The sequence below is a fragment of the Bidens hawaiensis genome, unplaced genomic scaffold (genome assembly GCF_021521415.1).
Source record: "Bidens hawaiensis isolate Kalapana, Puna unplaced genomic scaffold, B.hawaiensis_p1.1 tig00025785_1, whole genome shotgun sequence".
Classification (NCBI taxonomy): Eukaryota; Viridiplantae; Streptophyta; class Magnoliopsida; order Asterales; family Asteraceae; genus Bidens; species Bidens hawaiensis.
Genome location: NW_027494130.1, coordinates 1 through 66,497, shown reverse-complemented (window position 1 = coordinate 66,497; position 66,497 = coordinate 1). Strand labels below are relative to the sequence as shown.

General features: G+C 40.3%; 3 protein-coding genes across 3 annotated transcripts; 2 read left to right on the top strand and 1 right to left on the bottom strand.

The window, feature by feature from the left end:
* Nucleotides 1-1,444: 1,444 nt before the first annotated feature.
* On the top strand, nucleotides 1,445-5,788 carry LOC143572248 (uncharacterized). Its single transcript, XM_077057461.1, has 4 exons — nucleotides 1,445-1,545; nucleotides 3,301-3,724; nucleotides 3,825-3,954; nucleotides 5,260-5,788. Exons 2-4 carry the CDS (start codon nucleotides 3,308-3,310, stop codon nucleotides 5,478-5,480), a joined length of 768 nt encoding a protein of 255 aa, XP_076913576.1. The 5' UTR covers nucleotides 1,445-1,545; nucleotides 3,301-3,307; the 3' UTR covers nucleotides 5,481-5,788.
* A 31,469-nt stretch (nucleotides 5,789-37,257) lies between these two features.
* Nucleotides 37,258-41,506, top strand: LOC143572257 (pescadillo homolog). Its single transcript, XM_077057466.1, has 13 exons — nucleotides 37,258-37,328; nucleotides 37,417-37,502; nucleotides 38,808-39,056; nucleotides 39,147-39,272; nucleotides 39,351-39,435; nucleotides 39,526-39,636; nucleotides 39,717-39,810; nucleotides 39,889-40,115; nucleotides 40,181-40,288; nucleotides 40,368-40,489; nucleotides 40,571-40,790; nucleotides 40,856-41,062; nucleotides 41,228-41,506. The coding sequence occupies exons 1-13, from the start codon at nucleotides 37,305-37,307 to the stop codon at nucleotides 41,315-41,317; spliced, it is 1,749 nt and encodes a 582-aa protein (XP_076913581.1). The 5' UTR covers nucleotides 37,258-37,304; the 3' UTR covers nucleotides 41,318-41,506.
* An 877-nt stretch (nucleotides 41,507-42,383) lies between these two features.
* On the bottom strand, nucleotides 42,384-45,811 carry LOC143572247 (uncharacterized). Its single transcript, XM_077057460.1, has 4 exons — nucleotides 45,428-45,811; nucleotides 44,365-44,496; nucleotides 44,227-44,292; nucleotides 42,384-43,146 (listed from the first exon to the last, which is right to left on the bottom strand). The coding sequence occupies exons 1-4, from the start codon at nucleotides 45,626-45,628 to the stop codon at nucleotides 42,478-42,480; spliced, it is 1,068 nt and encodes a 355-aa protein (XP_076913575.1). The 5' UTR covers nucleotides 45,629-45,811; the 3' UTR covers nucleotides 42,384-42,477.
* Between the last annotated feature and the right edge of the window lie 20,686 nt (nucleotides 45,812-66,497).

The following is a 66,497-nucleotide window of genomic DNA, read 5'->3' as shown; positions in this document are numbered from 1 at the left end:
AAGATGTTACTAGTTTGAGTCTCTCGTGTTACGGGTTTATTTAGGCTTTTGTTCTTAATCGGTTTGCTATTTTATACACGTATTAAATTATAACATAGTTTTGTTATGATTTAATACGTGTATATTAGTATGTTACGTTCATTACGTTTTTTAACGTTTTGACTTTTTTTGACTGAGATGTGTAGGTTTTATTTTTTAACGAACGAACATAAACTAACACGAACATGTTGATTTTTAAACGAACAAATATGAACACAAATATTTGTCTTATGAGAAAGGGACGAATCATGATACAGTAGAAGACTTCATTATCTATTTGTTTTGTTTTAGGTGGATGGCCACATTTTAAAGGGTTTAAGTAGGAGGGTACATTTGAAGAAACAGTTATTAAAACTAGACTGTATATTTTAACGGGCTTAAAAATTTGTAAATGCTTATATTAACGAACGTAGCCATACAAACGAAAAGTAACCAGCATAAGTGAACGTAAACGAATTTAAACAAACAAATGTTCACAAACATAACTTAACAACGAGATATGTATTTGTTCATGTTCGTTTGCTTAACTAAATGAACAAAAACTCGTGTTCATGTCCGTTCGTTTGCAAAACAAATGAACTTCCCAGCGGGCTTTTCATGAACGTAAGGTTCGCTTAGAGTCCTACTTGTGCTTTAAATCCTTATTATAAAAATGTGTACAAGTGAAGTGGTAGTGTGGTACAACCTAGAAGTGCCAAAAAAAACATAACTTGGAACCGGACCCGAAATAAAAGCCCGGAACCGGTTTTTTTAATACCCGGGTTTTTAATACCCGAACACGTACCCGACCATACCCGTACGGTATGGATAGGTTATGCATTTCAGTACTAAAACCCAAACCCGAACCGGACCCGATTTGTACCCGGTAATACCCGAAAACCCGAACTGATTCCATACCCAGAACCGGATTTATCCAATTCCCGAAACCGGGTATTTCAAATACCCGATGTATACCCGAAAAATATCTTAAAAATATCCGAAAGATACCCCTAAAAAGTGCAACCTTTTAAAAAAATCCAATCTATACCCGAAAAAATCACAAAAAAAATCCAAAAATAAGGTTTTTTGTAATACCCGAAAATAGGGTATTCAAATATCTGGTTCTATACATGACCCAAACCCGATGCATAGGGTATGGTTTTTAGAGACAATATCAGGCCTCGAACCCAACCCGGACATTACAAATACCTGATTTTCTAATACCTGATCATACCCGAACCCGGTTTCATACCGGAACCCAGGTATTTGAAAAACCCGATTTGTGCACCTCTAGTACAAGTGTACAACCTTCTAAATCATTAAATTCAAAGGCCTTTTGACCAGCAGCCCAGTAGTATATTGGGCCTTACTTCGGGGCCCATAAACCATATTATGATCTCATATTCAGATTCTCCAGTCGCGCACTCACAATAAAAACATCTCCGCCTCTTTAACAACTACCGGCGAATCGCCGACCACCGGAGCTCCAAGTCCGACCACCGCCACGTGTCACCTTCCGACAATCTGGTAACCCTAACTTCGCTTATAAATTAAGTTTGTAAACAATAATAAATCATTTTCAAACTAATTTGTTAGGTTTCTGATTCTCAAATTTAATTAAGCTGAAATACTGTATTAGACCAGTGTAGTACATTAAAACCCTTGTTCAAAAGATTGAAATAAGTAGTTATTGTATTGATATTCATTTCTAATTAAATTTTTACATAAACCCTAACCCCTATTCTATTCTGCCACTACATGTATGTATCAATGTTCATTTCTAGGGCTGGCTGGCAATTCTTGTCTTAACAAATTAGAAACTACGCGCTTAGACTATCCTCTATGGTGAGGGGCCATCGATGTCCCTCCACATTGCCACGTTAGCGCCATGTAAGCAACCGGGGGGGGGGGGCATCGAAGCCCCAACCTATAATGCCCCGCTGTGGTTTAATACCCCTTGGGCGCCCCATTATATATATAGGATCAGGATCATGTGAGAAATATTTTGAAATTGAGAACTTTGAGATTCATTTTAGACCACAAAAAACCCAAAAATTAAAAAAAATCATAAAACATAAAAAAACGCAAAAATGAAAAAAGTAAAAGAAGTAAAAAAATCAAAATTCTTATTTATTATCCCGGTTTCATAATATACAAAACAAAACCCTCTCGGCTTAGCTAAATTATACACATATGTATAATACGTACATATATGTACATACATGTTTTTTTTATACACATATTTACAATTTAAGGTAAATGATAATGTACATATGTTTACATTACGTAACTAGAGATTAAATGAAATTATACACATGTGTATAATACGAAGTTTTTTTTATGAAATCGGAATGAAATATAAGGATTTTGGTTTTTTTACCTTTTTAAAATTTTTGTTTTATTTTTGTTTTATAATTTTTTTAAATTTTTTTAGAGGTTTTTTTTGTGGCTCAAAATGGTTCTCAAAGTTCTCAATTTCACCCTATATATATATGCATAAGTATGTATCTGTGTGTGAGAGATGGAGAGGAGAAGGGCCCACAAAAATCACCAAAGGAGCCCATCGTTCTGAAGCCCCCACCCTCCATGCTCCCTCCCGGCGGTGTTTCGCGCCCTCGGCACCCCAAGGCAGCCCCCAAGGGCGCCCATTAAGGATGGTCTTAGCACAAGTATCAAACATGATAGCTTTTAAGTTTCATGTACCAATAAAGGAAAATGATGGAGGCTAGTCTAGTAATTTCAATTATTAAGAAAGTTAAAAAAAAGTTCACAAGACGTACTTTTTATATTAAAAGGTTTTATCGTGTCTACACAATTGTCAGCCCTATTCATTTCTGATTTTCGTATGCAGGGCCGGCCTCTAGGATTTAAATACCTTGGTTTTTCTGAAATAAAAAGGCCCGTAGGCTGTAACGAGTTATTTGATTTTTTAGTTTTTTTAGTTTCTAAGTTTAGTTTGGCCCAATAGTTTAAATGGATTATGGATAAAAAAATTTTTGGGTATAATAAAAAAATTTGGCCCCTGAAAATTACGGGTATTGGTCAGTTGTCCGGATTTCACTTCCCTAGGGTTGGCCCTGTTCGTATGATCATTTGGATATGTTTATAGTTTGATTTCCCAGGTTAAATTGGCTGCTTTGCAACTGATAATTGATATTGAATATTGATTTAGTTACAATTTCAGTGCCAAATATTGTGATTCATGTTAGATCAGGATGAATCTGGTTGCTCGGTTGAAGTGATGATGTGGCAGTAATCTTGACTATTTGACTTTTTTCTTAGAAACCAAATGTTGGCTCCACGCCAAGTGCTCACCAGAGCTTTACTCCGCCACACCAGACAATCGTCCACCACTGCAGCTTTAGTTCAAGAAAACAAAGAAATTCCACTCACTTACCTTGATGGTTTTCCAAAGCCTGATGTGAAGCACGCAGAGACGATTGTTGCATTGCCACGCGCGCACTCTGGGAAAAACATATCTGCCAAAGAGCGCAAGGCGGGACGGGTCCCGAGCATTGTGTTTGAGCAAGAGGATGGCCAGCATGGCGGTAATAAGCGCCTCGTATCCGTTCAGAATAATCAGATCAAGAAGCTTGTAAATCACCTTGGTCGGTCTTATTTCCTGTCACGCCTTTTTGATCTCGAGGTTCGGCCCGATGTTGAAAGTGAGGATATTATTGAAAAAGTTCGCGTCTTGCCTCGATTGGTATGTAAAATTTTACTAAGAAATATAATTTTTAAACGGTGTTAATAATTTGGATTCTTGGAAATGACACTCAAGTTATTATTTTGTTTTTCGGTTTTAGCTTCATCTTCATGCTAGTACCGATGCTGTGCTTAATGTTACATTTATGAGAGCACCGTCTAATGCTTTATTGAAAGTTGATGTTCCCCTCGTGTTTATTGGAGATGATGTGTCACCTGGATTGAAGAAAGGTAAAATACTATTTTTTGATGCATTATCTTCATGTTATTGAAGCTTTTGCTTCTCTTATTTTGTGTATAGTTTTTTTATGTTGAATTCCGGTTCTTTTAATGTTAAATGTTGTGTGAATTATATGTTAACAGTTCAATAATAGTGTTCCTGCAACCTTAAAAAAAACTTTTTATCACGTATAGTTAACATATTTGTCAAAATGCTTTTGGGTCAAAAAGTTGTTTTTAGTACTTGTTGGTTTAGGTGGACCAAAAACACTTTTATGTACATTCTTAAATGCTTAATGGATAGTAAGTACATTATATATGACAACAAAAAAAAATTTATTACACTTATAATCCAAGACTTTGATTAGAGTTGTTTGCCCAATTGACTTGTGTTCTCTTTAGGTGTTATTTTTATTTAACCTCTGTGTGATTTAGACTTTTCCAAACCTGACTTGTTAATTTGTAAATGACACATCTAGTGATTATAATAATATAACTGAATGTCTTATGTGAATTAGCTTTTTAAAACCCATTTCTTAGGATGGTATTATATCTATGTTTAGTGCTGCTACAAATCTTACTGTTGTATACTTCAGATTTTTTAAGCCTTCAAAGCATTCAACGTGCTACAATTAGAGCCCCAAAAAAAGCCATCACGAACATAAGTCAAATTGATTGCGGTTTTTTTGATGTTCATCTCGATTAACAAAGCTATTATTTGTAATCTTGTATGTTCTTATATTTTAAACAATAAATGAACTTTCATAGACACACTCACACACATCTAAATTATCTGACTATGCAGTCGATATCGCCGATATATCACCGATATATCAGTTATCAGTCCTTTGGTAAAATATCGGTTAAAATATCGATCAGAATATCAGTATCGATAATATCAGCGATATTGACCGATATTTCACTGATATTGGACCGATATTTGTTTGATATATCACCGATATTCCCGATATCAGTGTTTTAAGTCTTAATTATCAAATTAGTGTTCAATTTTAGTGTCTTAAGTCTTAATCGATTCCTACTTATTGTGATTGTTATTGTTTTGCAAGTTGTAAAAGGTTAATTCGTTAATGGTAGAAAAGTGTACTGAATTATTAGTGTTAAATTGTTATATATATGAACTTTACATGATAGTAAAATTACAGATACCCCACCGATATATCACCGCGACTACCAGTATCTCAGATATCGGTCATTGACCGATATCCGATATTTTTCCGCATTAACTGCTTAGATATCTGATTATCTGATTCTGATTATTCAACAGTAAAATAACAGATGGATTTTGAAAAATGGCAGGGTCTTATTTAAACATCATCAAGAGAACGGTGAAGTTCATATGCCCTGCAGATATTATCCCGCCCTTTATTGAGGTAGATCTGAGTGAGTTAGATGTGGGCCAGAAGCTAGTAATGGGGGATCTCAAAGTTCATCCGGCTTTGAAACTTGTTCGGCCTGAAAGCGAACCAATTTGCAAGATTGCAGGGGCAAGGGTTTCCGAAACCAAAAAGTCTAAATGAAAAAAGTTGCAGCCTTTATCTATAAAGATTTTGAAAGCTCAGATTGTTAGTTAACCTAGCACAAGTGGTGCTTCTAGTTTCATTTATCTATGGAGCTTTATAAAAACTAGCGAACATGGTTTTTTTTTTGTTATATCATAGATCTGTTTATTTATTTTGTTTTGAAGAAGATGACTTGTTGAGGTTGTTAGAAAACCGCATTGAGCCGAAATAAAAGAAAAGTCGGTGTGCGTCGTAAAATGACTTTTGTATTATTGTTTTCACTTTTGAGTTAATGTGGTTTAAGCATGAAGGTTCGGTTGAGGTATCGAATTGAGTTTGAGCTTCTGATGGTCGATTAGAGCTTAAATTATTCTGTATGATCAACTTTTAACAAATATGATTGACTATCTTGACCATGTATAACTGTCATAACTGATTTGGCTATTATATTTAACTATTGGCTAAATGATCATGTATGTTTGGCTATGAGTGGTTGATTTTAGTCATGATTGAGCAAATTTTACTGTAAATGTTCATGCCTGGCCAATTTTAATTTCAAATGACCATGATTTAACAATGTTGATTGTAATATGCCATTAATTGCCAAATTTGAGGCTACTTTATCTTTTTTGAAGTTTGTACATGTGTTATGTGTAATGACTCAATAAACTCAGTACATAAATCATTTTCAATTCAGATAGGATGTAAAAGTAGGATTAAATCCTTCATGGTAAAAACTATGGATGTGAAAATGGTACAGGGTATCGGTACCGAATTCGATAATGTTAGTACCAACATTTTGAAGTTTCGTGATTGGTACGGTACTGGTATTTTATTGAATTTTTGTCTTTGGTACCGGTACCGAACTGGTACCAGCAACCATTTTTTGCGAATTTTGATACCGATACCAAGCTCATCCCTTGTAGAAACCAAATGGAAAAATAGAATTTATAGAAAACATTAGGAATGAACATGTTACATATAAAAATAAACGTGTTCTTTTTTTTTTTCTACCTCTTTTAGAGCATTCCAAGTAAGTCTTCTATATTTTTTCTACAATTACACCAAAAACCACTGTTTTTTCTCTCATTTTAATTAAATAATACATTTTTAACCTTTGTCATTAAATTTTTTTCTACTCACAACTACTTTCAAAAACTATTAAAAATTTATTGAGTGTGAAACATGATTCCCTAGATATGAACAATAACTTTTTTTCTCTACCCCGCTCAGAACTACTCCATAAAATATAAAGGGCATGCTCACATTGCTCTGTCGTCCAACTTTTTTTATCTCATACACTACTTGACTACTAGCACGGGCGAGGCCAAGAGCCAGGGTGGCCTTGGCCCCCTCCATTTATGAATTCTTTTTACACGTATTTTCATCCGGCACCTCGGCGTTTTCGTCCATCTCTGCCAGATAGTACTAGTATGCACTTTATGTTTTTATATTAAAAAAGGAAAAAAATGTTGAGTAGGGGGTGGGGTCTTTTTGGGTGTAGTTCTCGATCTCCTAAGATAGAGGTAAGGTATCCCCGTTTAACCTTCTCAAATCCTGCCATATACGGTGGGAAGTTCACTGCGCATGGTTGTTTGGATGCTTCTTGTTTGCTTAATAGTGTTTAACTTTACCTTCATATGACCCTAATTTAGTGCTCGTGTTATCATACATAAAAATCCGCATTTAAAAGACCAAATAATGGATATCTAGCTAGGTTAAGCATTAAAGATTCAAAATTTGCGCTTTTGAGTTTTATTCAATACGTATATAGGGATGAAGAACTAGTTCAACAACATTTCTACTTTTTTCTGTTATAAACTTAATATCAAATTATATGTGCACCTACAATGGTTCACATTTAAACTAGATATACCAACATTACCGTTGCCGAGCTTCTTGCCCAAAACAACTATGTCTTCGTTGCTACAAGTAGCAAAGGAGATTTTTGTGAAAGAGGAATTCTAGTGACTATAGGGGTCGTCGGCAAGGGTTACCAGCTTTATGATAAAGTAGAGTTTGGCTCGACTAAACACGAATTCTTTTTGCAAGTTTGAGTAAATATATAGTTTTTATTCTGTGAGATTTTCCTTCAACTAAAGTGAAACTTACATGTCTTATTGATCAAATTATTATAATGCATAATTATCGACAGTCTGTAGTATGTACTATCAAAATCCAATTTTGTTTCTCAATGTTAGTTAAACTATTTCAATCTGGGATTTAATATAATTTTTATTTATAATAACAATGTACGTATTTTACTTGAAGAAGTCATAAAGATGACAAATCATTTCATCCAATGTTTTATGAAAGGCAAAGGTTGAAAAATTATGCAAATTATAAAACGATTAAACAAGAACCAAGCAACCCTAAACTAAACAACTAAACATGGCATTATTTTTTGCAAAGTTTTATAAAGTTACAAAAACCCAAGACCGAACCTGAAGAGGTAGGTCCCAGCAGAGCCCAGTTGGACCCGCAAGACTCACCTTGAACAGGGACGTCTGCGCAACGACCAACTGCTCCCGCAGGACCCACCATGCTCAGAGAAAACCTTACGCGCAGTACGCCAGCTGTACCCGCAGGGAAAGCCTCCCAATGGTGAAGTACCCCGCTTGTTCCCGCAGTTGCGGATACAAGCCATCAGGGAAGGCTACCCGCACTGACAGCAAGGCTACACGCACAAGGCACTAGCTACTTCAGTAGTCACATGAAGGAATGAGCAAGGCGGGAATAATCCCGCCTAAATGAGCCAGTCCATATGCTTCTGGAAGATCTTTTGTACTATACCTACTAAGGTATGGGCAGAACAGACGATCTGACCAGAACAGCCCATGAACCAATCACAGGGTGACAGCTCACCGACAACAGTACGAGGAGGAGCACCCTCTAGTACTGTTTGTCACTATTAGCCGCTGCCTACTCACCAACCCTTACTATGGGACGTGCGCAGCCTACAGTTGGTGGAACAGTGCATAGCCGACAGTAAAGGAACAGTATACAGCCGACCTTGTTACTGTCGGCCGTAGTCTATCCACCAACCAGCATGGCCTGTGCGTAGTCCACTGTTGGTAGAACAGGAATACTATTCAGCCGGCTGTACCTTCTAGGAAACCTACCTTCGGCTATAAATACTCCAACACCTTGGAATGGTAAGGACATCATCTGATATCTCGTTATCTTATCTTATCTAGCAATCTCTCAATATACACTTATATTCAAAGCAATCTAGTCTGATTCTCACGCCGGAGGGTGGTCACAAGGAGGAACCCCCCCCCCCCTTCTCAGTGACGAGCTTACGGTGTCTGTTTTGCAGGTCACCTGAAGAACAACCTTCTCTGCTGGACCTCATCCTCGTGGGAAACATTACTTAACCCCCAGATTATCCGTAATCTGCCCCGGGTCACTTAGTGTTTCTTCATTGGCGCCATCCGTGCATAAAAGCTAGAACTAATTCTTAGTTTTTTCAAAATTTCTGAAGAAATGGTTAACGTTACTCCGGTCCCAAGGCCAGTAAGCGACCAAGAAACCCCGGTAACCACAACCCCAGCAACTGGGGGGAACACCGGCGGTTATACAAATCTTACGAACACTACCCCGGTTACCCAAGCCGGGGCAAGTGCAGTAAATATTCCACTGGGGTTCACTGATGCCCAGTTGGAGAAACGAACGAGGGTCCCTCGCCAAACACTAGATCAAGTTAAGGCGTGGGCCGAAGCACGTCAGAAAGAGTTCCAAGCCGAGTTGGATGAACGCTTGCGTTCAGTTCAACAGGCTGACGAATTCGGCAGTACTCGCCAACATCTCAATATGAACAGTGAGTGCGAGTACTCAGACGATGAGCGGGAAGAATCCGATACCGACGCAAACCCTCGCCATAAGGCAAAAGGGAAGCGTAAGGAAACGGACTTCCAACCGACAAGGAATTTTGGGGAAGCCTTTAAACCAACAAATGCGGAGAGAAACCCGCGTGACTTCTCCAAAACCTTTAGACCAACTGCTGCAAATGCAGGAAAGTCTAAGTTCGCAAGGGACATTGCGGAAGCAATCGCAACGAGAAGTGCCAAACAAATGTCCAACATCGGCACTTATGATGGTCTATCCGACCCAGACGACCACTTGAACAGATTCATTGCGGGGGCAACCGTCAGTAACTGGACGGAACCCACGTGGTGTTATATGTTCCAGATGACTCTGGTTGGAGCGGCCAGGGCATGGTTCGATCGTTTACCGGTCCACCACATTTATGATTGGGCGGACTTTCAGAACAAGTTCAGCCAGCACTTCAGCCAGCAAAGGAAATATACTGAAGAACAGTGGACGATCCTCAACTGCGTTAGAGAGGAGGATGAATCTTTACTAGACTTCATCACTCGCTTCAACTCCAAAAAGCTAAGTCTCGGCAACATAAGTGAAGATCTTGTTCGCGCCGCTTTCATCCAGGGCGCCGAATACCCAGAGCTTATCCGCACATTGACGGGTAAGGACGGCATGCCATCCACATGGGATGCCATCATGACGGCGGCCAAGCGCTTTGCCGAGACAGAGAAGCAACTGGGAAGGGATCTTCCCCAGAGTACACACCTCTACACGCAGAGGACTAGAGAAAACAATGTTCGGATCGCCCGGCAGAACAAAAAGAGGAAGCTAGGTATTTGACAGTCAAGGGTAAACTTTGACACCTCATCCAGCTCTCACCCTCTTGTTGGCGGAAGAAATAACACACACCCTTCAAGCCAAAAACACCGGCGGACGCCACTCACCAAAAGCGTCACGGAGATATTTGCCACTGAAAAGCTACCATGGCCAAAAGCTCCAATGATCCGGCAGCGACCCAATGCGGATCAGAGCAAATCCTGTGACTTCCACGGGACAAAAGGTCATAGTACGGAAGAGTGTACATCCTTGAAGGATATTGTTAAAGCATTCGTCAAGGATGGAAGACTTGCACACCTGGTGGCATCAATCAAGAAGGGAGGAAGGAACGATAACCGGTACCGAGGCAACGGACGAAAGCCCGTTGACATCAGCATCAACATGGTTCAAGGTAAGATCAGAGGAAGAAAAAGGCGAACAATAGAACCATGCGCGTGGAAGGAAGCTGAGGTGCGCTTCCCGCGAGTGCCAGGAGGACCCAGCAAAGAGGGCCCTATCGTCATCAAAAGCCAGCTGGGGCACTACATCACTTCTCGCACTCTTGCTGACAACGGCGCCTCGTCAACGGTGATGTACAGGCAGTTCTTCGACAAGCTAGATGACGAAGACAAGGAGCGCCTGGAAACGGTCTGCGCCTCGATGGAAGGGTTCGATGGCAGCACAAACACCCCCCTGGGTATCCTATCTTTCCCCGTCACTCTAACGGACGGGAATCACTCACACACAGAAGACGTGGATTTTGTCGTAATGAGGAAGCCACACCACACATACGACATTCTCTTCGGAAGAGACGGGATGGCAAGATTCAACGCCGTGGTATCCTCAGTCCACGGCATAATGGGATGGCCAACAGCTGAGGGTGTAGCGATGATCACCGGCATTCACCAGGTATGCATCGCATCTGTCTCATCTAAACCCAAACCAAAGATGGGTAAACCAACCATCACCGAACCAGAAAGATGGGCCTTCAACGGCAAATACCCTGACCAGGCCGTTTCCATTGGCCCAACAGTTGTTGATCCCACACGCACCTTACTCAAGCGCTTATTACAGAAAAACGCTAACATCTTCGCGTGGACACCAGCTGACATGACTGTTGTACCCCGAAGTAAGGCAGAGCATAAGCTCAAATGCGATCCGGCTGTTACGCCAATCGTACAAAAGCGCAGAGTAATGGGGCCAGAACAAACTAACGCGTGTAGAACCCAAGTCAAGGAACTCCTTGACGCAGGCATCGTACGCGTTAGTAGATATCAAGCATGGGTTGCAAATCCCGTTATGGTACCGAAGAATAACAAACAATGGCGCATGTGCATAGATTTCAATGACTTGAACAAAGCATGCCCCAAAGATTGTTATCCGTTACCCGAAATTGATCTTAAGGTGGATTCGTTAGCACCGTTTCGCCTTAAATGCTTCCTGGACGCGTATAAGGGGTACCATCAAATCCACATGGCCGTTGATGATCAGGACAAAACCGCTTTTCGAACGCCCGATGGCACATTTTGTTACCAAATGATGCCATTCGGACTTAAGAATGCCGGGTCCACATACCAACGCCTGATGGACAACCAGTTTCATGCCCATATTGGGAGGAACTTGGAAGTCTACATGGATGACTTGGTCATCAAAAGCCCTGACGCAGAAGCGATGTTGAAAGACATCGAAGAAACTTTCAACACGCTCAGGAAGATAAACATGAAGCTCAACCCGAGCAAGTGTGCCTTTGGAATGGAAGAAGGGAAGTTCTTAGGGGTCATCGTCACTAAAGATGGCTTCAGAGCGAACCCTGAAAAGGTCGAAGCCATTATCAAAATGGAATCACCTACTACCATCAAACAGGCTCAGACACTGAATGGACGACTAGTCGCACTCAATCGCTTTTTGGCAAACCACGCGGATAAGTCGTTTCCTTTCGTGTCAACGTTGAGAAACTGTTTAAAGAAAACGCACTGCCGCTGGACAGCAGAAGCGGAAGCGGCTTTTCAGGAGATTCGGTCACGCTTGATCGAACTCCCAACGCTCACGGCACCAGAAGCGGGGGAGGGGTTAATCCTATACCTTTCCGCAACAGATAGAGCAACCTGGGCAGTCCTGCTAGTAGAGCGAAAAGGCATCCAGATGCCAATCTATTATGTCAGCCGTATCCTAACAGACGTAGAAACCCGGTACTCTACCCTCGAAAAATTAGTCTTAGCACTTATACACGCTTCACGCAGGTTAAGACGATATTTCCAGGGTCACCCAATCACCGTCCTCTCCAACTTCAAACTTGCAAACGTTCTAGGCAAACCCGAGTTATCGGGACGCCTAGCCAAATGGGCAATTGAGTTGGGGGAGTACGCGATAAAGTATAAGCCAATACCAGCCATAAAAGGCCAGGTTTTGGCCGACTTTATTGCGGAAGTGCCTGCATCACGGGAAAAAGAGTGCCAGGAAGAGGCTCAACCCTCTCCAGCACAAGACATCAATGATGTCTGGTGACTCTACACTGATGGAGCAGCCAGTAACGAGGGTTCAGGCGCAGGGCTGAAACTAACCAACCCAGCAGGCCAAGAATACACTTACGCTATTCGACTGGATTTTCCAAGTACGAATAACGAAGCCGAGTATGAAGCATTCTTGGCTGGGCTGAGAATTGCGCGTAAGATGGGAGTGAAATACTTGGAAGCCCACGTGGATTCCATGTTAGTAGCCAATCAAATCAACGGGACGTACACGGCCGTGAACGACACAATGGCCCTGTACCTCGCACAAGCGAAAACCCTTATGCGCGATTTCAACGACTGCAAAGTCATACACGTCAAGCGTAGTGAAAACAAATCTGCGGATGCGTTAAGCAAGCTTGCATCATTAGCCTTCACCCACTTGGGAAAGGACATCCGCATTGAACTCCTTGAGGCACCTTCGGTCCCTCACAAGGAAGTTTGTGTCATCCAAACCGGCACAGAAACGTGGATGACACCAATAATAAAATACCTTGCGGCAGGTACACTACCAGAGTCAAAAACACAGGCAAGAAAACTACGCTGTAAAGCACTGAATTATCAACTTATCGATGACATCCTTTACAGACGTAACTTTCTTGGCCCACTCTTAAGATGCGTGGACAACCAAGATGCTGACTACCTCCTAAGGGAAGTACACGAAGGCATCTGTGGAGTACACGCAGGTCCACGCGCTGTTGTAGCTAAACTAAACAACGCGGGATACTTTTGGCCGGGGATGCATACGGATGCGCTGGCATACATCAGAAAATGCAGGTCTTGCCAGCTCTACGCACCCAACACGCACCGCCCGAAGAATGAACTTGTCCCAGTCACCTCTTCATGGCCATTTCAGAAGTGGGCCATCGATGTGACAGGCCCATTTCCTACAGCAGCAGGAAATGTTCAGTTCCTAGTGGTAGCCATCGACTACTTCACCAAGTGGATAGAAGCAAAACCCTTAGCCCAAACAACCGCGAAACATATCAAAAAATTTATTTGGGAATTTATTATTTGTCGTTTTGGACTTCCACAGAATTTGGTGAGCGATAACGGCACCAACTTTGCTGACAAAAAGCTACAACAGTGGCTGAAAGAACTTCAAATCACCCACACCTTTACCTCAGTGGCACACCCGCAAGGTAATGGTGAGGTGGAAAGAGCAAATAAAAGCATCGTCGAAGGCATAAAGAAAAGACTCTTGGAACACAGATCCGGCTGGGTGGACGAGCTTCCGCACGTCCTTTGGGCAAACAGAACGCTGAAGAAGGCCAGTACGGGAGAAACCCCGTTCAGTCTCACTTATGGCACTGAAGCCATGGTCCCGGTCGAAATTGGTTTACCCTCACCAAGGGTCTTGATTCAGCCAGAAGACAATGATGCGGAAAGACGGTTAGACCTTATGCTAACCGAGGAACGCAGAGACTTAGCCGCAGTGCGTGAAGAGAACTACAAGCGACAAATACAAAAGTACTACAACACGCGGGTAAAACTCTGCAACTTCAATGTAGGAGACTACATACTGCGTAACAACGAGGCTTCGAACCAAGAACGCCCAGGAAATCTGGCCCCGGTCTGGGAAGGGCCATACATTATCAAAGAAGTTCTGGGAAAGGGCGCATACCGGCTCGAAAGGCTCGATGGCACTCCCATCCCAAGAACATGGAATGGAGCTCAATTACGCAAATGTTATATGTAGATCAATTCCAAACTTGTAAAGAAAAGGCCTAGAGCCACTTCTAATGAAAATGATTCTCCTTTCACAATGTGTTGATAGCCTTACCTTTATACTTATGAACTTCCCACACTGATGTGCCGGTATTCACCGCATAAATAGGGGAAGAAGTAAGTCGTTACGTGTGGAAGGCGGCAAAACCCGCATAAACACAACGGTAAAAATTTCAAGTTTTAAGGAAAACCTCCACGCAGGTCAGATGTAAGTAAAGTTTAGCTATCCTTGTAAGTGCAAGTGACGGTCTTACCCGCACAATCACGAACAAGGAGGCAAAACTTCAACCTATTATCTACCACGTCCAAAGGTTAACTTATTCTGAACACTTAGAAAATTTCAAAGGAAAAGATGAGGAAAACTTCCACGCAGGACAGATATAAGTAAAGTTAAGCCATCCTACTAAGTGTAAGTGACTGTCATACCCGCACAATCATGAAAGAGGAAGCGAAACAAACTTATAATTGGCCACGTTAAAAAGTTAACTTATCTAACTACTAAAGAAATTGCTAAGTTAAATCAAAACATGCGTAAAATAAACAAGGCAAGGGATTAACACAATCTTTATTCCATCAAATTCAAATATTACAAAGATTGCTGGGTACATACCCGCATACAAAAGAAGCTATACAAAAACAAAAATCTACGCTAATGGTGGAGAAGGAAAGCTTTAAGAATAGCTAGCCCATCATCAGCAGCAGCGACTTCGTTTACCTTCTCCACCACCGGATGCGGGAAGGCGGCATACTGATTCACTGCTTGGTCATAAACAGCTTCAGTATCCACATTATACAAAGGGAAGTTGGAAGGCGGGATGCCTTTCTCAACAAACCCTAGACCAAGCAGGAAGCCGACCTTTTCCCCATCCTCGTGAGAAGCGTTGAGGGCTGTGCTCATAGCATCGTCATAAGACGTCTCCGTGAAGACCCGATACACAACCTACAAAAAGAAAAATACAAGTATCAAAACCTTTTCTATTTACAAAGAAAAGCGTAAAGACATGAAAAGCTTACCTGAGACAACGCTTCTCGAAGAAGCCATTCCTTGGCAACCAGAGCTTCTTGGAGGGCGGCTTGAGCTTGATTACAGGCGCGTTCGGCTTCACTTTTATTGAGGTTGGCAAGCAACACTTCCTTTGCAGCAGCCTCTTCGACGCCCTTTAGCTTCCGCTCAGTGTGGTCAAGCACGCCCCTCTGGTCCAGGATCTCTTGGAGCTTCTTCGCGTCCTCCATCGCCAAGGCATCATGAGCCTGTTGGAGCGCCTCTAATTTAGCTTTAAGTTCCTCATTCTCGAGGCGTAGAGGCTCAGCAACAGCTTCAGCCTTGGTGGCCCTTTCAGTCGCGTTCCTAGCAGTTTCCTTAGCCAGCCGAAGCTGTTCGTTAACAGCTTGGGCAGCCTTGGAACGGGCCTCGAGACGGGCCTGAACCTCAACTTCAAGGGCCTTGAACGCCTTCTCCTTCTCCGCAGCCGCGGCGGAGAGCCTCCTATTCTCCTCCCGGACAGCCCGCGCCTGAGCTACTTCTTGTATGCGAGCTGCTTTTAACTTGTCGTTTTCACGACAAAGCAGCTCGACGCGCGGCTGCATCCGGGCCAGGAGAACCCGAAGCTCATTGGTTAGCCTACCCTCCTGGTAGCTAGCCATGGCTTCCCCCAACGCACCACTGGGAGCTGCGTGACGAGCCCACTCCACGCACTCCACAGGTGTGCGAAGGGTTGTTCCTCGGCGGATGTTCCATCGTGGAACATACACTTCATTGGAATCCGACACTAGAAAAAACAAAAAGCAGTTAGGAAAAGATGATAAAAAAAAAAAAAAAAAAACAAATAGGCCAAAAGAACCCTACGCACCTGTAGGGTCAATAACAGGCCGATAGCCACCAAACCCATCACCTGAACCCAAGGGAAATCCGTCCAAGAGGTCAGGTAGATGGGAAGGAGGCAGAGGTTGGCAAGAAGCCCCATGCATACCTGAAGGATCGGCCGTCGTTGCCGATGACGGAGGAGGCATGGTGAAGGCCGCCGCGGCCGCCGCGGTCGCCGCTGCGGAATCCGCAGCAAAAGTAACCGCCGGCTCAGTGAAAGATGTGGTAAAAATGGCACTGACAGCCGGCGGTGATGTCATCACAGCTGGAACATTTGGCTCAATGGATTGAGCAACTGAACCAGCGGAAGCAGGCGCAGCCGCCTGGGTCGTCGCCTCAGGAAGGCTGACCAAGCCTACCGTCATGGGCGGAGGGGTACTCTTCCCTGCTCCACCCTGGAATGCGTCAACATCCACGCCTGCACAAAGAAAAGTATTAAAGATGGAAAACTACGAAGTTAAAAATAAAGTTTGTACTTACGGGTTTTCTTGAGCCTGAAAGTGCGGACAGGCGTGGATGAACCCGATGGAGCCGGCCTCTTTGCGCCGCTCACCGTCGTCATCCGGAGGTGACAGTCGTCACAGCCTCCGGAGCAGTGGTCTTCTCACCACCGGGGTTCCCCGCCACCTCCTCGCTCTCGGCCTCTGAGTCAGACCGAGGTACCGGATCGGCAGTGGAGGCCCCCTTCTCCTTCCCCTTCCCGCCGGCGGCCTTCTTCTTCCGCACCAACGGAGGACCATCTGCGGATTCCTCATCAGAACATAAGATTAGAGGAATTCTAGCAGAGGTTTCAACATTGAGGGGTCGAGGGTTGAATAGCGTCTTACCTGGCCGCCTGGCGCTCAGGATCTCGTGGCCTAGCGGGTAGACCTCCACGAACCGATCCGCCGTTTGTTCTAGGATAGGCAACTCGTTCTCATCTAGAGCACGAGTACCCATCCGAGCGGGACCGTCAGCCTCCCGCGGATACAGGAGCGACTGCAAGTCGTTCCCCTCTGAAATAAACAGGAAAGAAGTTAGAAGAGATTCTAAATCAACAAAAAGAAACAGAGCATACCGTAAGGAACAGAATTCAAACCGTATTCGAGGACGATCGGGATCTTTCGCGCATCCGCATCCTTCCACACCCGGCTCATCCCGAGCATCACCATCCCGGACTCCGCAAACCGGTAAACCGGAGATTGGACCCGGGATATCTTCGAGAACCATTCCGCCTCCTGGTAGTTGGAGGCGTGAAGGCTTGGGAGAGCTTGCCCATTCTTAAATTTCATGGCAAGGGGGATGGCGCGAGCAGAGAGGTAGAAGAACTCCCTCTTCCACGAACGAAGACTGCGCTCGGTTGCGCAAATCTTCAAACCCTTGATTCGGGTTATCAGCGTATACCACCCCTGGATGCACCTCCAAGAGTAGAAGGTCATCAGGCGGTCGACAAATGGCTCAATGCCCAGAATCCGGCACACCCACTCGAAGTGGCGAATCTTCGCGATCGCCATCGGGTGCACCTCGGTCAGGTGCACACCGTGCCTCTCCAGGACACGGTACACAAACTTTGTCAATGGGAACCTAAGATTCCCATAAACAAAGAATGCAGCATATACCCCGATCTTGCCTCTGGGGGCATCATACACCGTCTGATGGGGTTCAGGAAACTCAGGCTCGAGAGACTCGAGCATGAACTTCCTGACGATGTACTGGTACAGATCGACAGGCAGAGCACACTGGCACTCGCCAGCAGTACTCTTGTCATCAGTGAACACCCCAGCCTCCTGGGCTGTAGCTTCGAGATCGTGAGAAGACATCTTGCAGATGAAAGAAGAAAACGATTTCGAGAGAATGCTCGACTGAAAAGTTGAGTATTCGCCGGAAATCGCTTTGAATATGAAGAGAAAAGTGAAAGTGTGGATTACAAAGAACTCTCTCCCCCTTTATATACTAATCGCAATTAATGCGATGAAATTAATGCGGAAGAGAGAGAAATCGAAGGTGCAATGAAACTATGACACGTGGCAAAAAGCAAGCTGGCAACAGCTGTTGAAAGGACGCGTACCATTAATTTCGCGGCCACGCGCCCGAAAAATCGCGCCCACGTGCCTGAAAAAGCGTATGGAATGACCATGTACTGTCACGTCACCATAACTTCCTGCACGTCCTGACACAGTCTGAAGAAACCGTCGCACGACGTTTCAGAGGTTTGGACTGTTCTTATCCTTTCACCAACTCTTCGAATTTCAAAAAATTCAAAAAAGATTCAAAAGTAGGCGGGAAAATACCCTTTACCTTGGCAACCAAGTAACTGTAAGACAGGTGCGGGTACAGTGTTAAGGCAAAACCCTTCACATACTTAGCACCTGCAGGGAATTGAAGCCATGCATACCTCGGAAACAAAGCAACTATAAGACGGGTGCGGGTACAGTGTGAAAGGCAAAACCCTTCACATACTTAGCACCCGCAGGGAATTGACGCCCGGAATACCTTGGAAGTAAAGTAACTGTAAGACGAGTGCGGGTACAGTGTCAAGGCAAAACCCTTCACATACTTAGCACTCTGCAGGGAATTCAAACCAAGAAGGATCTTCTGGGCCATGCTTGCGGAAACGGGAATAACATCCCCGCATGACGGGAACGTCGAGAACTATATTGTTTGAAACTCCAAGATGGAATTGGTGGTTTTAGCATAATTGATCACTATGTTGAAAACTACCAAAACCCCATGGAGAATCCACAAGTGGGACTCAACGCTCCTGACTTGCGAGGAGGTTACAAACCTACCCGCTTCATACCCAAAGATCAAGCAGAAAAGTCGGGAATTTCTGCGTGACATCATGAAAACCGCGGGAAGAATCCCCACGGAAAACCTTAAAACTAAAAACCCTTTTCAAAACCCCTTGCTAGTCCAAAAGTTCACCTCACTTATTATTAATTCATGAGAAGAACATTGGACTGGGGGGACTTGAAGAGGTAGGTCCCAGTAGAGCCCAGTTGGACCCGCAAGACTCACCTTGAACAGGGACGTCTGCGCAACGACCAACTGCTCCCGCAGGACCCACCATGCTCAGAGAAAACCTTACGCGCAGTACGCCAGCTGTACCCGCAGGGAAAGCCTCCCAATGGTGAAGTACCCCGCTTGTTCCCGCAGTTGCGGATACAAGCCATCAGAGAAGGCTACCCGCACTGACAGCAAGGCTACACGCACAAGGCACTAGCTACTTCAGTAGTCACATGAAGGAATGAGCAAGGCGAGAATAATCCCGCCTAAATGAGCCAGTCCATATGCTTCTGGAAGATTTTTTGTACTATACCTACTAAAGTATGGGCAGAACAGACGATCTGACCAGAACAGCCCATGAACCAATCACAGGGTGACAGCTCACCGACAACAGTACGAGGAGGAGCACCCTCTAGTACTGTTTGTCACTATTAGCCGCTGCCTACTCACCAACCCTTACTATGGGACGTGCGCAGCCTACAGTTGGTGGAACAGTGCATAGCCGACAGTAAAGGAACAGTATACAGCCGACCTTGTTACTGTCGGCCGTAGTCTATCCACCAACCAGCATGGCCTGTGCGTAGTCCACTGTTGGTAGAACAGGAATACTATTCAGCCGGCTGTACCTTCTAGGAAACCTACCTTCGACTATAAATACTCCAACACCTTGGAATGGTAATGACATCATCTGATATCTCGTTATCTTATCTTATCTAGCAATCTCTCAATATACACTTATATTCAGAGCAATCTAGTCTGATTCTCACGCCGGAGGGTGGTCACAAGGAGGAACCCCCCCCCCCTTCTCAGTGACGAGCTTACGGTGTCTGTTTTGCAGGTCACCTGAAGAACAACCTTTTCTGCTGGACCTCATCCTCGTGGGAAACATTACTTAACCCCCAGATTATCCGTAATCTGCCCCGGGTCACTTAGTGTTTCTTCAGAACCCCACATTTACAAAATACAAGAAAAACAAAAGTAAAATTGTAGATCAGTGAAACTATCATATCTGGTTGAATGGAATCAATAGTACGAACAGTTGATAGCTTCTGATTCTATGTCAAGTCACTTTGTCTTTATATTATTGTTATTTTTGTATTCATTATTTCTGGTAAAGCTTAACCTTCCTATACGTACTCCTGGATTTACCTCCTATTTTCTTTTTATTTTTTGGGTGTCAAAACCTTATAAACTATGTTATTAATATCATAGTTTACTTATTTATGTTCATGGCTAATGGTTGAAATTAATTTGCGTTTTGAACTCTAGCTCCTTGATTTTATCACCGATGCAATATAGCAAGATAATAAGATATGTTCCTTTGATTCCTTCTCACCTTCACATAAAAGACACCTTCTGATTCATCAATGGCATCGCTATAGAGTCCATCCGATGTAACTATTCTTCCCATTTCCACCCTCCAGCCAAAAGCATCCCCTTAATTTTAGAGTCTATCCGATGTAGCTACTCTTACCATTTCACTTGTAGACTCCATGTGAGTTATCACACACTATGTGTTGCACCCGTAACTTTGATATCATCCATAGTGGTTCATAAAAAAAGTGAAACGTCGTACAAAATAGATGCGTAATAGTTTCATTCGTCCAATATAATAAAAATAACATTCAAAAGTATATATTTAAATTAATTAAGAAAATTAGTGACGTGAGTGATAGTTATTGGTTGAAAATTACAACCCCTACATCTCACACCGTACTCCTTCAAACGTTGTTGGCCCAACACGTTTTAAAAACACGCTTTGGTTTGTAAATTACGTATAGTTGTAGAAAAGATGTATATCGATTAAATTGATTAATTAATATTTATATAAACAATACTTATTTAATAATGTATGTATAATACTTACTTAAAAAATATTTATATAAACAACATTTATTTATATAAACAAATATAACTTTTTTTTGGGATTGTCCGAACCATTTCTTTGAAAGAGAAGAGTTGGAAAAAAAAGTGTGTTACGAGTTTGGCTGGGAGGGTAGCTAATTAGCTATTTGGTGATTTTGTGTTTGAATACAGCTATCAAATCCCAAATATTTGTAAAGTGTTCACAAAACAAAATACAAGCAAAAGATATTGTGTATTATTTGAATCATTTCCCTGTCATTCATACTTCTGATGAAGCAATCATCACCTTTTACTTTACAAAAACCCTACTTGCCCCTCTCCAAGTACAAATCCATACTCATAGTCATAGGGTCATATATATCTTTCTAATATTTTATGATGATGTTACCAGTACCAAAGTACTTAATTAATACATTATGTTATATCTTCTGACCATTTCTTTCTTCATATGCTGCTTCTTTCTCTTCATCAACGGAGATCCGAGTCCCCTGAGTTGGAGCACTTCCGGATCTTGACAAAACATTAGACCCTGTAAAAAATACATATTTTTGAAATCAACTAAATGAAATTTATCAAACACTTAAAAAATAACGTGGCGGGTCAAGTCGCCATCGATTTAAAATAGCAAAACAGATTCTACTAAAAACAAATATTTAGGTCTACCCAAAAAATTACTATGCACAAAATCATTCAAAAACTCCAAAGCTTTCAAAGCTAGGAAACCAACTAGGAAACCAAATGTATAGAGAAACGCATTTTGATTCTCTAAACATAATTTAGCAATTTTGTTTGTTTCCACTTAAAGTACATTTTCTAACTACCGTTTAATTTAATCTGGTAATTTAAATACGAATATAATATACATTGATTTGAATCAAATACAAATTAAATAACATGCTAATTATTTGAATTATAATGTAGTGTAATTACAGCTTAATGTAATTACATAATCACGTTACTTATATATAATAACAATATTTGATTCGCACAGTCAGCACGTTTTTTAGTTTGTAAGTTAACTTTCTCCTTTAACATAATGAAGAGGTAGGTCCCAGCAGAGCCCAGTTGGACCCGCAAGACTCACCTTGAAAAGGGACGTCTGCGCAGTTGGACCCGCAAGACTCACCTTAAAACGGGACGTCTGCGCAAAGACCAACTGGATCCACAGGACCCACCACGCTCAGAGAGACGACGTCCTTACGCGCAGTACGCAAGCTGTTCCCGCAGGAAAAGCCTCCCAATGGTGACGTACTCCCTTGTTCCCGCAGCTGCGGATACTAGCCATCAGGGAAGGCTACCCGCACTAACAGCAAGGCTACACGCACAAGGCACTAACTCTCAAATAATTTAGTGTTGTCACCTGAAGAAGGAATGAGCAAGCCGGGAATACTCCCGCCCAAATGAGCCAGTCCGTACGCTACTGGAGGATCTTTTGTACTGTACCTGCCAAGGTATAGTACAAAAGATCTGACCAAAGCAGCGACAGCTCACTGACAACAGTACGACGAGCAGCACGCTCTAGTACTTAATGTCACTATCAGCCGCTGCCTACTCACCAACCCCTGTCGTAGCACGTACATAGCCTGCAGTTGGTGGAAAAGGAATAGTACACAGCCGGCCTGGTCACTATCAGCCGCTGCCTACCCACCAACCACCAGCATGGCATGTAACATCCCGAAATCTCTAAAGTAATATTTATTATATTATTTTGTCGGGTGAAATAAACGAGTTAGTGGAACGATAATAATAATAGCAAAATATGAAGACTTAGTAGGATAATTAGATGGGATTAGATATGGACCAAAAGGAAATATGGGCCTTCGGTCCATGGGCTTAAGGGAGTACAAATACCCCCTTAAACCTCAATCATTTCCATTCCATCCATTTATCCATCATAATCTTTACACACACCCCAAAACACACACGACCCGAACCAAGATCCAAAGGCAAGGACCCGAACTTGTTGGTGCTAGATCGTCGTGACGAACCAAAGCAACAAGACCAGCTCGTGTTCGTAGTTCGACTCATTTACGGTACGTTTATATCGAGAACATGTTCGTTTAGGTTTGGATTAGTATAGAAATGATAGATCGGTGTTTGTATGGTAAAAACGAATCCTACAAAGCTAAACTTACTGAAAATGGTTAAGATTTGATGGGTTAATCGATTGATAAAAGAACCCGTAACCTATATGCCTAAATCGCACCCCTTAAACATCGATGTTAGGCCGATTTGATGGTTGGGGTTTGTAGGCGCTGGTCAGACGATTCCGTGGATACCTAAATCGAGTTATTTGGTTAAGAAACAAAGATGATTAAGGACGAACAGTAGCTGCAGCCGACAACTTCGCCTGCAAGCTAAGTTCGCCTGATGAACTTCGCCTGCAAAGCTAAGTTCGCCTGATGACAACTTCGCCTAAAAGCTAAGTTCGCTTGATGATAACTTCGCCTAAAAGCTAAGTTCGCCTGATGACAACTTCGCCTAAAAGCTAAGTTCGCCTGATGACAACTTCGCCTAAAGCTAAGTTCGCCTAAGGTTTAACTTCGCCTAAAGCTAAGTTCGCCTAAGGTTTAACTTCGCCTAAATCTAAGTTCGCCTAAGGTTTAACTTCGCCTAGAGTCAAGTTCGATTAGAAAATAAATTAAAAACGATAAGTAAAAGTAAGCTAATACTAGGCCACCAGATTAAATCAGGCGAGTATTGATACGTGTAACTTATACAGTCAGCCGAGCTCAGTTAAAGAAGGGATTTACAACTATCGGAGGAAGAAGCAGAGTTCAGGTGAGTTTCTAGCCCCATTCCTTGTTATGTTTTCGGGGCTGTGTGCATACTCGATGTGTTGTTAATACATTTATCCTAAGTGATAAGTGTATGCCATATGTGATATATGTGATGGATATGAATGATTGCTTGTCGGTACGCGAACGATCTTCGGATATTGCGCGTACTGTCAGGTTAAAAATAAAGGTACGAATATTATATATCGAAGATGTATGAACATTACAAATGAATACTTGTCGGTGCGTGAACGATCTTCGGATATTGCACGTATCGACAAGGGGCATGGTTGTTAAATGAATGATGTAAAGAACGCCTAGAGTGTTCTTATGCTATAATGTAATTATTGATCTTAACTGATTAACTGTTTAAGAGTATAAACAAGCACAAGTGAAATCATGAAGGGAAGTATGTAGAACCTGAGGAGTAACGCAAATAGTTAATTACACTTGATCAACGTCATTAACTACTTACTTACAAATCATGTGCTAAATAATTCCTAGAGTGATGACGTTTGTGTTTTCCCTTTTAGAATACTAATGGCTGGAGCTGGAGAAATTGTTGGAACTGGAGGTCGCACTGGACGTCGTGGCAGGCCTCGTCTTGTCCGGCAACCCTCGGTAGAAGAAGCTTCCAACACCGGAGACGAAGGAGGCGCAGCTGGAGGAAACTCGAGCAACAACGAAGGACATCAACTTGACCCTGCTGTTCTAGCTGCCATTGCCCAAGCGGTGGCAACTGCCATGAAGACTGGGAATCCCGAAGAATCTGCTGGAAGAATTGCTGAAGGATCAGGAGAGAATGGTAGGAAGGATGGTGAGGGAGGGAAGGGTGACTCGAGTGAAGCTGGATCTGTCAAGGTTGGTGATGGAAAGAGAGGTCGAGGTGGGTATAACTACAAGTCCTTCAAAGGATGCGACCCGTCGAAGCTGACTGGTTTGGGAGACGCAATCGCTACTCTCCAATGGATAACCACTATGGACAAGATTATCCGCATTAGCGAATGCCGTCCCGACCAAACTGTGGGTTATGCTACTCAGTCATTTGAGGAAGAAGCTATGTATTGGTGGGAAAGTGTGGAGCAGAGAAAGACTAGGGATGAGATCAAGGCGTTGAGATGGGACGATCTGAAAGAGTTGGTGATGAAGAAGTTGTGTGCAGATGCCGAGGTTGAAAGGACGGAGATGAAGTTCCTGAATTTAAAGGCCGGTATGATGACGCATCGTGAGTATACTACTGAATTCAACCGACTAACTAGGTTGGTGCCTGATATGGTTGACACTGAGGTCAAGAGAATCAAATGTTATGTGAGGGGATTGCCACAAAAAGTCCGCATGTTAGTCAGGGCAAATAAACCTGCTACTTTTGACTCTGCTGTTGAACTTGCAGAAGTGGTTTATGCTGACCTGGCTGAGGACGATGTGGTGGTGGAGGAAAAGAAGGAGAAGAAATGGGCTACCTCTGCTAAGCGGTCTGGCGAGATGGTGACAACAACTGATGGGAGGAAGGCCAAGGTTGGGAACAAGGATGCATGTAAGACGTGTGGGCAAGTGCACCAGGGAGAATGCAGGACTGGGACAGACAGGTGCTATCGGTGTGGAAAGAGTGGGCATTACTCTCGAGAATGCCCTGATCGTCCAAAGTGCTTAAAATGCGGAAAAGCTGACCACATGGCTAGGGATTGCAAGGAATCAGGGGCGGGAGGTGCGAAAGGATAAAGACTTGGGGAAACTGGAGAGAGGAACACTTGATGAAGGAATAATTGCTCATGCAATGGTTTTATTAAATTACATTTGCTTAAGAACTTGTTTTGTGTTAAGGTTTAAAACTTATGTTTATCAGTGACGTGTAATATATTGAGTTTGGTTATGAATGATTATTATGTTATGATGAAATGTTGTTTTAGACAATAGTGTTAAAAGTACTAATCGAAGCCCTTGAAAGGATGAGATGAGTCTTGGTACATCGAGGGTCTCAAGGACAAGCTACCTTAAATAGCTAAAACACATGACCACCATTCGATGGCTGCAAAGTCGGAGTAAGAAGGATAAGTCAGAAAGCAAAGGTGATTCAATAAAGTGTGCGATTATAAAGAAAAAGGTATTCCTTTACAAAGGTATTCCTTTTAAAGAAATAAGCTAGGTTTCGGGGACGAAACCTCTTTAAGGAGGGAAGACTTGTAACATCCCGAAATTTCTAAAGTAATATTTATTATATTATTTTGTCGGGTGAAACAAACGAGTTAGTGGAACGATAATAATAATAGCAAAATATGAAGACTTAGTAGGATAATTAGATGGAATTAAATATGGACCAAAAGGAAATATGGGCCTTCGGTCCATGGGCTTAAGGGAGTATAAATACCCCCTTAAACCCCAATCCTTTCCATTCCATCCATTTATCCATCCTAATCTCTACACACTCCAAAACACACACAACCCGAACCAAGATCCAAAGGCGAGGACCCGAGCTCGTTGGTGCTAGATCGTCGTGACGAACCAAAGCAACAAGACCAGCTCGTGTTCGTAGTTCGACTCATTTACGGTACGTTTATATCGAGAACTTGTTCGTTTAGGTTTGGATTAGTATAGAAATGATAGATCTGTGTTTGTATGGTAAAAACGAATCCAACAAAGCTAAACTTACTGAAAATGGATATGATTTGATGGGTTAATCGATTGATAAAAGAACCCGTAACCTATATGCCTAAATCGCACCCTTTAAACATCGATGTTAGGTCGATTTGATGGTTGGGGCTTGTAGGCGCTGGTCAGACGATTCCGTGGATACCTAAATCGAGTTATTTGGTTAAGAAACGAAGATGATTAAGGGATTTAAGGACGAACAGTACCTGCAGCTGGACAATTTCGCCTGCAAGCTAAGTTCGCCTGATGAACTTCGCCTGCAAAGCTAAGTTCGCCTGATGACAACTTCGCTGCAAAGCTAAGTTCGCCTGATGACAACTTCGCCTGCAAAGCTAAGTTCGCCTGATGAACTTCGCCTGCAAAGCTAAGTTCGCCTGATGACAACTTCGCCTGCAAAGCTAAGTTCGCCTAAGGTTTAACTTCGCCTAAAGCTAAGTTCGCCTAAGGTTTAACTTCGCCTAAAGCTAAGTTCGCCTAAGGTTTAACTTCGCCTAAAGCTAAGTTCGCCTAAGGTTTAACTTCGCCTAAACTCAAGTTCGATTAGAAAATAAATTAAAAACGATAAGTAAAAGTAAGCTAATACTAGGCCACCAGATTAAATCAGGCGAGTATTGATACGTGTAACTTATACAGTCAGCCGAGCTCAGTTAAAGAAGGGATTTACAACTATCGGAGGAAGAAGCAGAGTTCAGGTGAGTTCTAGCCCCATTTATGTGTTATGTTTTCGGGGCTGTGTGCATATTCGATATGTTTGTTAATACGCTTATCCTAAGAGATAAGTGTATGCCTTATGTGAATAATGTGATATGTATGAATAATGGCTTGACGGTACGTGAACGATCTTCGGATATTGCACGTACTGTCAGGTTGTAACGCTAAGTATAAGGTAAGTATGATATGTATGCTTATGTGTATGAATGTGATAAAGTTAATAAAAAAAAGGAAAGGATGGTTGTATGGTTACGAAGAGGGTACCGGGCCCTAATAATACTCGAGGTATGATGTATGGTTGTATGGTAACGAAGAGGGAATCGAACCCTACTAATATTCGAGAACTAGGGAATCGAACCCTACTAATATTCGAGGTAAGAGGGTACCGAGCCCTAATAATACTCTAGGTATGATGTATGGTTGTATGGTAACGAAGAGGGAATCGAACCCTACTAATATTCGAGAACTAGGGAACCGAACCCTACTAATATTCGAGGTAAGAGGGTACCGAGCCCTAATAATACTCGAGGTTTGATGTATGGTTGTATGGTAACGAAGAGGGAATCGAACCCTACTAATATTCGAGAACTAGGGAACCGAACCCTACTAATATTCGAGGAAAGAGGGTACCGAGCCCTAATAATACTCGAGGAAAGAGGGTACCGAGCCCTAATAATACTCGAGGTATGATGTATGGTTGTATGGTAACGAAGAGGGAATCGAACCCTACTAATATTCGAGAACTAGGGAACCGAACCCTACTAATATTCGAGGAAAGAGGGTACCGAGCCCTAATAATACTTGAGGAAAGAGGGTACCGAGCCCTAATAATACTCGAGGAAGGAGGGTACCGAGCCCTAATAATACTCGAGGAAGGAGGGTACCGAGCCCTAATAATACTCGAGGAATGTAGGGCGTAATGCTCTTTATAACGTAAGATATGAAAGTAAGTTAATACAAAAGAAAGTATGAAAGTATGAATGAAAGAATATAAGTTTATGTGTATTGTATAGTGTATGATTAACTAGAACTCACTCAGTGTAGCTGACTTTTAGTATGCACGCAGGTGAGTAAAATGAGACAGCTAGCTTGAGCGGGCACATGGTGGGCGAATAGGAGACTGGCATCTGAAGACTCAATATGTTTTAATGTAATTGACGTTTATTTTGAAAGACAAGAATGTTTAATTGAGGCAAGTTTTGGATTGCTGTAACGTTTCATGAAAGTTTTTATATTCCACGAAAGTTTTAATGAACTCTGATTTGTACGAACTGTGTTTATAAGTAAATCCGACGCTAAAGTAGGGCTACCGGGTTCGGGGCCTTTCAAGTTGGTATCAGAGCATAAGTTCGAGCGATTTAAGCATCCTACATGCTTAGACTCGAACAGAGAATGAGATTTAAAATGAGAAAGAAGGAAGATGCCAGTTTAAGATAGCCATGTGTCACTCAAGCAAGCTCAGTAAAGGTAAAGTGTATGGTAAATGGTGTATGTTAATGTTGGCTTATTTGCTAAATGAAGAATGAGTGCAGGTTAGGGATAGGATTAATTGATCTTAACTGATTAACTGTTTAAGAGTATAAACAAGCACAAGTGAAATCATGAAGGGAAGTATGTAGAACCTGAGGAGTAACGCAAATAGTTAATTACACTTGATCAACGTCATTAACTACTTACTTACAAATCATGTGCTAAATAATTCCTAGAGTGATGACGTTTGTGTTTTCCCTTTTAGAATACTAATGGTTGGAGTTGGAGAAATTGTTGGAACTGGAGGTCGCACTGGACGTCGTGGCAGGCCTCGTCTTGTCCGGCAACCCTCGGTAGAAGAAGCTTCCAACACCGGAGACGAAGGAGGCGCAGCTGGAGAGCAACAACGAAGGACATCAACTTGACCCTGCTGTTCTAGCTGCCATTGCCCAAGCGGTGGCAACTGCCATGAAGACTGGGAATCCCGAAGAATCTGCTGGAAGAATTGCTGAAGGATCAGGAGAGAATGGTAGGAAGGATGGTGAGGGAGGGAAGGGTGACTCGAGTGAAGCTGGATCTGTCAAGGTTGGTGATGGAAAGAGAGGTCGAGGTGGGTATAACTACAAGTCCTTCAAAGGATGCGACCCGCCGAAGCTGACTGGTTTGGGAGAAACAATCGCTATTCTCCAATGGATAACCACTATGGACAAGATTATCCGCATTAGCGAATGCCGTCCCGACCAAACTGTGGGTTATGCTACTCAGTCATTTGAGGAAGAAGCTATGTATTGGTGGGAAAGTGTGGAGCAGAGAAAGACTAGGGATGAGATCAAGGCGTTGAGATGGGACGATCTGAAAGAGTTGGTGATGAAGAAGTTGTGTGCAGATGCCGAGGTTGAAAGGACGGAGATGAAGTTCCTGAATTTAAAGGCCGGTATGATGACGCATCGTGAGTATACTACTGAATTCAACCGACTAACTAGGTTGGTGCCTGATATGGTTGACACTGAGGTCAAGAGAATCAAATGTTATGTGAGGGGATTGCCACAAAAAATCCGCATGTTAGTCAGGGCAAATAAACCTGCTACTTTTGACTCTGCTGTTGAACTTGCAGAAGTGGTTTATGCTGACCTGGCTGAGGACGATGTGGTGGTGGAGGAAAAGAAGGAGAAGAAATGGGCTACCTCTGCTAAGCGGTCTGGCGAGATGGTGACAACAACTGATGGGAGGAAGGCCAAGGTTGGGAACAAGGATGCATGTAAGACGTGTGGGCAAGTGCACCAGGGAGAATGCAGGACTGGGACAGACAGGTGCTATCGGTGTGGAAAGAGTGGGCATTACTCTCGAGAATGCCCTGATCGTCCAAAGTGCTTAAAATGCGGAAAAGCTGACCACATGGCTAGGGATTGCAAGGAATCAGGGGCGGGAGGTGCGAAAGGATAAAGACTTGGGGAAACTGGAGAGAGGAACACTTGATGAAGGAATAATTGCTCATGCAATGGTTTTATTAAATTACATTTGCTTAAGAACTTGTTTTGTGTTAAGGTTTAAAACTTATGTTTATCAGTGACGTGTAATATATTGAGTTTGGTTATGAATGATTATTATGTTATGATGAAATGTTGTTTTAGACAATAGTGTTAAAAGTACTAATCGAAGCCCTTGAAAGGATGAGATGAGTCTTGGTACATCGAGGGTCTCAAGGACAAGCTACCTTAAATAGCTAAAACACATGACCACCATTCGATGGCTGCAAAGTCGGAGTAAGAAGGATAAGTCAGAAAGCAAAGGTGATTCAATAAAGTGTGCGATTATAAAGAAAAAGGTATTCCTTTACAAAGGTATTCCTTTTAAAGAAATAAGCTAGGTTTCGGGGACGAAACCTCTTTAAGGAGGGAAGACTTGTAACATCCCGAAATTTCTAAAGTAATATTTATTATATTATTTTGTCGGGTGAAACAAACGAGTTAGTGGAACGATAATAATAATAGCAAAATATGAAGACTTAGTAGGATAATTAGATGGAATTAAATATGGACCAAAAGGAAATATGGGCCTTCGGTCCATGGGCTTAAGGGAGTATAAATACCCCCTTAAACCCCAATCCTTTCCATTCCATCCATTTATCCATCCTAATCTCTACACACTCCAAAACACACACAACCCGAACCAAGATCCAAAGGCGAGGACCCGAGCTCGTTGGTGCTAGATCGTCGTGACGAACCAAAGCAACAAGACCAGCTCGTGTTCGTAGTTCGACTCATTTACGGTACGTTTATATCGAGAACTTGTTCGTTTAGGTTTGGATTAGTATAGAAATGATAGATCTGTGTTTGTATGGTAAAAACGAATCCAACAAAGCTAAACTTACTGAAAATGGATATGATTTGATGGGTTAATCGATTGATAAAAGAACCCGTAACCTATATGCCTAAATCGCACCCTTTAAACATCGATGTTAGGTCGATTTGATGGTTGGGGCTTGTAGGCGCTGGTCAGACGATTCCGTGGATACCTAAATCGAGTTATTTGGTTAAGAAACGAAGATGATTAAGGGATTTAAGGACGAACAGTACCTGCAGCTGGACAATTTCGCCTGCAAGCTAAGTTCGCCTGATGAACTTCGCCTGCAAAGCTAAGTTCGCCTGATGACAACTTCGCTGCAAAGCTAAGTTCGCCTGATGACAACTTCGCCTGCAAAGCTAAGTTCGCCTGATGAACTTCGCCTGCAAAGCTAAGTTCGCCTGATGACAACTTCGCCTGCAAAGCTAAGTTCGCCTAAGGTTTAACTTCGCCTAAAGCTAAGTTCGCCTAAGGTTTAACTTCGCCTAAAGCTAAGTTCGCCTAAGGTTTAACTTCGCCTAAAGCTAAGTTCGCCTAAGGTTTAACTTCGCCTAAACTCAAGTTCGATTAGAAAATAAATTAAAAACGATAAGTAAAAGTAAGCTAATACTAGGCCACCCGATTAAATCAGGCGAGTATTGATACGTGTAACTTATACAGTCAGCCGAGCTCAGTTAAAGAAGGGATTTACAACTATCGGAGGAAGAAGCAGAGTTCAGGTGAGTTCTAGCCCCATTTATGTGTTATGTTTTCGGGGCTGTGTGCATACTCGATATGTTTGTTAATACGCTTATCCTAAGAGATAAGTGTATGCCTTATGTGAATAATGTGATATGTATGAATAATGGCTTGACGGTACGTGAACGATCTTCGGATATTGCACGTACTGTCAGGTTGTAACGCTAAGTATAAGGTAAGTATGATATGTATGCTTATGTGTATGAATGTGATAAAGTTAATAAAAAAAAGGAAAGGATGGTTGTATGGTTACGAAGAGGGTACCGGGCCCTAATAATACTCGAGGTATGATGTATGGTTGTATGGTAACGAAGAGGGAATCGAACCCTACTAATATTCGAGAACTAGGGAATCGAACCCTACTAATATTCGAGGTAAGAGGGTACCGAGCCCTAATAATACTCTAGGTATGATGTATGGTTGTATGGTAACGAAGAGGGAATCGAACCCTACTAATATTCGAGAACTAGGGAACCGAACCCTACTAATATTCGAGGTAAGAGGGTACCGAGCCCTAATAATACTCGAGGTTTGATGTATGGTTGTATGGTAACGAAGAGGGAATCGAACCCTACTAATATTCGAGAACTAGGGAACCGAACCCTACTAATATTCGAGGAAAGAGGGTACCGAGCCCTAATAATACTCGAGGAAAGAGGGTACCGAGCCCTAATAATACTCGAGGTATGATGTATGGTTGTATGGTAACGAAGAGGGAATCGAACCCTACTAATATTCGAGAACTAGGGAACCGAACCCTACTAATATTCGAGGAAAGAGGGTACCGAGCCCTAATAATACTTGAGGAAAGAGGGTACCGAGCCCTAATAATACTCGAGGAAGGAGGGTACCGAGCCCTAATAATACTCGAGGAAGGAGGGTACCGAGCCCTAATAATACTCGAGGAATGTAGGGCGTAATGCTCTTTATAACGTAAGATATGAAAGTAAGTTAATACAAAAGAAAGTATGAAAGTATGAATGAAAGAATATAAGTTTATGTGTATTGTATAGTGTATGATTAACTAGAACTCACTCAGCGTAGCTGACTTTTAGTATGCACGCAGGTGAGTAAAATGAGACAGCTAGCTTGAGCGGGCACATGGTGGGCGAATAGGAGACTGGCATCTGAAGACTCAATATGTTTTAATGTTATTGACGTTTATTTTGAAAGACAAGAATGTTTAATTGAGGCAAGTTTTGGATTGCTGTAACGTTTCATGAAAGTTTTTATATTCCGCGAAAGTTTTAATGAACTCTGATTTGTACGAACTGTGTTTATGAGTAAATCCAACGCTAAAGTAGGGCTACCGGGTTCGGGCCTTACACATAACCAAATATTCATAACTCAAATACAACAAAATATAACAAAATATAGCAAATCAAATATCGTTCATTTTTGCTAATATCCTAACGGTATTTGTGATGTTTTCTTCACCGAACTCCATAATTAACCTAGATGCAAACCTGTAACATTTCATAAAATAAAGTTTATCAACACAAAGGTTGGTGAGCAATTCATAAGTTTGAACAATAGATATATAGTATGAAAAGCCACAAAACTAGTATACAAAACCATAAATAATAGCTATAAACTTGGATAAATAGTTATTGCTAACAAGTTAGCGACACCCAACTATAAGGGGTTGCCAAATAGTTTATGATTTAATAGTTATCGTTAATTGCATTACGTTAACGACACCTTGCCATGAGGGGTTGCCAAATGGTCTAGGATTTATAGTTCCACCATCCAAAAGCGATAAACACATAGTCAAATAAGCATAGAACACCAAATCGAGCAATTATTCAAGTAAGGTATACAACAACGTTTGTGGTTTAAGACCCTAAGTATTAAACATTTAGTTTAGATAAGTTGAAATGTCACTCCAAAATAAAAGATAGAAAACGGGGTATGAAGTTACTCACGTTCAAGTAATAAACTTGAAAGATTGATTATTTGGAGATTTGCCGGAACGACGAGTTTAACGTATGAAGCCTAAATAAAAGAAAGTCTTGGATTTAGAAAGGTTGTCTTGAAGATCTTTAAATAAAATAATTGTTGCAAAAACTAATCAATTAAAGTTCAAGGTTTAAAATGTAACTATTTAAGAATTTATAATAATAATCCTTTTAAAAAATGTAAGTTTGCTCAAAACCGGGTTAAAGTATCTAACCTTAATATTTACTTAACCAATGTTAAGTAATAAGGTGGGGAAAATGCTAAAATGCAAGTTCCATTAGGCTAAAGATACTAAAACGGGTTTTTAACGAGTGTTCGGGTTGTCGGTTCGGGTCTTGACAAATGGTCGAACCCAAAGTCAACTTTCCAAAATATTAATTGTTATGAGATAACTCATTAAAACATACTAACACTTAACCAAGTACGTAGATCTATTGTTTAGAACTAACAACGCACGTTAAGCGAGTGTTCGGTTTTGTCGGTCCAAACTATGTTATGAGATCAAGTTGGATCCAACTATTCCAAGTACTTAAGAAAAATAATTAAAATCAGTTTGTAAACTATTTTTTTTAAAGAAATATACAAGTCTTGATAACTAAAAACAAACTTGTGTGTCTTAAGCGAGTAAAAGTCGGTATAGTTCGGTCTCCATCTCACAAATAGTTCATAGATGGTTTCTACATGCCCAAATATCATAGAACTTGTATATTGGTTTATAAATGAAGAAAACTTAAATTTTACAACAAAAAAAGTTAACTACAAGTCTTTTAAGCAAAAGTTTCGGTTTAGTTCGGTTTCCATCTCCCAACGAGTTCATAGATGGATTCCATATGCTTAATATAAAAGAACTTGTAAAAATAATTTTGAAACTCAAATCTAGCAATAAACATGTTTAAACAACTATTTTAACAAAACTAGTAAACAAAAGTTCGGTTTCCGGTTTGGACTAGTTTCGGTTAAACCGAGGTTAGTCTTATACAAACCCACACCATGGAACTTGTAAATAAGATGAACAAACTAAAGGGTTAGAAGTTAGTCATAAGTGATATGTATAATAAGTTATGTGTGTGTACATATATATCAAGAACACGAAGTCCTCCATGAAGCCTTGCCTTATGACATTCGAAACTTAACCAACCAAAGTCGGTGAAGTAACAAATAAAGGAAACAAGGGGTGTGTATTATATATATGTTGTACCACCATATTCAAGAGTTAGTAATGTTAGATGAACAAGTTAGAATGAAAGACTATAGTTAGTTTGACTTGAGAAGTCAAAACTTCAAAAAAATACATAAGAAATAACAACCTTGAATCTATGGAGTTTGAGAGGGTTTTTTGGAGATGTAGCAAGAGTAAAATGAAGAAGATGGGTGTGTATACATAGGGAATGAGTGAAGGGTTGGGTATAAAGATTCTTTTATGGTTTGCATAAAAATGGGTATGTTTAAATGGTCAAACAATGCATAATATAAAAATAACAATATTTTATATATTTTATATATTTTAAATGACAAGATCCAATATTTTATATATTTGAAATGTTCGGGTTACAAACGGGTCGGGTTTACATAACAAAAGTGACCCGAAATTGACGAATGTCACAGTGGGGGGGGGGTGGATCCTTTCCGCATCAGATCCAAATTGTCGTGAAGCCAAAACAAAGAGACGCTAGAGGGGACAATAGAGGGAGGAGGCGTCGGTGGGTGAACGGGCTAAGGGGATCCTTGTGTGGGGCCAACATTTAATCCAACCAATCACACATTACTATAATATGAAAAAAGATTAAATAGTAATTGTGTATTTAGTTAAACCAATACGAGTAGCGAGAACTCCCATACTGACGTAGAGTAGTGACGTGATAATGCGGTTTTCACTTTTTAATTGAACTAATAGAATTGGTCTAATTACATGACTCAAAACATTTCAAATGAGTCAGTTTATGTTGCGTTGAAAATTATATGAGTTAGTTTGTGTCAAATAATTTTACTAAAAGGGTCAAAACAATATTTCGATCTATCGTTTTCTGACATGCTCCAACCCGAACCAAAACATCTTTTTTTTATTGACCCGTTACGACCCGACCCGACCCATTTGCCACCCCCTAACTAGAAGTGCATAAAAAACTCAAACCCGGAACAGGTTTTGTTATACCCGGGTTTTTTAATACCCGAACCCGTACCCGACCCTACTCGTAGGGTACAGATAGGGTATGCGTTTCGGTACTAAAACTCGAACCCGAACCGGACTCGATTTGTATCCGGTAATAACCGAAAACCCAAACCGGTTCGATACCCGGAACCGGGTTTTTCCAATACCTGAAACCGGGTATTTCAAATACTTCATCTATACCCGAAAAATACCACTAAAAAGTGCAACATTTTAAAAAATTCAATCTATACCCGAAAAATACCCAGAAAAAAGCCCGAAAAACCCCAAATAAGGTTTGTTAGTAGGGATGAGCATGGTACCGGACCGGTACCGACCGGTGCCGATCCCGATCCCGGAAATCCCTAATTCTTGGTACCGGTCCCGGTACCGAAATATTCGGTTCGGTACCGGTACCGGGACGGTACCGGTACCGGGACCGGAGGCAAAAAATCGGGAGATACCGGTACCGGTACCGTACCGATCCCGAAACTTAAAACTTTGGTACCGATTCGGTACCGACGGTACCAAATCTGTATCGATTTCGGTACCGGTCCCGATTTGGTCATCCCTATTTGTTAGTACTCGAAAATAGGGTATTCAAATACCCCGTTTTAGAATACCCGGTTCTATACCCGACCCGAACCCGATGTATTGGGTATGGTTTTTAGAGACAATACCCTAACCCGAACCCGATCCGGGTATTACCAATACCCGGTCATACCCGAATCCGATTCCATACCCGAAACTGGGTATTTGAAAAACCTGATATGTGCACCTCTACCTAGAGGTGCACAAAAACCCCGAACCCAGACCCAAAAAATACCTGGAACCGGTTTTTTTAATATCCGAACTCGTACCCGACCCTATCCGTAGGGTACGGATAGAATATGCATTTCGGTAGTAAAACCCGAACCGAACCCGATTTGTACCCGGTAATACCCGAAAGCCCGAACCGGTTCAAATACCTGATGTATAACCGAAAAATGCTTTAAAAATACCCGAAAAATACCCCTAAAAGTGCAACCTTTTAAAAAATCAATTTATACCCGAAAATACTTGAAAATACGGTTTTTTCAATACCTGAAAATAGGGTATTCAAATACCCGGTTTTAGAATACTCGTTTCTATACGCGACCCGAACCCGATGCATATGGTATAGTTTTTCAAGCCAATACCCAGACCCAAACCCGACCCGGTTATTTCTAATACCCGATTTTCTAGTATCCGGTTATACCTAAACCAGGTTCCGAAACCGGGTATTGAAAACCCGATTTGTGCACCACTACCCTAAGGCCCTAACGGTAGCCCGTTTATAACATAAAAATATAAAAGCCAAAGTGAACTAACTTTAGAGAACAGCAGGCCCAGCCATATATAGCGAATTTATAAACTACAAGTAGAACTCTTAAACTTTTAGGGTTTATATCATATCATATCATATACAACCGTTGCTCAACAGCCATGTCGAAGCACTACCGACCTGCCGTAAGTTCATATCAAACAATTAGCAGCTGATTCGTTGATTAATCTGTTGTTGTTATGTTGATGATTTGACTTGTAATTTGCTTCACAGGGGAAGAAGAAAGAAGGTAACGCCGCTAGATACATCACTAGGTCTCAAGCTGTTAAGTACCTTCAAGTCAGTCTCTCTGTTTTCAGGTAATGATTTTGATTCTGATTCGAATATTGATTAAAATGGATAGTTATCTAGGTAAATGGTGATATGTATGAAGTTGTTTTCAATGAGTGGTGATAGAAGTCCAATTGGTTTTTGGCTTTGTCTTAGGGGCTTAGGGCTGTAATCGAATTGAATACGGCCTTGTGTTCATGTTCGTATTTTAGGCTTTTATCGGACAGGTTAATGGTTCGCGAACACCTAATTGAATGTAGTTTTGTGTTTGTGTTTCTTTTTTAAAGGAAATGAACTCACGGTCTCAAACGAGCATAAACAGTGTTTATCTGATTCGGATAATTGAGAGTTGTTAGTGTTAGTGTCAATGGTTAGGTTTCGGCTACCGAGTACCAAGTTTTGGTGTTTTTTTTTAACATTCGGATAATTGAGAGCATATGTTTTTTTTAACATTCATGTCAATAGCCCTGCTTGCGGTGCGCACATATGATGTATATATGTGTGAACCCTCGGGTGGGCAAAAGTGAAATTGCACTAATTTTGACGTTATTTTACTAATCTCGTGAAAATAACGTTAAAAGTGACGGACGGTTAATCAGGCATCATGTAGTGGCGTTGATAGCTGAAAGATAAGGGTACATGCACCGATCAGCCGGTGTCCCGATGATTGAGTGCTATGTGCCTTATGTCTAAGGCTTGATGCAAAACTACTATCGAGCCGGGGGTCTCACCGGAAGCAGCCTCTCTATCCCTATGGGGTAGAGGTAAGGCTGCCTACATCTTACCCTCCTCAGACCCTACCATAGCTTTGCTATTGGTGGGATATACTGAGTACAATGATGATGATGATGATGATGATGATGTTCATATGTTACTTTACGAATAAATTAATAATGCTTATATATTTTTGTTTTTTAGTTCACGATTTTGCTTTTAATATAAGAAAAGTGGTTAAAAATATATCAAAAAAGCCTATAATGGACAAACATAAACAAACAAACACCTTATTGAAAGTTCACGAACACATCCTATGTTCGTGTTCATTCATTTAGTTAGTTGGGCAAAATTTCTTTTTTCGTGATTGTTACATTTATTAACCGATCAACATAAAAGAACTTCCAGCCAAGCAGTTCGCCGAACGTTTGGTTTGTTGCTGCCCTAGTTTGTGTTATGCGTTTTATCCTACTATTTATTTTGGATGAATTTGTTTGGCTACATTTAGTACACACATCCACTTTTTTCTGTGAAGGTGTTTAGTTATTAATGAATGGACTTGGATAAAATATACATGACTTACTAATAGTTTTAATGTTTTGGGACGTTTGATTCAATAGGAGATTATGTATCTTCAAAGGCGTGTTCCCGCGGGATCCAAAGAAAAAGGTGAAGGGAAACCACCATACTTATTATCACATGAAGGATATTTTGTTTCTTAAACACGAGCCACTTCTTGATAAATTTCGTGAGATGCGAGCATATGAGAAAAAGGTCAAGAAAGCAGTGTCTAAGAAGAACAAGGATCTTGCTGAACGGCTGTTGACAAGAAAGCCTACTTACACTCTTGATATGCTTATTCGAGAGAGGTTGGTGTTTATCATATTCAAGTTTTAACCTTTTTACTCGCTCCTTTTAGTTTTGTCACTTTCTGATATGCATTCTGCGTTTGGCTTTAGATATCCGAAGTTCATTGATGCGTTAAGAGATTTGGATGACTGTCTTACAATGGTGCACCTTTTTGCTGCCTTACCTGCTATAGAAAGGGAAAATATTCAAGCAGAAAGAATCCATAACTGTAGAGGGTATGTGTTGTGACATTGATACTATAATCATGATTTTCTTTTAAGAAAAAAATTATAATGGTATATATGTTTCATTAGGCTAAGTCTCGAGTGGCAAGCATACATCTCTCGCACACATAAACTGCGAAAGGCTTTTATATCAGTGAAAGGAATCTATTTTCAGGTACAATGACTCTGACATATTAGTTTTTTTTTTTGTTTTATGTTTTTGTAATTTTAACTAACTTGTGTTCATCAATTGATATGTGTTTAGGCGGAAGTTGAAGGTCAAAAAGTGACATGGTTGACTCCTCATGCACTCCAGCAAGTCATGCCTCAAGATGTGGATTATAAGATTATGCTTACCTTCTTGGAGTTTTATGAGGTTTGTGGTCATCAATCAAAGTTTCATACTCTGGTTATATATCTAACTGTTACTTATGTATACATTTATTTGATATGCAGACTCTCCTTGGTTTTGTTAATCTTAGACTCTATCATTCAATTAAGTTGAAGTATCCACCTATTCTTGATCCTCGATTGAAAGCTTTAGCAGCAGGTAAGAACTTGAACTTGCTATAACATGATTAAATTGTTGTTTGAGAACTCTTTTGAAATCTTTAAACTTTATGTGTAGATTTATATGCTTTGACAAGATTCGCTGATGCTAAAGACCGAGCAGTTGGAGCAAATGATGAAGAGTCTGAGCTTAGGTTAGCACAACTTCAGGACCAACTTCCTGCTAATGAACCTGGTGCATTAATGCACCTTGTTGAAGATGTTGCTGATGATATTGAAGAAGATGAAGACACAAAAGCCTGCAAAGCACTCTTTCAAAATAAAACATTTTTCTTGGGTCGTGAGGTAAGATTAATGTTTATTATTTTTAACGTGCAACAATTTTTAAAATGTGAGTTTGTTTTTTTCAGGTTCCACGAGAATCATTACTGTTTGTGATTACTGCATTTGGTGGAGTGGTTTCGTGGGATGGTGATGGAGCTCCATTTGAAGAATCTAATCAGGACATTAACTATCAAGTATGCTTGATTGATGATTGTAATGAAATTTTATTTAAAATCAATATTTCACTATCTTATGTTTAGTGTTTTTCTGTAGATTGTGGACAGGCCGACTCAAAGCCACCGGTTTATTTCAAGAGACTATATTCAGCCACAATGGGTATTTGATTGCATAAACGCACGGATCATACTACCGACTGAAGAGTACATGGTTGGGAAGTAGGTTTCAAAATGACCCCTTATTTTTATTATTTAATAGTTATTGATATCTTGGATGTTAAAACATTTTGTGTTCAATAGGATTCTACCGCCACATTTGTCACCATTTGTTGACAATGAAGCAGAAGGGTATGTACCTGAATATGCAGAAACCGTAAAAAGGCTTCAATCTGCTGCAAGAAAAGAAATCCTTCCAATGCCTGGTGGCGAAGAAGATGGTCTTGAGAGTGCCCAGAATCTACTTGCTGAAGGGGTCATTAACAGGACAAAAGCTAAAGAAGCTGCTGAAAGAAAACAAAAGGTCGCTACTTTTTTTTTTAATATTTTTTTTATTGAAAATGTTATTAAACGTGTCGGTGGCTTTAGATGGCACTTGAAGAAAAGAAGTATCATGAAGAACTAAAGAAGGAAATGATAGGATTGCAGCACACTCAAACTTCTAATATCGATGAGATTAAAACCAATTTTGATGATGAAGCGGGCCCGTCTACACGACAGTTTGTTGAGGATGATGAGAATATGGCCATGGTTTCAATGTCCCGTAAAAAGAGAGGACTTTTGCAAGCCATGTTGGTAAGTTTAATATATTATACGTGTCGGTGGCTTCAGTTAGTAGTTGATATGTTACATCTTCTTCATACTAAGAAAGGCCGAAAGTGGTTCTTTTTGTTTATAGTTATCAGGCATTTCACATTTACATAATAACATTGGTTTGCTGAAATTGGTTTGCTTTTTCAGATATCAAACAAAAGGAAAAGGGCATATGTGGAAACGCTGGAGACAAGGAAGAAAAATCTCAAAAAAAACAAGAAAAAGGAATCAGAGTGAAAGCCGATATATGAGTCGTGTTGCTGCTTATGCAAGTGGTGAATTAAGTTTTGTAGTTACTTCTTTACTGTTGCTGCTTAGCTGTTTTTGGGAATTGTTATTTTTATTTATCATACTCTGTTTCTTCTGGAACTTGTTGAAATTTGGTATTTTGAATTCACTTATTACAAACACTGGTAGTTCATGGAACTTGTTGAAATTTGGTATTTTGAATTCACCTATTACAAACATTTGTAGTTAATCTGCTCATTAAGACTAAACTTTTTCGAAGTAATTTAAATATATCACGAGTAGAACCAAGAGAACCTTTGTTATGTTTGTCAGGTCAGGTAGGCTCATGGGTCAAGACTTGGTCATTTTGATTTGATTTATAAAGTGTTGACAAAGGAGTTGAATAGGGAACATGAGTTATACCTGCTAGGTAGAATGAGCTTAATGAGTCGAGACTTGTAAATTGTCATGTCGAAGAGATGGATGAGAATGGTGTTTCAAAAATGGTCAGTTCATTAATTGTAAGAGAGTCGGGCGGGGTGGGCATACCCGAATAGAGGATGTCCTTTCCATGTGAGAAACGAGCGATGATTGTGAGTATGCTTGACTTAAAAGGGTGAACAATTATGCTATGCCGGCTTATTTGCATCCCCAGACGTAATGGCCACGAGCAATTTGCAAATTTTGAAGAAAAAAAATATCCATAGTTTGGTTTAGATTAGAGCATTTACAATGGAATCCCAATCCCATCCATATAATTTAACTAAAATACACAATCATCCCGAAAATTGTTCACTTTTTACAAACGCATACATCCAATTCCTCATTTTCATAATCAATTAAACAATACCTTTTTTCCACCCGCATCCACTAAAAATATAGGATAGAAGATGAACAGTGAACCCCAAAAACACAAAGTTTATTTAAGTTTTTCATATAACTTTGGGTTTGCGGAGACTCCAATGTACAAGTAAAATTAACCATATTAATGTCACATTTTTTCTATAATTTGGGTATTATATGGATGGGGACAGGGGCTCCATTGTTTGATAATCTTATTCCATGCACTGAAATATAATAAAAAAATTTATATATAAATTTTAATACCAAACAGTATCTTTGTACAAAAAGTATAAAAATAAATAACAAATTGAGACGTATGAGAAAAACTACTTCATAAGATCTATGAAAACAAAGGCATTCCAAAGGCTATGTAAAAGCATTGACGGCAGTAAGTTTCTTGACCGCGCATAAACCGTACCCATTACTATCCCAAGAAACACAAGCGGTAACATTCTCTGCATATTGAAATGAGCCAACGCAAACGCTAAAGAACTAACCAATATCGAGCACCACAAAGGCATGTACCTCGTCAACGAGGGGAGAAGAAACCCTCTAAACACAATCTCCTCCCAAACCGGCGCACAAACAGAGACAACAGTTGCATAAAGCGCCATTGCCACAGGATCCCGTGCAACGATTGACTGCTCAACATTTGATACCGTTACTGGAGCGAGAGGAAGCATCGGCAGTAGATTAAGGTTGACTTGTGAAAGACAGTTGACTAACGGGAACATTAGACATCCTAGGCCTACGTCGAATAACCATATTCCTTTGAAGCTAAAGTTGAACCAATCAGGTGAAAGAGGACGGAACGGTGCGAGGCAACGGTGGAGGATTGCGATCCCGGCAACGCCTTCTGCCACGTCTGTTAAAAGACTGTATAATGCTTGGCCTCTGTATGTTAATGTTTCTTTTTTGAAACCGGCTACGTGTGCTAAAAATGGTATTATCCATGACCCTACCAACCAGAACGAGGCTATCCAAAGAAGCATCACCTGTGCATTATTAAAGTTAGTGTCGATGTAGGGGTGCAAACGAGCTGAGCTGCTTGTGAGCTAATTGAGCTCGGATAGATAAAAAGCTCGAAACAAGCTGAGCTTTTTTAAGCTCGAGCCGAGCCTAAGCCTCAAACACAGATTGTTTAGTTATTTAGCCAGAGCTCGAGCCTTGTATGGGAAGTTGGGGTGGCAATTGTGACCCATTGGGTTGAATGGGTTGTAATAAAATGTATACAATTGGTCAAAATGGGTCAAACTAAAAAAGAAAATGACTGAAACGGGTCAAAACGAGTTGACATTTCTCAATTATTTTTTGGAATGAGAAAAATGGAGGAACCTTTTTACTACTTTTAATTTTTTAGTTTTTAATTTATATTTCGAGTTATGATTTTTTAATTGTTTTTTTTAATTTTAATGAGTGGTTTTTGAAATGGGTCAAAATGGGTTGAGATTTCAGAAACCCCTCATTAAAAAATTAAAAAAAAAAATAATTAAAAAATCATAACTCGGAATATAAATCAAAAACTAAAAAAGTAAAAATACTAAAAAGTTTTCTTCATTTTTCTAGTTCCACATTTCAATCATTTTTTTTTGTTTGACCCATTGTATACATTTTATTACAACCCATTCAACCCAATGAGTCACATTTGCCACCCATAATGGGAAGCTCGTTTATGCTCGTCAAGCCTTAACAAGCCTTGGGTATTTTTAATTTTGACCTCTCTTAGACTTCTATGTATTATTTCACACTCCAACGCTAAGCTTTGGCTTGTTTAAGGTGCTACACGAGCTCAAGCCAAGCTTACGCTCGTTTAAGTTTTTTCTCAAAATATATAAAAACAACTAGAAAACATATAGAAATTAATTAATAAATAATAAATATGCCGAGCCGAGCCCAATCTTGAAAAAACAAGTAACGACCCGAGCTCCAGCCATGTCGAGCTAAGGCTTGGCTTGTTTACACCTCCGAACTGAAGTGAACAATGCATAATTGGTTGACGTGACGGTTGTCAAATGTCAACACGAGAAAATTTTACGAGAACTCAAGTAATAAACGATAAAAGCAAGCGGTTGAACCTGAAGAACGGTCTTAGCTGTCCACGGGACGGTCCATGGTTCTGTACTAAATATAGCATCTACAGCCTGAAAACAACATACTTGGCTTCATTTATAATCATCGAACAACGGCAAGTACCAACTAACTGCAATAATTACCTTCCTGAGTTGTGAAGGCCAATCATGCTTCACATTTGATCGGCTAGGTTCTTGTTCCACAGAATCTCCTTCTCCCGTATCGGGAATACCATAATCCAAGTTTTCGTCTTTGAAGCATGAGAATCGCCAGTTCTACAATAACATTAAACCTAACCGGTTCAAAGAAATATCAAGCTTAACTTTGCTACTCATCAATTGGCATGTTACAAGGATAAACAAAGACTCAACTACCAGAAAGTGAATACCATTTCATTCATTATTTTTTATCTACAAAAAAATGAGCATCATTTTCTTAATTAAGTAAAAACGCTTTTGAGTAATAAACTAATAATGCATATGTTCAAAAAGATCATATCGAGCATAATTTTGCTCTCGTGTCCAGCTTTGGTTCAAATTATTTGTGAAACGGTGGTAATAACGAGTTTGGCTGAACATGTATCAACGGGCATACTATCCATCCACCTAATACGGGCCATGTGTATTTTCACCAAATCATACGTGCTACACTATATGGCCCGTATAATATGGTAAAAATGTCCATATGGACTGGTATAAAGGCACATATAACTTTACTAAAAATGACTGATGTGAGTGTGTTTTCTGAAGCCATACTGGCGGTACTATGTAAAGGTTTGCCTAATAGGTCATATAATGTGACAATGCTGCGTGCCTCTGATTTGCAAAAGTCATACATGGCCGTATATCAAGGTTGGCTATAAGGCAGTCCCGGGTGGCCGACCGACCCCGATAGGCCCATTATATATATATATATATTTTGAAAAAATATGTATTCTTAATGTATAAACTCATATATTCAACTAATTTAAGGCCCAATTTTTTTTATTTTTTTTTCGTGTTTGGCCCAAAAATTTTTCACGATTCTCGAAGACGCCCACTTTTGATGGTGGTGTCATAGCATTACCCTTAAATAAAAACTAAGTAGTGTCACTATATAGTGCAGGATAACAAGTGTATGAAAAACTAAATTTATAAGTAGAAGTCAATCATGTGTAGGTAAGAAATTATTACTAACAATTATAAGTAGAATTAAGATTAGACTTACATGATGTCTTGGAGGTCTTGAAGAATAAAAACTTAAGAGATAAGATGTCCGGTGGAGTGAATTATTATTATTATTATTATTATTATTATTATTATTATTATTATAGGGTATATACTTGGGTCTTGCTGTAGCAGGAAGTGATATGCGAAAAGAAAGAGGTTGACTGCAGATAGGTGATGTGCTAGTAGTAGTAGTAGACATGGTGGTTTGTTTGTATCCACCAGAATAATAATAATATTGTTGTTGTTGTTACTCACATGATAATGAATGGATTGATATTAATATTAAATTTGATGGTAGTGAAAGATGAAGAGGGTTGTAATAATAGTAGCGGCGGCGGTGGAAGTTCCAGCGAAGTGTAAGGACAAGGACGAGGAGGCATTTGGTGTTTGTGTGTTTGGTTTTGGGTGGCTTCGAATGTTCTAGAATATTAAACATTATCTCATCCACTAACTATGCGATTATGTACGGTTTTGGACTAAAACCAAACCAAAAACTAAAATTTTGGTTTTGGATTTTTGAAGCCGTTCGGTTTTGATATTTTGGTTTTTGCCTTTTGAATTTGAGAATTTTAAGTTGGAGATAATGAATTTAGTTATAAATAATTTTGTTGATTTTAACTAAGTGACTATTATACATTTTGTCAAAAATATTTTAGTTACATATTTTATTAAATGTGGAAAGTGAATATAAGGCTGTTAATGATCTAAGTTTATATGCGAACCCCTAAAACTATGTAGTTTTGATTAAAAATTAATTAGATTTTAATTTAAATTCCTATTTTTAACAAAATTGCACACACTGATAAACAAGGTCTTCTCTCTAATCCAAATGATGCTTTAGTCCAATTATAATTCATCACTCTCGGGTGATACACGATGTGCAAGAATCCACTTTTCATAAATAAATCAAATGTAGCCTTTAAACATTTGAAATTAGTTTGATATAAATTATTTGATTATTCTAACACACAAAACAAAATTCTTCATGTAACCACATCTAGATATTAAAAACTGAAATTAATTTGATATTACATGTGGTCGTAAACAGATTAAATTAATTTCATATTAATCTATCCGATCAATTGGTTTACCTATCTCATCAATTAGTTGAATTTCCACATATTTAACAAATTATTTTAAATCAAAATACCTCCTATTATATCATCTAACACGCGCATCTTTTTTTCGTATAACCCGAATATTTTTCACCAACATACCTACCCGTTCTCAAATCCTTCAATGACCCTAATTTCCCATCACCAGCCGTGTATTCCCAATCAATTATTGGGCATATTTCATCTTTGATTGCAATGAATTATAAAAATCCATCTTCAATTTGTCCTTTTTCACAAACATAATTGACTCGTTTATCAATTCCTCAAGTGAGCCTCAAATCCAATCGATGTCACAGGCGTTCATGTATTCTTCATCTTTATCTCCGATTAGACCGAATTCATCTCCAATCGATGTTAGACTAAATCAGCGTTGACATGTATTCATCTCCGATTATATCGAATTCTGAAAATCCGTCTTCAATCAGGCCATCTTCTTCATCAAATATGTCTTTGGCAGGTATGTTAATTTTACATTTGTTTTTATACTTTTATTTGTTAATAATCTAAAGATAACAATCAGTAGTATTTTGATGAATTCTATGTACAATTTAGTGTGTTTAATTCATGCATTTCAATTCTAAATGAGTCTATATATTCGATTGGTTCATAGTATTCATCAAAACTGTGTTTTGAAATCGATTTCAGTTTTATTTTTTAACAAAATATGCCATATGTCATTTTTTCAATGTTAATTTAATTGAATAGTATTATTGAATCCCAATAATATATCATGTCGTTTTAATTTAATTTTTCAACAGAATATGTCATATGTCATTTTCTTCATCAAATTTGGCATGTTATTTATAGGAAATCTCAATAATAAACTATAGATTAATGAATATTGAATATAGATGATTGCTAGATCAATACATTTCAACTTTCAAATTTAAATTTTGAAATTTTTTTCTATAAATATCGACTTTTATATTTTTATAACTTATTCATGTAATTATGATACTAATTATTTTAAATTCTAATTATTATGAAATTAAAAAATTACTAAATTTACTACGTTTTACAAAAATAAAGACATACGTATTTACTATATAATCTACACATTCCAATATGTATTATTCACATTTTCTCCATCATCTGCATTTGAATTCTTTCTAGCAATTAATAGTGATAAGTTCTTCATTCTATTTCCATAATTTCATATATAATAACATTCAAAGTTAGTTATAAATCTTATAAAATGTAATTATTTTCTTATTTGCAGCTTTCGATGGAGTCTCAAAGTTTTACAATGCTAAATGAAATTGATGTTCTTGAAACATCTCCGTGCGCCGTTAAGGTTATCGTTTTGAGAGTTTGGACCATCAAGGATAACAAACACGTCAACGAGGAATCCTTGTATTTAAATTAAAATAACTATGTAATGTGTTATAGTTCAAGCTAAATTATCCTCTTCTTTTACACCCGTGTGTAAAAGGGGTCACTTTGCACTACATCGTTTTTTTAATTTAATTTAATTTTTTATTTCTTTTTTAGGTGAAAAGTAACAAAATAAGAATGATGAAAGAAAAAAATTGAAAATGTTTTTTGTTTTTTAATAGAAAATATTTCTTTAAGAGTTTTTAAGTTTTCTATCTAAGGATGAGTCTTCTTTTGATCATTTCCATACATACATATATATATATATATATGATAGCTACAACATTGTTCTCTTAACTTTACTCAACTTTTCTAAATTCTAAAAATATTTACAGGTTTGTCCCCTCATCTTTAACCATCTATTTGTCAAATTTATTTATTTTTTAATTTCTTCTATATTTTAAAATATATTATGTGTAAGGCCCCAATCCCGGTGCCCTACATTGACGTTGTATTTACTCATAAACATAGTTCTAAGTATCAGAATAAATTAAAACTTTTCACGGAATAATTAAAAGTCAACCATTCGTTACATAATTTAAATTAAACAAATAATAACACATGTCTTTAAGTTCAAACATCACTAAATATCATAACTTTAAATTTTCATATGCAAGCTTATTTATTCTTCTGCCAACTTTATGCTTTTAAGTGTACCCTTATCCTAGATGCATTGTAGGTAGTACTATGTGTTGATTAATTTATAAAACTCTTAAAAATGGGTGACTTAATTTGCCATGTCTCAAGTATTATATACAGTACTCTTAGCATGTTTGTTTTCGGCCAGACCCTGACACCATTTTTGGCCAGTCAACATCTTCGGCACAATGGGAGATATGAAGAATAAAAATATATCTTGAACAAGATCCGAACCAATCGCCAGAAACCGCTTTGCGTGATTTGAACCACTGCTTCACATTTCCAATTTCGATGATGGGGTTGTTCAGTTTTCCAATTCTTCAATTCTAATAAGGAGACGATGTTGTTCGATTTTTACCATAACTTCGGCGAAAATGGGTTAAGTCTTGGGGGTAATTTAGTCACATACTATTTTAATATTATTTGAATAGTGTAATATAACTTTATGACCTTGGTTATCTAAATTAGTTTTATAATTTAGTATATTGAATCATTTAGATATATGATTTAACCTGTTTGGTGACTTAAATAATAAAATATATAGTGATTTTAATGTGTTAAGAGACTTTTATGAAAAAAAAGTGCGTGGGTATTTTATGTGAAACAATTGTTAAGGGATATTTATGAGAAGAAACCTAAAGTATGTTGGTTTTTATGTTATTTACCTTTTTAAAATTACAATAATTGTATATTAGTATTCTTGGCAACTTCGCCGTCTTTACCAATAAGTGTCACATACACTTAGTAAAAGTGTATGTTGAATAACAAAATTGCGGTTGTTTAATTTAATCACATCATGTTAAACAATATAATATTTTTTGAGCTTTTTTTTATCAAAATGGGTAGAAGGGAACAATATATGTTATTTTAAAACTATTTACTAAAATGAGGATTTTTTTCTTTTCTCTCTCCTTGTTATTTAATTTTTTTATCTTTAGGGTTAGAAAATAAAAAAAATAAATAAATAAACAACAAAAAAATGATTTTTGGCACCTACATCATGTTTTCGAGAGGAACTAAAAGGAGTTTAATTTTTATATTTTTAATTAATTAACTTATTATAATTATTTTCTTTTAACTTTTTCTTCAATCAAGCCATGTTAGCTCAACTGAAAGTCATCTAAATAAACTTTAAAATAAGATAAGAAAAGAAAAAAACACACACTAAACAAGCATTTTAAACAAAACGGTCTCAATATCAAAGACAAACAAAAATAAGAACGTCAAATAAAGTCAACTTGATAATATTAAGTATAGATTAAAATAAAAATGTCAAACTTCACCCACTTAGACATCCATTTTTCTAGGCTTGGAGGGACACGCTGACCGATTATGACCACGTTCTCCACAAATTTCGCAACGGTTACCACCTTTTCCTTCTTTAATGTCCATTCCATTTCGTAGCCTTGTTGACCGCGGGCAACCCTTTTTGTCTCGCTTTAGATCCGAATTTGGAAGTAATCTAATAGATAGTGATTGTGACCAATAAGCCTCATGAGGAATCGGGAAAAACTCGAATGACCAAGTAGCATGACTTGATTGAAGAAAAAATAAAAAGAAAATAATTATAATAAGCTAATTAAAAAAATAAAATTTAAAACTCCTTTTAGTTTCTCTCGAAAACAAGTTATAGGTGCCAAAAATCAATTTTTTGGTGTTCATTTACTTTTTCTTTTTTATTTTCTAACCTTAGAGGTAAAAATTAAATAATAAGGAGAGAGAAAAGAAAAAAAATCCTTATTTTAGTAAATAGTTTTAAAATAACCTATATTACTAAATAGTTTTTTCCCTCCACCCATTTTAGTAATTTTGGTAAAAAAACTCATTTTCTTTATAATGTTTGAGAAAACAAATTACCGTTATATTTATCATCACGTTGCACTGAAACTCAAGTTTATGGCGAATTTAATATCCATAATAACAAGCTTTATTGTTATTTAATATCAACCATATCATGTATTTATTATTATTATTCAAAATCCTTAAGGCTATGAGTATTTAAGGGACTATAAAATGGAGCGACATGCTTCATGTGACGCTCAATTAGCAAATAATGAGTTTTTATTTTAGAGATGTAATGTGTTGTAGCCCCATTATCACACACAAACTATAATAATAATAATAATAATAATAACAATAATATAACACACACATGCGACAAGTTTTCATCCCCCCACCCCCACCAACAAATCGCCCCAATATTGTCTGGGGGGCGGTGTTCACCAAGTTTGTAGCCCCAAAATCGCCTATTACAGGTAGCCGTATGCATATCATTAATATCATGCATTTATTGTTATTTAATATCAAAATATGTTTTTGTAATGTGATCAACTAATTTCTTCAAGTATATAAACGTAACATTTATATGCATAATCATTTTATTTCAATACACCATAATATCATAAGCATGTCTTCCGTAAAGCTTTGTTTTGTAGTTTTACTTATACTCGCAACTTTCGGTAAGCTATAAATTACTTATTGCTTAACGCCCCCCATTCATGTATTTTCTTCTAAGTTCTAACCTTCATATATGTGAGTAACACTTTTGTATGACATATTACTTATTTTTATCACTTTGTAATGTTTAACTAATTTAGGGAGCATGGTGATGATCAGCGAAGCGTGTCACGAAACTTGGAAGCTTCATCCATGTGATTCTCAAGTTTGTTTCACTCAATGCAAAGATAGAAGAGGTGTGTGGTCGGGAAGATGTGTGAATGTTGCTACTTGTGTATGTGTTTGGTTATGTAATTAAGAGCTATGGGTTTGATAATAATAATAATAATAATAATAATAATAAATAATAATAATAAAAAGATTATGCGTCATCTTATTTAATTAAAGAGTAACGTCTAAAAAGATCAATTTTTGATATCTATACCAAGAACAAACTATAGAAACAAACAGTGCAATACTTGTAACATGGGATGTCTCATATGTTGGGTTTACACAGGCATAATTAGCTCTTAAACTTCGAAATAACATAACACAACGAAAGTGTTACATACAACTGACATAGAAAAACTTGTCTTAATATTAAACATCACCAATTAAACTACTAAACTATAGATGCCAGTCTTCAAGCTTGAACAACCCTCTGTGCCCCCAACAATCCTTATTCCTTAACAACTGAACTTCTTAGTTGGAGTGAACTCGACTAATGAAGCCGTCTGTTTTGGCCAGACGGTTTATTAAGGTTTCCTACCTCACCCCTACAAGTTTTAAACATATGGAAAAATGTACTAAGGAGACGATATTTTAGGTAAATTCTTCCGGATCCGTCCATAATTTCCATTATATGTAGAATCTCATCTTTTTCAATCATCCACCTTCTCTTCCACAATCATCTCGCTAACACATTTCACGATTATCATACAAGTTCTCATCGTACACGTATCCAGTTGATATAGAAGATGACTACGACTTCAAGTAAATCAATTAGTCCGGAATGGTTGATGTTTGAAGCAAGACTAACACCTCCCCGTTTACAGTTTATTGGAACATAATCATAGCATGCATTACTGGTTTGCCATTTACCACCATAACAAATAACATTATCAAATTCCATGAAAGATGAAGGTTTATGGTTGTATGAGCCGGTTTATTTAATGGATGACAGAGGAAGATGAAGATGAAACACATGCATATGAAAAATAATGAAAGTTATACTCATTGGATTATGAAAAATAATGAAAGTTATACTCATTGAACGATCATGTCGTAGTAGACGGAATTACCTAAAATCTTATCGGTGTAGACGAAATAAAAGTTAATATTGTAGGTGTGGACTAGATTTCAACTCATAGGAAAAAAATCACTAGCTCGTCTCCTTGGTACAAATTCACCACACATGCGTCTTGAAAGACTGAGTTTAAAGACACAATTTCCCATGTTTTGGAATTTGAAGGGATCTGATAGGAAACATTATTAAACCGTCGAACAAGACTGTTTTATTAGAAGAAGATTTATTGGAAAATATGGACTAGTCCCCAATATTTTCAAATAACTAGTCGGTTTTTCAGAAAACTTTACACACATCAAATTCCTATTGGTTTAAAGATATCGTCAGATCTTTTTCATAGACGTCGTCTCAGTCCAAATTTAGTGGACTATTTTGAGAATATTTAGAGATTTTGGGCCATTTTAGACTTTTTCTCTCCTAAAAAGGGCTATTATGAGAACTTTTCAAAAAAAAAAAATTTTTTTTTTGGCCCAACAATCACTGATCAGGCTGTTACAATTAGCCCAACAATCACTGATCCTACGCGCACCTTGCTCAAACGCTTACTACAGAAAAACGCTAACATCTTTGCGTGGACACCAGCTGACATGACTGGTGTACCTCGAAGTAAGGCAGAGCATAAGCTCAAGTGTGACCCGGCTTTTACGCCAGTCATACAAAAGCGCATAGTAATGGGGGTGGAACAAGCTAATGCGTGTAGAACCCAAGTCAAGGAACTCCTTGACGCGGACATCGTACGCGTTAGTAGATATCAAACATGGGTTGCAAATCCCGTTATGGTACCGAAGGCTAACAAACAATGGCGCATGTGCATAGATTTCAAAGATTTAAACAAAGCATGCCCCAAAGATTGTTACCCGTTACCCGAAATTGACCTCAAAGTGGATTCATTAGCACCGTTTCGCCTTAAATGCTTCCTTGACGCATATAAGGGGTACCATCAAATCCACATGGCTGTAGATGATCAGGACAAAACCGCATTTCGGACGCCCGATGGCACATTTTGTTATCAAATGATGCCATTCGGACTTAAGAATGCAGGGTCCACATACCAACGCCTGATGAACAAAGAGTTTCATGCCCAAATTGGGAGAAACTTGGAAGTCTACATGGATGATTTGGTCATCAAAAGCCCTGAGCCAGAAGCGATGTTGAAAGACATCGAAGAAACTTTCAACACGCTCAGAAAGATAAACATGAAGCTCAACCCGAGCAAGTGTTCCTTTGGGATGGAAGAAGGGAAGTTCTTGGGAGTCATTGTTACTAAAGATGGCTTCAGAGAGAACCCTGAAAAGGTCGAAGCCATTATCAAAATGGAATCACCTACTACCATCAAGCAAGCCCAGACACTGAATGGACGCCTAGTCGCACTTAACCGCTTTTTGTCAAACAATGCGGATAGGTCGTTCCCATTCGTGTCAACATTGAGAAACTGTTTAAAGAAAACGCACTTCCGCTGGACACCAGAAGCGGAAGCAGCTTTTCAGGAAATTCGGTCACGCTTGATCGAACTCCTAACGCTCACAGCACCAGAAGCGGGGGAGGAATTAATCATATACCTTTCTGCCACAGATAGAGCAACCGGGGCAGCCCTGCTAGTAGAGCGAAAAGGTATCCAGATGCCTATTTACTATGTTAGCCGTGTCCTAACAGACGTAGAAACCCGGTACTCCACCCTGGAAAAATTAGTCTTAGCACTTGTACAAGCTTCACGCAGACTAAGACGATATTTCCAGGGTCACCCAATCACCATTCTCACCAACTTCAAACTCGCAAACGTTCTAGGCAAACCCGAGTTATCGGGACGTCTAGCCAAATGGGCAATTGAGTTGGGGGAATATGCGATAAAGTACAAGCCAAGACTAGCTATAAAAGGCCAGGTCCTGGCCGACTTTATTGCAGAAGTCCCCGCTTCGCGGGAGAAAGAGTGCCAGGAGGAGGCTCAACCCCCCCCAGCACAGGACATCAATGATGTCTGGCGACTCTACACTGATGGAGCAGCCAGCAACGAGGGTTCAGGTGCAGGGTTGAAACTAACCAACCCAGCAGGCCAAGAATACACTTACGCTATTCGACTGGATTTTCCAAGTACGAATAACGAAGCCGAGTATGAAGCATTCTTGGCCGGGCTGAGAATTGCGCGTAAGATGGGAGTGAAAAACTTGGAAGCCCACGTGGATTCCATGTTAGTAGCCAACCAAATAAACGGGACGTACATGGCCGTGAACGACACAATGACCCTGTACCTCGCACAAGCAAAAACCCTTATGCGTGATTTTAATGATTGTAAAGTCATACACGTCAAGCGTAGCGAAAAACAAATCTGCATATGCGTTAAGCAAGCTTGCATCATTAGCCTTCACCCACTTGGGAAAGGACATCCGCATTGAACTCCTTGAAGCACCATCAGTCCCGCACAAGGAAATTTGTGTCATCCAAACCGGCACAGAAACGTGGATGACACCGATAATAAATTACCTTGCAGCGGGTATACTACCAGAGTCAAAAACACAGGCAAGAAAAATACGTTGTAAAGCATTAAACTATCAACTCATCGATGACATCCTTTACAGACGTAACTTTCTTGGCCCACTCTTAAGATGCGTGGACAAACAAGATGTTGACTACCTCCTAAGGGAAGTACACGAAGGCATCTGTGGAGTACACGCAGGTCCACGCGCTGTTGTAGCTAAGCTAAACAACGCGGGATACTTTTGGCCGGGGATGCATATGGATGCGCTGGCATACATTCGAAAGTGTAGGGCTTGCCAGCTCTACGCACCCAACACGCATCGCCCGAAGAATGAACTTGTTCCAGTCACCTCTTCATGGCCATTTCAGAAGTGGGCCATCGAAGTGACAGGCCCATTTCCCACAGCAGCAGGAAACGTTCAATTTCTAGTGGTAGCCATCGACTACTTCACCAAGTGGATAGAAGCAAAACCCTTAGCCCAAACAACCGCAAAACATATTAAAAAATTTATTTGGAAATTTATTATTTGTCGTTTTGGACTTCCACAGACTTTGGTGAGTGATAACGGCACCAACTTTGCTGACAAGAAGCTACAAAAGTGGCTGGAAGAACTTCAAATCACCCACACCTTTACCTCAGTGGCACACCCGCAAGGTAACGGTGAGGTGGAAAGAGCAAATAAAAGCATCGTCGAAGGCATAAAGAAAAGACTCCTGGAACACAGATCCGGCTGGGTAGACGAAGTTCCACACGTCCTTTGGGCAAACAGAACGCTGAAAAAGGCCAGTACGAGAGAAACCCCGTTCAGCCTCACTTATGGCACTGAAGCCATGGTCCCAGTCGAAATTGGTTTACCCTCACCAAGGGACTTGATTCAGCCAGAAGACAATGATGCGGAAAGACGGTTTGACCTTATGCTAACCGAGGAACGCAGAGACTTAGCCGCAGCGCGTGAAGAAAACTACAAGCGACAAATGCAAAAGTACTACAACACGCGGGTAAAACTCTGCAACTTCAATGTAGGATACTACATATTGCGTAACAACGAGGCTTCAAACCAAGAGCGCCCAGGAAAACTGACACCGGTCTGGGAAGGACCGTACATTATCAAAGAAGTTTTGGGAAAAGGCGCATACCGGCTCGAAAGGCTCGATGGCACTCCTATCCCAAGAACATGGAACGGAGCTCAATTACGCAAATGTTACATGTAGATCAATTCCAAACTTGTAAAGAAAAGGCCTAGAGCCACTTCTAATGGAAATGATTCTCCTTTATCACATTGTGTTGATAGCCTTACCTTTATACTTATGAACTTCCCACACTGATATGCCGGTATTCACCGCATAAATATGGGAAGAAGTAAGTCGTTGCGTGTGAAAGGCGGCAAAATCCGCATAAACACATAAAACGGTAAAAATTTCTAAGGAAAAGATAAGGAAAACCTTCACGCAGGTCAGCTATAGGTGAATTTTGGTCATCCCAATAAATGAAAGTGACGGTCCTACCCGCACAATCATGATAGAGGAAACTGAACATTAACCTATTGGCAACCGCGCGTCGAAAGGTTAACTTATTCAAAACACTTAGAAAATTTCAAAGGAAAAGATGAGGAAAACTTCCACGCAGGACAGATATATGTAAAGTTTAGCCATCCTACTAAGTGAAAGTGACGGTCTTATCCGCACAATCACGAAAGAGGAAGCAAAACTTTAACTTATTATCTGCCACGTTGAAAAGTTAACTTATCTAAGTACTCAAGAAATTGCTAAGTTAAAACAAAATATGCGCGAAATAAACAAGGCAAAGCATTAACAAATAATCTTTATTCCATCAACATTCAAACATTACAAGAATTGCTGGGTACATACCCGCATACAAGATTAGAAGTCTACAAACATAAAAATCTACTCTAATGGTGGAAAGGGATCTAAAGTATCAAGCTTCAGGACCACTCCCACTTGGACCCGCACCATCAGTAGAGTGTGGCGGTTCAAGGAAAGCTTTGAGGATAGCTAGCCCATCATCAGCAGCAGCAATCTCGTTTACCTTCTCCACCACCGGATGCGGGAAGGCGGCATACTGATTCACTGCTTGGTCATACGCAGCTTCAGTATCCACATTGTAAAAAGGGAAGTTGGAAGGCGGAATGCCTTGTTCAACAAACCCTAGACCAAGCAAGAAGCCAGCCGTTTCCCCATCCTCATGAGAAGCGTTGAGGGCTGCGCTAATCGCATCGTCATATGATGTGTTCGTGAACACCCGATGCACAACCTAAAAACAGAAGTATATCAAAAACTCTTTAAGGAAAAGTGTAAAGAAATTGTGAAACCGCACATACCTGAGACAACGCTTCTCGGAGAAGCCATTCCTTGGTAACCAGAGCCTCCTGGAGGGCAGATTGAGCTTCATTACGGGCGCGTTCGGCTTCGTTCTTTGTAAGGTTGGCAAGCAACACATCTTTGGCTGCAGCCTCTTCGACGCCCTTTAGCTTACGCTCAGTGTGGTCAAGCACCCCCCTCTGGTCCAAGATCTCTTGGAGCTTCTTGGCATCTTCTATGGCCAAGGCATCATGAGCCTGCTGGAGCCTCTCTAATTTGGATTCTCGATGCGTAGAGGCTCAGCAGCAGCTTCAGCCTTGGTGGCCCTCTCGGTTGCGTTCCGTGCAGTTTCCTTAGCCAACCGAAGCTGTTCATTAACAGCTTGGGCGGCCTTGGAACAGGCCTCGAGACGAGCCTGAACTTCAACCTCAAGGGCCTTGAAGGCCTTCTCCTTCTCCGCAGCAACGGCGGAGAGCCTCCTGTTCTCCTCCCGGACAGCCCGCGCCTGAGCTACTTCTTGGATACGAGCTGCCTTTAACTTGTCGTTTTCACGACAAAGCAGCTCGACGCGTGGCTGCATCCGGGCTACGAGAATGCGGAGCTCATTTGTCAACCTACCCTCCTGGAAGCTTATTGCTTCCCCCAGCGCCACACTTGGGGCGGCGTGGCGCGCCCACTCGACGCATTCCACAGGCGTCCGAAGGGTTGTTCCTCGGCGGATGTTCCATCGTGGAACATACACTTCATTGGAATCCGACACTGCAAAAGCAAAAAGCAGTTAGGAAAAGATGATAAAAAAAATATAAAATAAAATAATAAAAGGCCAAAATAACCCTACGCACCTGTAGGGTCGACGACAGGCCTGTAGCCGCCAAACCCATCACCCGAACCTAACGGATATCCATCAAAGAGGTCAGACAGATGGGAAGGAGGCAGAGATTGGCTTGACGCCCCAACCCCGGACATACCTGAAGGACCGGCCGTAGTCGCCGGCGCCGGAGGAGGCATAGCGGAGGCCGCCGTGGTAGAAACCAACGGAGGTGAACTCACAACCGCGGCTGTGGCTGTGGAAGAATCCACAGAAACACTCACCGCCGGCTCAGTGAAGGAATCAGTGAATATGGCACTGACAGCCGGCGGAGACGTCGTCACAGTTGGAACAGTTGGCTCAACCGGGTGAGCAACTGAACCAACAACTGAAGCAGGCGCAGTCGCCTGGGTCATCGCCTCAGGTAGGTTGACCAAACCTACCGTCATGGGTCCGGAGGTGCTCCTCCCCGCTCCACCCTGGAATGCGGTAGCATCCACGCCTGCACAAAGTAGATATATAAGTATAATGGCGGAAAGTTATGTAGTTAAGTTAAAGGAAGTATACTTACGGGTCCTTTTGAGCTTGAAGGTGTGAACGGGCGGGGACGAACCCGATGGAGCCGGCCTCTTCGTACCGGTCACCGTCGTTGTCCTGGGCTGCTCGGAGGTGACAGCCGTTTCAACCTCCAGAGCAGTGGTCTCAACACTACCCGGGTTCCCCGCCGCCTCTTCACTCTCGGTCTCCGACTCAGACCGGTTCGCCTGGTCGGCAGTGGAGGCTACCTTCGCCTTGCCCTTCCCGCCAGCAGCCTTCTTCTTCCGCGCAAGAAAAGGACCATCTGCGGATTCCTCATAAGAAGATGACAAGATTAGAGGAATTCCAGCAGAGGTTTCAGCATTCAGTGGGCGAGGGTTAAATAGTCTTTTACCTGGCCGCGTGGCCCTCAGTATTTCGTGGCCTGGCGGGTAGGCCTCCATAAACCAATCCGCAGTCTGCGCAAGGATGGGCAACTCGTTCTCGTCAAAAGCACGAGTACCCAACCGAGCGGGACCGTCAGCTTCCCGCGGATGCAGGAGGGACTGCAAGTCATTTCCCTCTGAAATAAAAAGAAAAACTGTTAGAAAAAACCTTAAATCAACAAAGAAGACGGAGAATACCGTAAGGGATAAAGTTCAAACCGTATTCAAGTACGATGGGAAACTGTGGCGCATCCGCCCCAGCATCCTTCCACACCCTGCTCATACCGAGCATCACCATCCCGGACTCCGGAAAGCGGTAAACCGGAGTCTGGATCCGGGAAATCTTGGAGAACCATTCCGCCTCCTGGTAGTTGGAGGCGTGAAGGCTGGGGAGAGCTCTCCCGTTATTAAATGTCATCGCTATAGGGACGACACGGGCAGAGATGTAAAAGAACTCCCGCTTCCAAGACCGAAGACTGCGCTCGGTAGCGCAGATCTTCAAACCCTTGATCCGGGTGACCAGGGTGTACCAGCCTTGGATGCACCTCCAGGAGTAGAAGGTCATCAGGCGGTCGACGTGGGGATCCACGCCAAGAATGAGGCACACCCACTCAAAATGGCGGATCTTGGCGATCGCCATTGGGTGTACCTCGGTCAGGTGCACACCGTGTCTATCCAGAACACGGTATACAAACTTCGTCAACGGGAACCTAAGATTCCCATAGACGAAGAAGGCGGCATATACCCCTATTTTGCCCTTGGGGGCATCGTACACCGTCTGGTGTGGCTCCGGAAACTCAGGCTCGAACGGCTCGAGCATGAACTTCCGGACGATGTACCGGTAAAGCTCGATGGGAAGAGCACACTGGCATTCGCCAGCAGTGCTCTTATCGTCCTTATCGGACGTAGACGTCGGGTTCTCGACATACAAGTCAGACTCCTCGACGGTAGCTTCTGGATCATGAGTAGACGACATGTTTTGGAGGTAAAAAACGATTTCAGGAGAATGCTCGACAGAAAGTTAGAGTATTCGCCGGAAATCGCTTAGAAGAAGAAGAAAGAAGTGAAAGTGTGGATTACCGTGAACCCTCTCCCCCTTTATATACTCATCGCAATGAATGCGATGAATTTAATGCGGAGGAGAGAGAAAAGAGCTGGTTCAATGAAACTATAACACGTGGAAAAAGCAAGCTGGCAACAGCTGTTGACGGGACGCGCGCCGTAAAATCCGCACCCACGCGCCCGAAAAATCGCGCCCACGCGCCTGAAAAAGCGTCTGGAATGACCATATACTGTCACGTCGCCATAACTTCCTGCACGTCCTGACACTGTCAGAAGAAACCGTCGGACGATGTTTCAAAAGTTTGGACTGTTCTTATCCTTTCACCAACTCTTCGAATTTCAAAAAGATTTAAAAAGATTCAAAAGTAAGCGGGACTATACCCCTTACCTTGGCAACCAAGTAACTATAAGACAGGTGCGAGTACAGTGTCAAGGCAAAACCCTTCACATACTTAGCACCCGCAGGGAATGGACGCCAAGAATACCTTGGAAGTAAGATAACTATAAGACGAGTGCGGGTACAGTGTCAAGGCGAAACCCTTCACATACTTAGCACTCGCAGGGAATTGAAACCAAGAAGGATCTTCTGGGCCATGCTTGCGGAAAGGGAAATAACATCCCCACATAGCGGGAACGTTGAGAACTAGATTGTTTGAAGCTCCATGATGGAATTGGTTCTTTAACATAACTGATCACTATGTTTAAAACTACCAAAACCTCGTGGAGAATCTACACAAGTAAAACTCAACGCTCCTGACTTGCGAGGAGGTTACACACCTACCCGCATCATACCCAAAGATCAAGCAGAAAAGTCGGGAATTTCTGCACGTGACATTAGGGAAACCGCGGGAAGAATCCCCACGGACAACCTTAAAACTAAATCCTTTTCAAAACCCCTTGCTTATGTCCAAAGTTCACCTCACTTTTTAACAATTCATGAGAAGAACATTGGACTGGGGGGACTTGAAGAGGTAGGTCCCAGCAGAGCCCAGTTGGACCCGCAAGACTCACCTTGAAGAGGGACGTCTGCGCAAGGACCAACTGATTCCGCAGGACCCACCATGCTCAGAGATGAAGACCTTACGCGCAGTACGCCAGCTGTTCCCGCAAGGAAAGCCTCCCAATGGTGAAGTACCCCGCCTGTCCCCGCAGCTGCGGATACAAGCCATCAGGGAAGGCTACCCACACTAATAGCAAGGCTACACGCACAAGGCACTAACTCTCAATAATTCAGTGTCACCTGAAGGAATGAGCAAGGCGGGAATACTCCCGCCCAAATGAGCCAGTCCGTATGCTTCTGGAAGATCTTTTGTACTATACCTGCCAAGGTATGGACAAAATAGACAAGATCTGACCAAAGCAGCCCATGAACCAATCACAGGGTGACAGCTCACCGACAACAGTACGAGGAGGAGCATGCTCTAGTACTGTTTGTCACTATTAGCCGCTGCCTACTCACCAACCCTTGTCGTGGCACGCACATAGCCTGCAGTTGGTGGAAAGAGAACAGTACACAGCCGGCCTTGTCACTATCAGCCGCTGCCTACCCACCAACCAGCATGGCACGTGCGTAGCTCATAGTTGGTAGAACAGGAATATTATACAGCTGGCTGTACCTGCTTGGAAACCTACCTTCGGCTATAAATACTCCAACACCTTGGAACGGTAGGATCATCTTGTATCTTATCTTCTCTAGCAATCTCTCTTTATATACACATATTCAGAGCAATCTAGTCTGATTCTCACACCGGAGGGTGGTCACAAGGAGGTACCCCCCCCCCTTCTAAGTGACGAGCTCACGGTGTCTGTTTTGTAGGTCACCAGAAGAACCATCTTTGCCGGACATAACCCCTCGTGAGAAACATCTATTTAACCCCCAGATTATCCGTAATCTGCCCGGGGTCAATTAGTGTTTCTTCAGATATCCATCCATAAATAGTGAACTAGCATTGAGGACCCGTGAGGGCGGGTCAATTTATATTATATACAATTAAGCAATTAGACAAATGTCACACTTTATGATTGAATTCAAACTAACTTCATAAAAGTAACATGTATTATGTACTTGCATTACAACCACCAATACCATTTACAAATACATAGTATACATTCATCACGTATAATGCAAGCCTTCCTCGTGCCATATATCACGAAGTATATTGCTATTTAAATTCAAATAATATCCAACTGGATTTACATAAGCTTTAGGTTCTTAGTAAGAAGCCTTCAAAGTAAATATTTTAGTCATTAAACAGGTGTTAACTCGAATGTGTTAACTAAAAACTCGAATTTTTTTTTTTGAATAGTTTAAAGTGCTAGATTTCAACCGCATTGACCTGAAATTGACCAAGATACCCTTAGTAGCAAATTTATGTTCACGTTCTTAAATTGGCCCATTAAACAGCAACAAAACCTTTATCTCAAAACTGAAACCGATTCATTTTTGGTGACCCATATCAAATTTTCAATATGGAACTAATAAACGGGTATGCAGTTCGCTATGGTTATTGATTCGGAAGCGTTTTCTAACAACCCAAAATTATCCAAAATAACACTTTTTATAAAATTTGACAAAGACCAATATATTGAACCTGACCAAAACAGTGGCATTTGACTCAAAGAAACCATTGACACAAATTTGACCCATAATCATTCTAAATGAACTATTAACACCAATTATATTATGATTATTGATCATGTCAACAACTTATAGTATATATAAAAGTATATATGTACAATACCTAACTTTTAGTATATATAAAAGTATATATGTACAATACCTGAGATAGGGTCCATGTATCTTGGTTAATGGCATCCATAGTAGGCTTCTTGAATCCTTCAATTGCATAATAAAATGTTATGTTAACACACATAAGTGGAAAGGCAAAATAAAGAAGCTTGCATTAGCCAAAATTAATCAATACATGCGAGACCGTTAGTTCAGCAACACTTAACAATGAGCACTGGCTTTTATCAATTAATGTTGATGTTAAAACAACATGAACTGGTTGTAGCTGAAACTGGAAAGGAACAATGCTACTGATGTTACCAAAAACTATAGAAAGTTCACATCTATAGGTAAAAACCGTTTAAGCAAAACAACAGTAGTTGTGCGATTTGTTTTAGAACAATTGTTCCATTAGTTGAAAACAACTGACGAATTCTAACGACTTCAGCAGTTCTGGTAAAAGTAAACGAAACTAAAAAGTAAATGCAATAGCACCCACATGTTGCGCTGGATACGCGACAGAAAAAACTTGTATCCGACATTTTAGATAACGGACTGTCATCACAGCCTGGACATAAGATTCAAGCGCTCAGATCTCCGCCCTGGCTGCAACAACAATTGCCTCGCCAAATAACGGACCATCATCATAGCCTACACTCAACAAAGCGACAACGTTTCAACAACATTAACTTTGACTAAAATTCCCCTGCACTACAACATAGAAGAGATACCCAACCATGAGAGCTTCTTCATCAAATTTTGAAGTCTAATGACCATGCGCATAAAAGTTCTTATATTTGATATGCAACCAGTTGACCCGTACCAACATCTTTTAATGCTCAACACATCAATAAGGAATATAATCATTCTACTTCCACAAATGGATATTGAAGAGAAAAACCAATGAACACCAATAAACCTCAAAACATATAGATGTGAAAACCACATGCACAGATCAGTGTCAAATGATCACCATAGCACAAAGAAAAAATGAATCGAAACAGCTTCGGAATGAAGCCAAGTTCATCGTCATAGCCTTTATATAATTATCAACGTTTTCAAGCTATGGACCATCAAGTTAACGTGTACGTAGCTAGAAACTCTATTCGAAAAGCCAAAAATGGCAATAGTTCAGCAACACACACACACACCACATAAAAGACTAAAAGCAAACGGATTTGATCACAACCTTGAACACCATTCAAGCCATAAACACCCAACAATCACCACAAAAATGAAAACAATCTCATCATTTCAGCCCGTAATTAGATAAAGTTAAGAGGCTCACCACCGGAAAACACCGCCGGACCACCACCTCTACCTATATTTCAACAGCGAATCCTTGAACACCATTAAAGCCACAAACACCTAAAAACTGCCACTACAATGAGAATAATATCATCATTTCAGCCCGTAATCAGAGAAACTCAAGAGATTTCAAGTTACAAACAAAAGCTGCATTTAGCACACGATAAACCAAGAAAACAAAAGAATCCAACTATACATAAGCATAACAGAAAAATTAATACACGATTTGTAAACCCGAACTACTCACTGGAGCAATTTATCGTAAAGGAAACGACCATAGTAGGTCAGCCGCCTGTTAGTTTAAGCATAGGTACAACAAAATCAGTATAATATGGTTATTACTTATTAGCATTTTATTCAACTAAACACACTTAGTTACATAATAATTAAGTTACTTCGATTTACATTTTTTAAATATCTTAATGCATACAAAATCTCTAAAAGGGCATATTTGGATCATATCACTTTGCTTATGAGTAGCTATGACCCAAAAGGTCAAGTGTAGTGGGCGGCAATTGATGGGATATGGGCGAGAACACCGCCCCCAAACGATAAGTGTGGGGGGAGGGGGTATATTTGTCATCGAGTTGTGTGATGGACATATTGACGTGGCGATCAAGTATTGGAGGGTGAAGCGATTTGTGGGCTACAACACCACTACCTTGACTACATATCGCTCCCCCTTAGCCACGTGTTAAAAATACTCTTATTTTGTAACCCCTCCACTACACATACGCTAAGAGTGTGACATAAATATTTAGTTGGTTATGTTTTTAATGCCCTATATTGTTACGATCTAGATTAATTGGGGTGCACTATATTAAATTGTATCCAACCAATCAATCGGCCTACACTTGGTTAAGAGTTGCTATAAGTCGTAGTATGACCCTTAATAAAGTCAAATATGTCGATTATGACTCATAAGATGAAGAAACAAATGCCATTGGTGGCACCAAGATAAACATGGTTGCCTTTTCTGATTGATGATAGTTCTAATGGTCCCCTCTTGTTACTAAGACGAAATTTATTTACCAATTCAGAATTTGAGTTTTTCTTTTACAACTAGAAATAAGTCTTAGGTCCCTAGGAAGGTAACATTTATTTTGTAAGCGGAAATGGATAGGCTCCCGTCTCTCGTTGGCTTATCCAAAAGAAATGTGGAGGTGGGTTTGGGGACGTGTTGGTTATGTGGTGAGTATCTTTTTTTTGTCTTGTTATTTCGCCGCTTTTGGTTTGGAATTTGGTTGGTAATTAATGTAATACCCCTCCTATTTTTGTCTTTTCGGTAGGAGATTTATTAAATATTCATGAACTAGTAATTTGGGTCATCGTGCAGATAATATTCTATTTGAGATTATTCTCATGACATGTTGGTGCATACGAAACACTCCAAGCCAGAAGCACAATAACACATGGTTTAAACTAAACAAACTTACAACTGTACCAATTCTTTTAATCTAAACCTGACATCTTGCTTCTATTTTTCACCCAAAGAAAGAAAGCAACTTTTATATAGCTAACCAATTTTTTAATTAAGGTGGTAGCTTTTGCTTTCAATTTAATGAAATTATTGAAACTTCAAACTTTACACGGTGTAACACAATATCAATTATTGAAAGGGCCTAGTGAGGCCCCACACGACAAAGTCAATATGGCCCATAAGTCTTCTTTCAAATCCAGAAAATGAATGATTGCATACATGTATTCATGTATTATATATATATATATATATATATATATATATATATATGGTCCTGTTATGTGTGTGAGTGAGTGAAAATGTGACACAATATCGAAAAAAATATTACAAAAAGTAACCGATCCAAGTGTGAAACTCAAGAAAATGAGCCTCACCCCTTCAAAAGAGAAACGTGTGAGTTTAACCAAGCCCATCATAACGGCCCGGGCCCAAAGAGGAAACTAAACACGTGGCCTCAAATCTGTCACCAGAAGCCGACCACCTAGCCCTCTTCAACATTTAGCTCACCCACCCCTACACACGTACTCACAATCGTATTCAAATTATATGTCTACATATATATATGTGCTTATATCCTGACCAACTTTGTAATATTTTGAGCCTTTGTAAATGGCTTATTGTTTTTCGAGTTGGACTACTTGGTATCTTTTATTTGCTGTTTGGCTAGAGATTATTATGTGTGTGTCGGGTCAGGTTGGTTTGGGCTCGAGATTGTATGCTAATAACGATCGGGCATGGGTTTCAAGTAACGGCACATTTGCATTCGGGTTTGCTCCAGCTCCGGGTTTAAGTTCACAAGACGAACGATACCAACTCGGGATTTGGTTCGCTGATCTTCCTGGAGATCGAACTCTTGCTTGGTCGGCATATTTGTAAGTTCACTATTCTTGTTAATTATTTAGTAGGCACGCATAACTTATAAATTGTTTTTGACACTTTTTTTGAGTTAAAGTTTTTTTGTATTAGCTTGACTCTTTTATATAAATAATTTGAAATCGATACCAGTAATAAATAACGCTAGTTATAATCAACAAAACAGTATGTATTGTCTAAGGTAAT

What these genes read in the sequence shown, in the direction of transcription:
- LOC143572248 (XM_077057461.1), top strand. Translation starts at nt 3,308, where the DNA reads ATGTTGGCTCCACGCCAAGTGCTCACCAGAGCTTTACTCCGCCACACC. An exon ending in TTCGCGTCTTGCCTCGATTG is followed by an intron (nt 3,725 to 3,824) that starts GTATGTAAAATT and finishes TTTCGGTTTTAG; the next exon opens with CTTCATCTTCATGCTAGTAC. An exon ending in GTCACCTGGATTGAAGAAAG is followed by an intron (nt 3,955 to 5,259) that starts GTAAAATACTAT and finishes GAAAAATGGCAG; the next exon opens with GGTCTTATTTAAACATCATC.
- LOC143572257 (XM_077057466.1), top strand. Translation starts at nt 37,305, where the DNA reads ATGTCGAAGCACTACCGACCTGCC. An exon ending in CCTTCTTGGAGTTTTATGAG is followed by an intron (nt 39,637 to 39,716) that starts GTTTGTGGTCAT and finishes TTTGATATGCAG; the next exon opens with ACTCTCCTTGGTTTTGTTAA. An exon ending in CATTTTTCTTGGGTCGTGAG is followed by an intron (nt 40,116 to 40,180) that starts GTAAGATTAATG and finishes TGTTTTTTTCAG; the next exon opens with GTTCCACGAGAATCATTACT.
- LOC143572247 (XM_077057460.1), bottom strand. Translation starts at nt 45,628, where the DNA reads ATGTCTACTACTACTACTAGCACATCACCTATCTGCAGTCAACCTCTT. An exon ending in CAAGACCTCCAAGACATCAT is followed by an intron (nt 44,497 to 45,427) that starts GTAAGTCTAATC and finishes ATGTTATTGTAG; the next exon opens with AACTGGCGATTCTCATGCTT. An exon ending in CAGCTAAGACCGTTCTTCAG is followed by an intron (nt 43,147 to 44,226) that starts GTTCAACCGCTT and finishes AATAATGCACAG; the next exon opens with GTGATGCTTCTTTGGATAGC.